Source organism: Narcine bancroftii, chromosome 8 (assembly GCF_036971445.1).
Source record: "Narcine bancroftii isolate sNarBan1 chromosome 8, sNarBan1.hap1, whole genome shotgun sequence".
Classification (NCBI taxonomy): domain Eukaryota; kingdom Metazoa; phylum Chordata; class Chondrichthyes; order Torpediniformes; family Narcinidae; genus Narcine; species Narcine bancroftii.
In genome coordinates, this window is record NC_091476.1 from 142,050,290 (window position 1) to 142,122,378 (window position 72,089).

The 72,089-nt window shown below is 42.7% G+C and overlaps 1 long non-coding RNA gene across 2 annotated transcripts; it reads right to left on the bottom strand.

Moving 5' to 3' along the window:
• Nucleotides 1-35,152: 35,152 nt before the first annotated feature.
• On the bottom strand, nucleotides 35,153-56,877 carry LOC138741864 (uncharacterized). 2 transcript variants are annotated; one of them, XR_011343826.1, is made up of 3 exons: nucleotides 56,561-56,877; nucleotides 55,399-55,470; nucleotides 35,153-35,361 (listed from the first exon to the last, which is right to left on the bottom strand). It is a non-coding gene; the product is annotated as an uncharacterized lncRNA (long non-coding RNA). The 2 variants fall into 2 exon arrangements; XR_011343825.1 differs by lacking the exon at nucleotides 35,153-35,361 and adding an exon at nucleotides 42,059-42,702.
• Nucleotides 56,878-72,089: the final 15,212 nt, after the last annotated feature.

A 72,089-nucleotide genomic window follows, 5' to 3' on the forward strand; every position in this document is an offset into this window, starting at 1 on the left:
GCTATTATTAGAAATTTCCCAGTTCCCCTTACAGTCACAGAAAGTGAATCAAAGGAAAGTCTCCTCAGAATCACCGGGTGTCTATGGATTCACCTCCACCACTCCCAGCACCCTCAGCACCAACACAGCCTTCAGTCTCAACCATTGATAACCCAAGCTCCAGATCTAAACCTCTGACATAAGACCGTAAGCTATAAAGCAGAAGACTATTCAGCCCATCATAACTGTTCTGCCATATAAGATGATGATGGCTGACCCCAGTACCACTAACACAATGATTCCATTAATATCCATGACCTATTGATCTCTGACTCGATCGTACACCATTACTAAGCCTCATAGCCCCCCGGGTAGAAAATTCTAAAGTTTCATCCCTGGCTGAGTGAAGGCTTCCCCATTTCTGTCTGCCCTGAGTAGCCCACTGCTTACTTTGAGATGTAACTCAAGGTTCTCGATGCCCCTTGTCGGAACATCAGCCCTGACAATCTTTCTGAAGAATTTTGTATGTTTTGATGAGATCACCTTTCATTCTTTTAACTCGAGGGTCTTGATCAACTTTATCACTCTTCATTCAACAAGCATGCTATCCCTTACCATACTCCCTCTGCTGTATGTATATCCTTCCATCGACAGAGGAACCAGATCGGTGCACCCTACTCCATGAGGTAATTTCACCAGTACCCTGTGTAATTGCACAAGATGTCTCTGTCCTTGACTTCACATTCCTTGCAGTATATACAGTTTGCCTTTCTAATTGCTGGCTGATTCATGCTAACATTGAACAAGTACAAGGACAACTCAGATTTCTGAACAATAGCAGCTTTCATTCTTTTGCTGTCAATGTGGTCTCAGATTGTTCTGCATTATATTCCAACAGCCATTTTCTTGTCATTCACTTTGCCTCTGTCTCCTCCTTCCATTTCACACTGCACTTGGCTCAGTACCATCTGAAGACTTGGACATATTGCAATTGATGGCCTCCTAATTATTGATAAAGATTGCAAACAGCTGGGGCCATGAGGAACCAACTTCTCATAGATCCTTAACTAAAGTATCAACAGTTCACTCACTCTGTTTCCCGATTATTAACCAGTTTTCAATCCACACCAGTATATTAACCCTAATCCCCTGTGCTTTAAAAACACGATGCTGGAGAAACTCAGCAGGTCAAACAGTGTTCTTTATGTAGCAAAGATAAAGATACATAACCAATGTTTTGAACAAGCCCATCAAAGCTCAGGCACCTGTCTGAATTTTGTTCGTACCTTGATGAAGGGCTCAAGCCTAAAACATCTTTATCTTTGCTACATAAAGGACACTGTTTGACCTGTTGAGTTTCTCCAGCATCATGTTTTTACTTCAACCACGGTGTCTGCAGACTTTTGTGTTTTACCCCCATGCTTTAAGTTTGTTGAATAATTGTTTGAGCAGCAACTTATTGAAGGCATTTGGAAGTCCTGATGTTAATTGGCTTGCCAATATCTTCTGCCATTATCAGCCTCAAAAAAGCCATTGACATGACTTGCTTTTCATAAATCTATATCGACCCTGACCAGTACAAATACTGTTTTAAGACCCTGCTACTCCTTCCCGAATTATAGATTCCAGTATCTTCCCTCCAACTAATGATCTATCATTCCCATTTTCTTTCTCTTCCTTTCTTAAACTGTGGGAAAACATTTTCTATTCTCCAATCTGTGGGAATGACCAGAATTTTGAAGAGATCAGCCTCCAAACCTAACTCTTGTCTCAATCCTTGGAGCTTCTCAATCTTTCTAGACTTTTCTACTAGTCCTGAGAAATTTATACATCTTCAGGGAAGATAGGCGTAAAATATTTAATGAATTTTCCTGCCATTTCCTTATAAGACCATAAGATATAGAAGAAGAATCAAGCCATTCACCCCACTGAGTCTGCCCCGCCATTCCACCATGGCTGATCCACTAGCCTTTCCAATCCCATTCTCCTGCTTTTTATAATATAATTTCTGCTACCCCACTGTGTGCAGAACCCATGTGGACTTTAATTATTTATTTGTCATCGTAGAAGTTTTACACTAGCCTACTCCTCTCTCCTTTCCCTTTTCAATTCTATTCCCATTCAGCTAAATACTTAGTGCTTCCCAATCCTTAGACCTTCACTGCTCTTTTAAACAATTCAATCCAGCTTTTGATCTAATGCCACCTTTAATTTTGCTTGTTATCCATAATGGAGCACTCTTCCAGGGAGCTCTTTAAAGGGATATATAGTATTTGTAAATTATATGTTGATTCTTGATAAATTAGCCATTGTTTCTTTACTGACTTAGTTATAACTAATTTTCCAATCTAACATTAGCAAGAAACTTCATTCAGATTTAAGATAATCTTTTCAGAGTGAATGAAATCACTCAATTTTTATTTAAAATTCTATAATTGTCCCATCTGGTCACCAATTAACCCATTCCTATACTCGACCTAATAAAATTCTGTTTCCTCATTAGATCCTCAACATACTCAGATTGGAGTGAAAGGTGAAAGTCTGCAGACATTGTGATTGTAGTAAAAACACACCAAAATGCTGGAAGAACTCATCAGGGCTTACAGTGTCCATAAGAGGTAAAGATATACCCCCTTCTTTCCCTATGTTTCCTTTCCTCTAACTGTCCCACTCTTCCCTTTACCTTCTATCTCCTTTCAGAATCCCCCTCCCTCAATCCATACTCAACCTACCTTTCTCTTGTCCATGTCTAAAGAACACTGTTGGTCTGAACCCCTCCCCTTCCCATTTTTACCTTTTCTCCAGCCTTTTATTTCAGACACCTTTCATTTTTTGCTCAGGCCTGAAACATCAGTAATCTATCTTTACCTCCTGTAGGCTCTCCAAGACCGGCTGAGCTCCTCCAGCATTTCTGTGTTTTTATTCAGATAGGGAACCATCACAGACATTCCATAAACCCATCCTCATTATTACTGATAAATTGGTTTGCTCATTCCGGACCTAAATCCAGCCCTCCACCCATGCTGAGCATTGCCCTGCCATTTTTACCAGCACCTCTGATTTCCTGATTTTTCTGTACGCTTCATTAATGATGTATCGCTGCCTGGGGCCTTGACACAATTGCCACCGGTGGTTTCAGTCCCTTGCTGTTTCTCAGCCTCATTCCAACTGATTCGACTTCTGGATGCTCTGAGCTGAGAACCACCTCCACCCCCTGCATAATTGGTTTTTAATATTAAAGTTATCTCACTTCCTTTTCCCTCTTTCCCTCTAAAGGTCAGCTATCATAAAATATGTCATTCACAACCTTGGTCATGTTGAAGCTGACTAAAGCATCGCCCCTATTTTTTCTCTTTGTGCCGTTGGTTTCCACAGTAAAGGCTCCCGAAGAGCCTTGGGTGCTGAAGGCTTCCTAATCGTGTTGGAGATTTGAGTCTGAACTCGGGTTGCCGATGGTTTGGACTGAAGTCTGTGCAAATGCTGGAGGCGGATCCACAGACACTCGGCGCCTCTGAAGGACTCTCTTTTGTTTCTCTTTCTATCATATTGTTTGAGGTGCCGGGCGACACTAAAGGTGAGTCTTTGTCTGCCTTAAGGGAGACAGAAGAGCAATTTTGTGTAATATTGCATGTTCTGGATCTGGATGATAATGTGGTAAATTGGATCAGTAAGTTTGTAGACGTCACTAAGACTGGAGGGACTGTGGACAGCGAAGAAGGGTCCCAAAGCTTGCAGTGGGATCTGAACCAGCTGGAAAAATAACGGCGGATTCGAACCTGTGCTGCTGGCCTGTAATAGTGTTATGCCACCTAATCCCATAATCTCCCAAAGTGTATTAAGCCAATCCGTTACTTTTGGTGGAATCCCCATTTGTAAAGAAGGATAGGCAGGAGTCATTTTCTTCACAGTAAGATCCCCAAAACAGGAATTTGACATTGACCAGATACTCAGGTCTACTGAGGTTGAGTCCTGGATGCTAGAATCAATTCTTTGGTTATTGTGCTAAAGTTCCTGGAGTGAGTCTTAGACTTGGAGCCTTGCATGTAAAATCAGTAAATAGTGTATCTGTACAGAACAAAAAGACCTTCAACAAGTGCCCACCACTCCTGGGAGATAAGCCGCAAGACGAAGCAATTCTGGAAACCACCAAGCAAGCCCAGGCAGAACTGTCAGCAAACAATTTGCAGGAGTTCATTCCTTTAAATAGCACCGGAGAATGAGTAGGGGCATGAGCGGGGTAGGTGTATTCTTCCTGCTGTTCAGACGGCAGGGTTAGCGTAACACCACCACAGCGCCATCATCCCGGGTACGAATCCAGCCCCATCTTTAAGGAGATGGTCTGTTTTCCCTATGTCTGCCTGGGTTTCCACCAGGTGCTCGGGTTTTCTCACCCCCTTCAAAAACGTACAGGGGCTGTCGGTTAATTGGCATATTTGTGGGGAATGGGCTCGTGGAACAGAAGGGCCTGTCACCACGCTGTATGTCTAAATTTAAAATTAAACAGAAGTATGACTTTCCCGAAGCATATCTCAAGGAGAGGTTGGACTGCAAGTAAGAATCAGGGCATGCAGATTGGTGTTAAGGTTTGCTGGCATGTTAGACACAGCACTGCTGACAGCCTGTAGTACATGCCACATTATTGAAGAGATCACTGAATGTCATTTTGGCACCAAAGTACAACCTGCAATATACCCAACCAATCCAAATCTCTTTTGGATGCTTATTAGCCTTGATTAATATATACAGTATGACATCTATTGGTTGGGAAAAGCACTACATCACCCAATTACAGCTGCATTGACTGCATAGGTGCATTAATTCTGAATGAAGAATATATTTTAAATAGTAAGTACCCACTGTTACAATGTTGATATCTAGTTACACAGAAGTAAGCTCACACATGAAATTATTAGCACCCTTAAAGTTTCAATTAATTTTCATATTATGTTGGAAGATTTTAATCAGAATCAAAATTTCTTGTCACGAGCATGCTTCAAACTTTGCTTTTTCTCAGCAGCATTATTGTGCATTATAGGTGCAAAAAATGCTATAAATTATGTTTCTGTAAGTATACTATGTAAATAAAAATGGTGCAAAAGAAGGGAAAGTGAGGTAGTGTCTGCAGTTAATTGTCCATTCAGAAATCTGATGGCGGAGGGGAAGAAGCTGTTTTTGTGCCGCTGGGTGTTCATTTTCAGGCTCCTGTACTTCCTTCCTGATGGTAGCCGAGAGAAGAGGGCATGACCTGAGTGATGGGGGTCCTTGTGGCTTTCTTGATGTCCTTAAGGAAGGGAAGACTGTTGCCCATGATGTCATTGGGCCGAGTTCATGACTCTCGGTTGCTTTTCTTGTCCTGCGTTCATCAATGCATAGCATAAATTTCATTGCACAATATACAATCCACTTCAGTTTGAACTGACTGCTCTTCCATTGATGTCTGATGTTTGATCGCAACCATTCACTTTGTACTTGCAATGGTCGGCAAGAATTGAGTAAATATTATCTCCCTCATATCTGAAAATAATACTCTGAACAATGCTGATTAGGTCAATTGGTGTTTGATTCTTAATTTACTTACAGATGCACATCCTGATTATAATTTCAATAATTCAGAGTGATCCAGGCTGATTAAAGGGACCACTTTCCACCTGAATCCATGATTTTCATCGACTATCCAAAGCCTTTTACTGGGACTTTGATTAAAGGCTGGGGAGGCAATACTAATTGGTTTGATGTTACATCTTACTTCAACTGCATTGGGTAGAAGTGCAGGAAGTGAAGTGAAGTGAACTCTGACACTGCCTGACATGACAATAGAGTGAATTCTGTTTTGCACTGTCAAGGAAATCAGCCACAAGGCTTTGTGACAATCCCCGCAGTCTCCTATGTGATGCTGCCTGACTCCAAACAAAAAGCATCCGCAAAGTCTGCATGGAATAAATCAGATCAGACCGATCCCCTTCTTTCTTTTGAACATGTTCCCTCTCTTGTCCTGTATTTCTTTTCCTGTCTCTCTCACCATTTGTATTCTCTCTGTTTTCTTCTTTTACATTTGTGTTGTGTGTTTATCTGCTTGTGTATGTGTGTGCACGCATGTGTGCACATGTGTGTGTGTGTGTGTGTGTGTGTAGCCCCTTTTAAACTGTAGCACCTGTGTAGCCCTCCTGGGACCCGAGTGCAATTACTGGGGCAAAGATGCTGGAAGCACCTTTCAAATTGCTGGGAGATTGACCCATTAAATCACCAATCTGGCAATTTAAGGGGATTCCCACCCCTGCAATGAATTATTCACCCACCGGAAAAACTGCTGGATGTTCAGATGCTGGCTGCCCGATGGTGCATGCACGCAAGCACTGGTGTAATCGGAATGAGCAGGTTGGCCATTTTCCTGTTCAAATGCCTGTGGATGAGACCTAGGTAAGTTTAACTGGGTTCCCTGATTACCTCTGAGGTAGGTCAGGGACCCAGTTGGATTCCAATGGGGTTGAACGGGTTGGAGCCTTTCTAACTGCTGCCTAGCTGGGGCGCTAACCAGGCAAATTGTTCGGTTAACCCCATTTTAAATGGCAGTTTGAAAGGCCCTTGTAAGTGTGTGTGTGTCATGCTGTGTGTAGGTGAGTGTGTGTGTGTGCGCATGTGTGAATATGTCTATAATTTCCATGTACAAGAGACGTGATTTGTTTTACATTCCTTTTAAATTGAAGCAGGATTTCCAGCAGTGCTTCAGTTAGGTAAATCCTACTCTCGAGTCAGAACGTTGTGCATTCAAATCCCTTTCCAAATGCTACAAAGACATTCCTCACTGGATGTTGCAATGGAGTGCTGCTCTGTCAAATGCATTGTCTTTAAGAGCCAAGCCCTGTTTGTTCTCCCTGATGGACAGAAGCTGTCATGGGCACCAACCCGAGGGGAAGCAGAGGTATTCTCCCCCTAGCAGTGCAGAAGGTTGGAATCACATGTGTGGGAGTTTACAGGATGCAAAGTGTCTGCTCCACCTCCCACAGTGACATCTTCCAAAGGTGCTTTGTTCTTTGGTATTATAAGGGACTGAATGCTCTCCTTCTTTGGATGGGCACAGTTAGCATAGCCGTTAGTGTAATGCTGTTACAGTGCCAGTGACCCAGGTTCAAATCCCTTATATCTGTAAGGACTTTGTATGTACTCCCTGTGTCTGCATAGGTTTTCTCCGGGATTCCAAGGTATTTGGGCAGCATGAGCTAATGGGCTGGAAGAGCCCATTTTCATGCTGTATGTCTAAATTTAAATAAGTTCTACCCCTATACAGCAGGATTGAAAGGCTGAAAGGCCTCCTCATATTGCTGTGCACCAGGCTTGTGATACTAAATTATCTACTTGGAAAGTGCAGATAAACAAAAGTTTCAAGTTCAAGTTTATTGTTACCTGATTCCTGGTACAGTGAGAAGGATTCTTTCACAAGCCATCCAAGTCCACTCGAACATTTACACTGTTGTATGAAGTAACCAGGAAAAAGCACAGAGCATTCAGTTGCAATGGGAAAGGTCAATTTGGGCCAAGCAAGGGCAGTGGGAGAGCACTGTTGTGGAATTCATTCAGGAGCCTGATGACTGTGGGGCAGAAACTGTCATTCAGCCTGTTGGTGCGCTCGTGCACCTTTCCCCAAGATCAGGGGAGATGTGGTGGGCCAGAAGGCTTGTCTTCTGTGGTCTACAATTTAATGATTCTATCTCCCACTATTCCCGTACAATTGTTCCAGTTGAAGGACAGAATGTTCCTGTACAACAGACTCCAGGATGCGAGCCTTCTCCTTCTGTCCTTGTGTATGGGGGAAGAACTTCAAATTCCTGGGTGTAAACATCTCTACATGTTGTTGAAATTATGAAGAAGGCTTGCGAGTGGCTGTAGTTCATGAGGAGTTTGAAGAGACTTTGTATGTCACTAAAGACTAGCAAATTTCTATGGGTGTACCATGGAGAGCACTCTGACTGGTTGCATTACTGTCTGGTATGGAGGTGCCAATGCACAGGACAGGAAAAGGCTACAGAGAGTTGTTAACTTGGCCAATGACATCACAGGCACCAGACTTCACTCCATTGACGACATCTACAAGAGGCAGCATCTTAAGAAAGCAGCCTCTATCCTCAAGGACCCCCACCCTCCAGACCATGCCCTCTTCACTCTGCTACCTTCAGGAAAAAAGGTACGACACCCAGAAGACCAACATCCAGTGGCACATAAACAGCTTCTTCCCCTCCGCCATCAGATTTCTGAACAGACAATGAACCACAGACACAGACTCGCTTTCTCATATTTTCTTGCACGCTTTATTTTTGAAATGTGATTTTAAGCAATGTTTGCCCCTGGGACGCTGGTGCAAAACAACAAATTTTGCAACATGATCTTGACAATAAATTCTGATTCTGAAGGTGGGACTGGACAGAACCTGCTTTGGACCAGGGAAGGAGGAGCCCCTCTTAACCCAGGTTCCTCTGCCCCATCACTGGCTAGTTGTCAAGGATGAGGTGCATGACAAGATATCGTTCAAAGATGGAGGCTTGTCTTTTGTAGAAATAGTGTTATCTTGTGTTGTCTACTGCTGTTTTGTGTAGTCCCGTGTAATTTAAATGTAGCACCATGGTTTTTTTTTGGAGGAACATTGTCTCGTTTTTTAACTACAGTTTAAAAAAACTTGAATAAACTTGAACTTGAGATAGGTCAAAGTCAGCATGGTTTCCTCAAGGGAAAATCTTGCCTAATAAACCTACTGCAATATTTTGAGGAAACCACAACCAGGCTGGACAAAGGAGATGCAGTGGATATTGTACATAATATTTTCAACCAGGCTTTTCATAAGTTGCTTAACAAGACGAGAGTCCAGGGACATGCAGGAAAGTTACTAACATGGGTAGAGCATTGGCAGATTGGCAGGAAACAGAGAGTGGGAATAAAGGGATCTGTGGTGTGCTATGGTGCAGCAAGCAAACACAAACTCAGGAAAGACTGTAAAACAGGCTTTAATCCATTCAAAGTCTGTACACCAGTCTCAGTCCTGATCTTGACTAGCCTAGGAGGGACCGGCTCAGGTTTGTATTCGGGTCAGTTGAAAGACAATCGGCCAGGTGGAGTCAGCCTCCTAGGTGGTCTTCCTGCAGGTACAAAGGTCGCCCCCTGTAGTAGGCTGGTGGTTGTATCACCAAAGGATCCTATTCTGGTTGGCTACTGGTTACCTGTGGTGCTCCACAGGGGTCGGTATTGGGCCCACTTCTTTTTAAGCTGTATGTTAATTATTTGGATTGCAAAATAAATGGCTTTGTTGCTAAATTTGCAGATTATACTAAGGTGGGTGGAGGGCAAGTAATGAGGAGGAGACAGAAAGGCTGCAGAGAAATTTGGATAAATTAGAAGAATGGGCAAAGAGGTGGCAAATGACAGTTTTTGAAAGTGTATGGTCATGCAGAAGGAATAAAAATGCAGACAAATTCAGAGATGCAGGATATCCTTAAGGTTGACTTCCAGGTTGAGTCAGTGGTGAAGAAGGCAAATGCAATGTAGGCATTCATATCTAGAGGAATAGGATATAATAGCAGGAATGAGATGTTGAGCCTTTATAAAGTACTGGTGAGACCTCATTTGGAGAACGGGGTACAGTTTTTTGGGTGGTGAACACTGTGGAATTTGCTACCATGGGCTGCTGTGGAGGCCAGGTTGATGGATGTATTTAAGGCAGAAATTGATAGGTATCTGAATAGTCAGGGTATCAAAGGGTATGAGAAAAAGGCAGGGGAGTGGGGCTGAGTGGGAAAGTGGATCAGCTCATGATAGAATGGCAGAGCAGACTTGATGCGCTGAATGGCCTATTTTGCTCCTATATCTTATGGTCTTATGGCTAGACCCAAAAACGTGGTTGACATTGTATGTTACAATTTGACGTATATATCAAATAGCATTGCACATCAGCAATGTGAGAAAATCACTGATTATTAAGTTGATAAATCAGAGGAGATGGAAAGTCATTGCTATCCAGGCAGCCAGACACATCACTTGCTTTACCTATGTTACCCACTGAAGTCAAAAATCATCCTTCTTTCCGACTCTCCAATCAACATCAAATATACGCAGTCCATCAGTAAGTGTTGTTCTCTTATCTTATTCATTGATCTGGCTGACCAAACAATGCAGTGTTGCCTCTTTGTACAAATCAAGTCAGTCCACGTTTCCTTTCAATGCATCTCATATTGAATGCAAAAAAAATAAATAAAAGAATAAAGAAATTCTTCAAACAAATCAGTGTCTTCTTTCCAGCTAGCTGCAGGGGTGGGAGGGTTGTGAGCTCCTTTTCTTGGTTTGAAGTGATACTCAGCACTCTTGAAGACATTGACCCCAGAGGGCATGCAGAACAGACCTGCTGCTCAGGATTGACAAAAAAACTGCAGATCCTAGAATCGTGAGCTGGTCAGGTCAGGCAGCATCTGTGGAGAGAAATGGGCAGTCAATGTTTCAGGTTGGGATGAGGATGGCAAGGGGAAACGGCAAACATCAAGATGATGTTTGCTCTTTCCCCTTGCTTCTTCAGTCTGGACAAAAGGTCCTGTTCCACGACATTGACTAATTATTTCTCTTCTTGGATGCTGCCTTACCTCCTGAGGCCCTCCAGCTTCTCATTGTTTCCTCTACTGTTTAAAGAATGAGAGATTTCAGCCGCAAGGTTCTACAAGATAAGCCGGGGATCTTTGTCTAAAGAGGGCTCATAATATTGTTCTCCTCGGAGCAGTGAGAGGAGATTTGACAGAGGTGGACACAATGATGACTGGATTAGAAAGGGCAAATAGATGAATACAATTCCCATCACTGAATGACCAGGGAAAATGAATTTCAACAAATAGATGAGGATTGTGAGGAAAGGCTTTTATTCTGAAACTGGTGATAATCCGGATCCCTCGATCTGCAGGAATGCTGGAAATGGGATCAGACAGAAAAATGGGTTCTGGGGAAAGGGGCAGGACAAGCCCTGATGGAATGGCTCCACTAGAAGCTCCTGTGGATTGAATGGCCTCACTTTATATCTTCACAATTCTAAACAGGATTTTTGGTTTGAAAGAAGAAACAACCTTCAAGCCATTTTCATTTCGACAATAAATTAGCTGCTTTCTGAAGGCCATTTTTTGTCTCTGGTCTGGGAAAAAGCCAAAGTCCTTCACAGGCGAGGTCAATCCATAGGATCATAAGAGCGTCAGAGAGGATCACTGGGGTTTCCCTAATGCCCATCAACATGATCTACCGGGATCTTTGTCTAAAGAGGGCTCACAAATTTGTTGATGGCCTTTACCACCCGACACATAGCATCTTTCAGCTACTCCCATCAGGAAAGAGATATAGGAGTATCAGAGCTGGAACCATTAGGCTGAGACACAGCTTCTTCCCATGGGCAATGAGAGTGCTGAATGACTGAATAAGCAGCTCATGCAAATTCTCCGAGACTTTACTGTTTATTTACTATTTATTAAACAAGTTTTATTTATGCAATACTGCATATGTATCAATTATCTGCATTGTGTTATGTCTGACTGTGTGATTGCACGTTTGGCACCAAGGACTGGAGAGTGCTGTTTTGTCGGTCGTACTTGAATAATTGGATGTAATAAACTTGAACCCTTCCAATGGGGAAAAAAGAAAGATAGCACTTAGGCCATGTCTGAAGAAGGTAAGTCCCAACAATGTTTTTCCTGTGACTTGACTAAAACTATGCACAATTATCAGGTGCTGGCATAATTTCTCCACATTTCAGTTTATCACTTGAAATAAACCCTAGTGTTTTATGACCATGGTAACTTGTGGGGTAACTTTCAGTAAGGGTGGTGCTCAAACTCTGACCAAAGTGTGCTACACACAACCAGACAGGTTGAGCTCAGTGAGCAGAACTGATTTATTGCAAGCTGCCTGGCTGGCCTTATACTCCCAGCCCGGACCTAGCTGAGAACCGCGCTGGGGACGCTGACGTCACCAGGGCGTCACGTGGGTCCCCAAGTGCGGGCTTCTGAGCCCAGTGCCGAGGTCGAAGGGGAAACCCCCGACGGCACCATTTTGGCTGGCTGCCCTGCTGCATGTGTTACAGGTTCGCCTGCCTAATGGCGTGCTGCCACAGTTTATTCATGAAATAAACTGTTAGATAATAAAGTCCATTGCCTTGTCTCCATTCATACATCCAAGGTTTACATTTGGTCACAATATACTATTTTAAAAATTTCATTTACAGCACGGTAGAAGCTGATTTTGGATATTGAAATTCATGCTACCCAATGACACCCAATTAACTTACAACCCCTGTACGTTTTGAAGGGTGGGAGGAAACCAGAGCACCCAGAGGAAATCTACGCAAACATGGGGAGAATATACAACGCCAGATATGAACATGGGTTGCTGGTTCCTAGATTCACTGTATTCTTCTGATCCAGATGTATTTCTTGCATTTATCCATTTATTTGCCTGAGTTTATTATTCTCCTCTTTTAATTTGTTGCAGGTCTTCTTAGATGTTATCTGCAAATTTACAAATAGTAAATTTGATTCCATAATCTAAAACATGAATTTCAATTGTCAATGGCATCACTGGGACACCACTACCCCAACTCTCCCACCATGAACACGTTTCAAGATGTTTCCAAGATGTAGTGAGATCAGAGAAGATTTATGAGGATGTTGTCAGAACACAGGGTAGGGGGGTCTGATCTAACAGGAGAGGTTGAACAGGCTGCGACTTTATTCTTTGGAGTGCAGGATGATGAGGGATGATCTCATAGAGGGGTACAAATTCATGAGAGGAACAGATTGGGTGAACACAGCGAGACTTGTGCCCAGAATAGGGAAATTATTAACCGGAGGATTTAGGTTTAAAGTGAGGGCAGAAAGATTTAACAGGAACCAAAGAGGTTGCAATTTTTAAAAATTCACTGAATTTCAGAATGGAATTAATGGATGGAAAACAGTACTGCAAATGTGACTTCAATGTTCAAAGATAGGAGATGTGGGGAACCAGAGACCAGTTAGTTTAAAGTTTGGGTGACACAGCTGGTGTGGCGATTAGCGCAATGCAGTTATAGCACCAGCAATCTGGACCGGGGGTTCAAATCCCATGCTGTATGTAAGTAGTTTGTATGTTCTCCCCATTCCCTTTGTCTGCATGGATTTTCCCTGTGGACTCCGGTTTCCTCCTACCCTTTGAAACGTACTGGGGGTTGTAGGTCAATTGCGTGTAATTGGGCAGCACGGCTCAAGGGCCAAAATGGCCTGTTACCGTGCTGAACGTCTAAAGATAATTTAACATTTAAAAGTCTAGATTTACATTCAGCAATATACTCGAGTCAGTATTCAAAGAAGAACTAATTAATCACTCAGGAAAGCTTAGACTAATCAAACCAGGTCACCATGATTTTATGAAAGGCAAATCACATTTGACAACTTTTTTTTGATAATGTAACATGCAGAATGGATTGAGGACTTCAGAGTTCAAAAGTTTAAAGTTCAAATTTATTGTCAGAGTACATACATGATATCACATACTGCCCCGAGATTATTTTTTCTTGCAGACCAGGCAGAATTTCTAACTAATGGTAAATTTAAACTGTACTTTAGAAGAGAGAAATGTCAACAAAACAAAGAAATGTAAACAAACTGACTGCAAATACAGAAATATAAATTTTCAGTAATAAATAATGAGCAAAGTATGAGTCCTTAAATAAGTCTGTGATTGACTCTGTTGTCAGACAATCTTTCCTGGACCCACACATTGTGAAGAAAGCAGGTCAGCTCCTCTACTTTCTCAGTTTGCAGAGGTTTGGTATGACATCGGTAACCCTGGCAAATTTCTACAGAAGTGTGGTGAAAAGTCTGCTGACCAGCTGCACCACAGTCTGGTTTGAGGACATCAATACCCCTGAACAGAAAGCCTTGCAAAAGATAGTGGACACAGCCCAGGGCATCACAGGTAATACCCTCCCCACCATCTAGAACATCTATAGGGAAAGCTGCTGTCGGAGAGAAGCTGTAATCATCGAGGATCCACACCACCAGGAGAGAGGAATAGGTGCCATAAGACTCACACCACCAGGTTCATGAACAGCTGGTATTCTTCCTTGATGTGGAGGTTAAATTGGGCATAGAAAACATTGCGCTCCTCTGGGAGTGAAGCTTTGCTTTCTCCTAAGTCTGGAAGTTTTTGACTTCCAAAGAACTTTTGATAAGGTGGACAAGTTAAAGATTTATGTTGTTGGAGGAAGTCTGCTGGCATGCATTGGTTAACACAAAGAAAATAGAAAGTTTAAATCAGTGGTTTTCAAACTTTTTCTTACCACTCACATGCCACCTTAAATAATCCCTATCCCATCGGTGCTCTGTGATTGGTAAGGGATTGCTTAAGGTGTATGTGAATGGAGGAAAACAATGTTGAGAATCACTGCTCTAGACCCAATTGTTACTGAAATATTTTGCTTGAGAAAAATTGTCATTGGCCCATTTCCTTTGAAGTTATGAAACCGGGCACATAATGAGTCACTATGTCATAGGTGCTCTGTGATTAGTAAGTGATTACTTAAGGTGAGCAGGAAAGGGCTTTGGCAAATACTAGAGCGCATCGGATGTCCCCCAAAGTTCCTCAACATGATTATCCAACTGCACGAAAACCAACAAGGTCGGGTCAGATACAGCAATGAGCTCTCTGAACCCTTCTCCATTAACAATGGCGTGAAGCAAGGCTGTGTTCTCGCACCAACCCTCTTTTCAATCTTCTTCAGCATGATGCTGAACCAAGCCATGAAAGACCCCAACAATGAAGACGCTGTTTACATCCGGTACCGCACGGATGGCAGTCTCTTCAATCTGAGGCGCCTGCAAGCTCACACCAAGACACAAGAGAAACTTGTCCGTGAACTACTCTTTGCAGATGATGCCGCTTTAGTTGCCCATTCAGAGCCAGCTCTTCAGCGCTTGACGTCCTGCTTTGCGGAAACTGCCAAAATGTTTGGCCTGGAAGTCAGCCTGAAGAAAACTGAGGTCCTCCATCAGCCAGCTCCCCACCATGACTACCAGCCCCCCCACATCTCCATCGGGCACACAAAACTCAAAACGGTCAACCAGTTTACCTATCTCGGCTGCACCATTTCTTCAGATGCAAGGATCGACAATGAGATAGACAACAGACTCGCCAAGGCAAATAGCGCCTTTGGAAGACTACACAAAAGAGTCTGGAAAAACAACCAACTGAAAAACCTCACAAAGATAAGCGTATACAGAGCCGTTGTCATACCCACACTCCTGTTCGGCTCCGAATCATGGGTCCTCTACCGGCACCACCTACGGCTCCTAGAACGCTTCCACCAGCGTTGTCTCCGCTCCATCCTCAACATCCATTGGAGCGCTCACACCCCTAACGTCGAGGTACTCGAGATGGCAGAGGTCGACAGCATCGAGTCCACGCTGCTGAAGATCCAGCTGCGCTGGATGGGTCACGTCTCCAGAATGGAGGACCATCGCCTTCCCAAGATCGTATTATATGGCGAGCTCTCCACTGGCCACCGTGACAGAGGTGCACCAAAGAAAAGGTACAAGGACTGCCTAAAGAAATCTCTTGGTGCCTGCCACATTGACCACCGCCAGTGGGCTGATAACGCCTCAAACCGTGCATCTTGGCGCCTCACAGTTTGGCGGGCAGCAGCCTCCTTTGAAGAAGACCGCAGAGCCCACCTCACTGACAAAAGGCAAAGGAGGAAAAACCCAACACCTAACCCCAACCAACCAATTTTCCCTTGCAACCGCTGCAATCGTGTCTGCCTGTCCCGCATCGGACTGGTCAGCCACAAACGAGCCTGCAGCTGACGTGGACTTTTTTACCCCCTCCATAAATCTTCGTCCGCGAAGCCAAGCCAAAGAAAGAAACTTAAGGTGGTATGTGAATGGAAAGAAAACGTTTGAAAACCACTGGTTTGAATGAACAGGAACTTGCATTTAAGGTTGGAGAGATGCAACTAGTGAAGTGACCCAGAGATTGGTACTTGGCCCTCAGTAACGTATTATTTATACTATTGGCCTTCAGGTTGGGGCAGAGCAAGCATCCCTCTTGTCTTGGTTTGACGTGCTAAATAACAAACCTTCCTTAATCTCTATCACATTGATGTAAAATTACTTATCTGAGGATGCCTGATGTCTGATCTGATATGAGATATTTGACTTGATAAAGGAAGGGTTTCGAATTGAAACATTATCAATTTGAAAACTACCTCCTGAGTATTCCCAGGGGGCCAGTAGTCTGTGTTCTGTAGACAGAACTCTTGGTTCAAAAGCTGCACTTTCAATTTCAAGACTGATACCTGGTTGTAACAGATAATTCTTTTATGAAGACAGGCTCTTGTTTGTATTAAGGTCTCCTATAGCCACATAATTCCATAACTCCTGAATAATTTCACATGTATGGGTCTGATATAAATGGGACGGGTGACATTGAAAACAATTTGGAACCAATATCTTAGTGGAGAGATTTGCTTGCTAGCACTGTCAGGGATGGTTTAAAATGAGATGGCAGGGGAAGGAACCTCAGAGCAGTTGTTCAGATGGAGGCATCCAAGCTCTTAGAGGAGAAATAATGTCCAGTAGGCAGAGCAAGCAATTGCACATCAGGGAATTCAGAGCTAAATTGCATCTATTTCAATGCAAGGAGTAAATTGTGGTAGACAGTGAACTCAAAGCTTTAATTAACCTAGAGTCTGCAATATTTTTGCCATCACTGAGACATGACAGTCAGTGGGACTGCCAAATCAATGTCCCAGGGTAGGGACTGCCAAATCAATGTCCCAGGGTAGGGACTGCCAAATCAATGTCCCAGGGAATAGAATTTTCAGGTGCAATAGCAGGTGAAGAAAGGGAGGAGGTCTTGCAAGGTTAGTCAGAGAATGCACCATTTCATTATTGAAGGAGGATATTGTAGAAGCCTCCTCAAATAGAGACATATTGGTGGACATTAGAAACCAAAAGTGTGTCACTGCTGGGGAGGGGTGTTGCAACCTCTCAACAGGTGGCAGAAGATGGAGGAATAGATATGTGGGCAGAAATCAGAGAAATGCAATAAGAAAAATAAGGTTACTGTATCTGTGATCTCAATGTGCTAAATTTTAAATGGGTTTGCCTTGGCATTACAGGCATAGAGGGATAAAAATTTTTTGATGTCTCAGAGCTCTGTGTGTAATATACATAAATGACTAGGATGTGGATGTAGAAGGCAGGATTAGCAAGTTTGTGGGTGACACAAAGGTTGGTGGAGTTGTTGACAGTGCCATGGTTAGCCTTGGGCTGCAGGGAGTCATCGATGTGTGGGTGAAATGCTTCAAGAAATGGCGATGGAATTTTATCTGCACATATGTTTGGGAGCACTAATGAGGCCAGGAGATGCACCATGAATGGTCAGGACTTAGGGATTCTGGAGGACTTCAAAGTACAAGTCTGTTGACTGGATTGAAGAACATGTCATGTGAAACAAGGTTGACGGTGCTTTTCTCTTTGGAGTGACAAAGGATGAAAGGTGAGTTAATAGAGGTGTATAATATTATGAGGGGACTAAACAGAGTGAATGGCTAACACATTTTAGTCCAGGCCGACTGTAGCAAACACCAGAGGATATCTGTTTAAGTCGAGTGAAGAAAGGTTAGGGGAAACATTAGAGGTACGCTTTATTATTCAGAGTGGTGGGTGCTTGAAATGCATTTGCAGGGGTCTGGTTCAATAGGGACATTCAAACGACTCTTAGTCAGGCACATGGATTGGAAGGAAAGTAGAAGATTATGAGTGTGAGGTAGGGAAAAATTAGATTGTTGTATACTAGGTTTACATAGGGCAGTATAACTTCATGGGCTGAAGGGCCTGTACTATGTTGGTATGTTTGATGTTCTAAGTCCATGGATCCTTGGAGGTGACAGCACATAACCATTTACAGAGTGGAAACAGGCCATGTCGGCCTTTCGAGTCCGCACCGGTTCACTTGAACAACTCCACTAGCTCAATCCTCTCGCTCTCCGCCAATATCCCTCCAACCCCCTCACCTCCACGTACACATCCAACCTTCTCTTAAATGACAGAAGGGACCCTGCCACAATTATCTCATTCAGAAGAACATTCCATTCTGCCACCACTCTCTGAGTGAAGAAGCATCCTCTAATATTTCTGCTAAAGTTTTGCCCTCTTACCTTTAACTCATGCCCTCTTGTTCCAACCTGTGGATAGTATGGTTAGGAAGGTATACAGGCCTTCATTAGTAAAACACAAAAGTCTGCAGCCACCGTGATTGAAGTAAAAATACAATGCTGGAGAAACTCAGCAGGTCAAACCGTGTACTTTATGGTGCAAAGATACAGAAAGGGTACATAAGCAATGTTTCAGGCTTGAGCCCTTCATCAATGTATATGCAAAATGTAGACGGGTGCCTGGTACTTTATATAGCAAAGATAATGGTACATTACCATAAGCTTCCACTTTCTTCATATTTTGGTGAAGGGTCAAGCCTGAAACATTGGTTATGTAACTTTATCTTCGCTATATAAAGTTCACTGTTTGACCTGCTGAGTTTCTCCAGCATTGTGTTTTTAGTGGCCTTCATTAGTCAGGGCATTAAATATAGTAGGAAAGTTACACTCGAACTTTAAAAAGCCACATTCACACTTCAGTTGGAATACAGTGTACAGTTCTGGTAACCAATTATTAGCAAGGATATATTAGCATTGGAGAGGCGGCAGGGGAAGTCACCAGGAAGTCCCTGGGGATGGAGCACTTCAGTGACCAAGTGGATCTGTTCTCCCTGGAGCAGAGGAAATTAAGAGGGATGTGATTGAGAGATGTAAGATTATACCAATAAGATAATGTGCAGGAACATCTCTCCATAAACAAGAACATAAGAGCAGGAGTGGCCATCCGGCCTATTGGGCCTGCTCCGCCATTCAATAAGATTTGGCCATGGACTCAGCTCCACCTAAATGCCTTTTCCCCATATCCCTTAATTCCCTTTATTCTTCTGAAATCTCTCCTACAGAGAAACTAGAGGGCATAGGATACGGATTAAGAGTAAGCGGGAGGAGATTCAGACGGGATCTGAGGAGGACTTTCTGGAATGCACTGCCTGAGACAGTAGGTGAAGCTGAGTCTCTGACAGTATTGAATAAGGGTCCAGATGAGAAATTGAATTCTTTCAGCAAAGCGGGCTATGGACCATGGGCTGGGCGATGGGATTAATAAGGAAGATATCCACTGGAAAGTATAGATGGGTCAGGCCAAAGACTCTGTTTCCCTGCAGTACCATTCTTTGACCCTGTCCTGAATCGCTCACTGTCATCTTTTCTCCAATCTATTAACCTAGCTTTGGCCATATTTATGTTCATCTCAACTTTCATCGGTAAGCACATTATATTATGGTCCCTATGGCCCTTTGTGTTTCTCCGGTCTGCTTGGGTTCCTTCCCTAATGAGCCACAAAATCAGTCAGAGACATATTGGTGGACATTAGAAACCAAAAGCTAGACAGACAAGAGAGATAATAAGTTGCAAGGTTCTAGGTTAGGACCAGTGCAGAGGGACTGACAGGAGTGCCTTTCTGAGCACATGGACTTTAGATTTAGATTTCAGATTTATTGTCAGAGTACATAATGACATCACATACAACCCTGAGATTCTTTTAACTGTGGGCCAGCCAGAATTGCCACTTACTGGTAGTGCAAAACAAAACTGTGCACAATGTACATATGTAAACAGATAAGGATGTAAACAAACTTACTGTGCAATTCAGGGAGAAAAAAAAATCAATGAAGTGCACAAATAAGAGTCTTTAAATGATTGGGTTTGTTGTTGAGGAGTCTGATGGTAGAGGGGTAGCAGCTGTTCCTGAACCTGGTGGTGTGAATCCTGTGGCACCTAGACCTCTTTCCTGATGGCAGCAGTGAGAACAGAGCATGCGCTGGGTGGAGTGGATCCTTGATGACTGTTGCTGTTCTCCGATGTCAGTGTTCCCTGGAGATGTTTTTGATAGTGGGGAGGGTTTGCCTGTGATATCGTGGGCTGTGTCCATCACCTTTGCAAGGGCTTTCAGCTCATGTGGTATCTCAATACCAGACTGCGATGCAGCCAGTCAGCACATTTTTCCACCACACCTCTAGAAATTTGCCAGGATTTCTGATGTCATGCCAAACCTCTGCAAACTGTTGAGGAAGTATCGACGCTGACGTGCATTTTTTTCATAATATCAATAGTGTGTTGGGTCCAGGAAAGATCCTCCAAGATAGTGACTCCCAAGAACTTAAATTTGCTCACCCTCCTCACTTCTAATCCTCCAATGAATCATTGTTTCGTTCACCTCTGGTTTTCCCTTCCAGAAGCTCTGGTTTGGTGACATTGAGCTTGAGGTTTTTATTGGTGCACCATTCAGCCAATTCTGAGATATGGAACCAATTTGTCAGGAAGCATTCAAGTTGGCTACAGACTGAGGTGGAAGGAAGAGCAAAATTACTGTCTGGAACATTAAAAAAAAGATCCCCCGTGAAACCGAGGGGTCAGAGTGTGCCAGGGTTGCAGTTGTGTAGCTGACTGAAGCTTTTTTATGAGCCTCCAGAGGTTCAATGATGACATCATGTACAAAGTGAAGCCTCCCTCTGTGATAAAGCCTCTCTCCATGTGCATGTTGTTGAAGCTGCCTGAGCTGCCGCTTCTAACGGATCTACCTCCTTTTCATATGGAGAATGTGTTTTACTTACTCAAGCAATTTTTACCCAAGCGCGGTGATTAATTTCCTCTGACACCCTCAGTGTCTATTTTTCCAATCATTTGCTAATTTTATTTATTTTAACAATGAACTGCCTGTTTGGGAACAAAACACACTTGGAATAGTAATATTCGCTATGCTGTGCGATGATTATCAGGTTGTGAAATAAGGGGGTATCTAAGACTATGATTAGGTTAATACACAATTGCACTGCAGAGTACTATTCTGGCATAGCATGAAACAAGCAGTTAACGACTTTGGTTTAAATTATTTTGTTATAATCATATTTTTGTTGAATTTTCTATATATTATTTACATGTTGCTACTGTATCTGATCATTTAGAGACGATTGCACAAATAGAAGGGAATTTCTAGGTTACGATCCTAACATCACCTTCCATGCTTATGACTCTCAATTACAAGCTCAAACAGGACCAAACCCCAAGTGCTTTTCAAGAGTAAACACTCAGGGGAATAAGATGCAAACAGCCCTGCTCCAGCTAAGTGCTGAATCAAGCCTCCACAGCCTGATCTCAATATCCAATCAGGAAATAATCTTCAACCTTCGGATCAAGCTCCTGAGTATTCCGCGAATGTTCGTCTGAACCGTGGAACAAGCATTCTGCATCCATTTCAACAATGAACAATATCAAACTGAGAACATGCAAACTGAAATTGTATAAATAAGTCTTGCAAAGCAGAAGACTTCATGAACAGAAATACAGAGGTTACACTGTAAGATGCCAACCACTAGTTAGCCTCAGAAATGGCCGAATTACAATTTGCCAAGAAGTATTTAAAAGAGCCTGCAGAATTCTGAAAATAGGTCCTGTGGACAGGCAAACCTGAGATGAACCTGTATCAGTGATGACAAGAGCAAACCGTGGAGGTTCAAAGGAATTGCCCAAAATCCAAAGCATACCACCTTTGCCATGGTTTGCATTTTGCAGTGTAGCCCCTCTGTATTTCTGTTCATGAAGTCTGTGGACATATCTGTCCCAGAAGAGTGTTTCAGATCTGTCAGACGTACATTTGGGGATTTTTATTCATTATCATGAGAATTCTTCCATCAACAGTGGAGGTCTACGTTGGAAGACCAATCCCTTTGAGATTACTGAGCTCACCAATACACTATTTTTTTATTAATGATATTCCAAATTGTTTATTTTGGTCTTCCTTAGGTTTGGGCGATGTCTCTTACTGTTTTATTCTTGTACTTCAGCCTCATAATGGCTTCTTTGACCTTCATTGGCACAACTCTGGTCCTTAAGTTGAAAAAAAAAATGGCAACTACAGATTCCAAAGGTGATTAAAAACTGAGAAACAAACCTAGCTCTCTTATACCCGCACCAATGAAGCAACTAAACATACCTGAGTAGTCACAAACACCTGTGAAGCAAAATGTCCCAAACTTTATGTGCCCTGAAATGAGGGGACTATGTATAAAAAGTGCTGTAATTTCTACATGGTCAAACCAAAATCTATACAAATGACCTTGAATGAAATCTGGAATCTGCACTTTAATTACATGTGAATTGCTTGATTACAAATTTAAAACTCTGGAGCACAGGGGCAAATAAAGGAAAAATTGTATCTTTGTCCCAAACTTTATGGAGGGCTCTGGATATAAACCTACATCACAACAATCTAACCCTTCCCTACTTCACACCTAGACACCTCCATATTTTTCTTCTATCCATCTGCCTCTCTAAGAATAAATTAAATATCTCACCACCAACCCTGGCATTCCTGGCACCCACCACTCCCTGTGTAAAACACATACCTCTGACGTTTCCCCTAAACTTTTCTCCACTCACCTTAAACAGATGTCCTCTGCTACTTTCTATTGTCGCCCCAGGTAAAAAAAAAAGGTGTTAGCCAGAATTAAATACAAGTGTGTTCTAACCAGAATTTTATAGAGCTGCCACATGACCTCATGGCTCTTGAACTTAATCCTAATGAAGGCCAGCACATCATATGCCTTCTTAACCACCCTATCAATTAGCATGGCAACCTGGAGGGATTTGTGGACCTGGACCCCAAGATCTCTCTGTTCCATCAGACTGTTAAGATTCCAGACATTAACCATTTACTCTGCCTTCAGGTTAAACTTTCCAAAATGCATTCCTTCACATTTATCCTGATTGAATTCCATTTGCCACTACTCTGCCCATCTTGTCTATATCCTGATGCACCCTACATCAACCCTCTACACTATCCACACTTCCAACCTTTCTGTCATCTGCAAATTTACTGAACTACCCCTCTACTTCTTCATCCAAATCATTCAAAAAAATCACAAAGAGCAGGGGTCCCAGAACAGATCCCTGTGGAACTCCACAAGTCACTGACCTCCATGCAGAATATGTTCCATCTACTACCACCCTCTTGCCTTCTGCAGGAAGGGAAATTCTGAACCCAAGGTTCCATGGATCTTCTGCCTCATGACTTTTAGATGAGCTGCTAGGGGGTGGCCTTGTCAAATACCTTACTAAAATCCATATACTCAACATCTACTGCCCTATCTTCATCAATTTGTTTTGTCACCCCCTTGAAAAACTCAATAAGGCTCCTGAGGGGTGTCCTGTTCCTCAAAAATCCATGCTGACTATCCCTGAGAAAACTATACTTCTTAAGTGGTCATTAATCCTGTCCCCAAGAATCCTCTCCAATAGTTTGCCCACATTGGTGAATGACTTACTTGTTATAATTTCCAAGATTCTCCATCTTGCATTTCTTCAACGAGGACTCTACATTTGCCATTCTCTAATCCTCTGGTGCCCCCCTTCTAGCTCGCCTCTGTCCTTTCTTGTTCCTTCATGGCCAGCATAAAATTCTCATGAAACCTTCCTGACTTTTACTTCGTAACCTTTATGTATGCCTCTTCCTTCCTCTTGACTAGCTATTCTACATCTTGTCAAACTTTACTCTACTGTCTCAACGGGACAAACCATGCATGTGGTCCCTAAAATTTTTTGCAGTGCATTTCCTTGAGAACATCTGTTCCCAATTTACTCTCCCAAGTTCCTGACTAACCCCACTGTAATTAGCCCTTCTCCAATTAAACACTTACTTATTATCTCTCCTCATATCTTTGTCCACAAGGATAAGCTCAGGGCATTATCTCTGAAATGCTTCCCCACTGAGAGGTTTGTCACCTGACCAGGTTCATTACTCTGTACTCAATCCAGTATGGCTTCTTCTCTAGTCGGATGGTCCATATACTGTGCCAGGAATCCTTCTTGGACATACCTGACAAATTCTTCCCCATCTTGAATCTATAGCCCTGAGAAAGTGCCAGTCGATATTAGGGAAGTTGAAGTCTCTCATCACAATAACCCTATTATTCTTTCATCTTTCCAAATCTGCCAACTTACCTACTCCTCAATACTTCATTGTTTCCACCTTATTCCATCTCTTCTTTACCTCTGCCTAAACTTCATGTGTTTTTTTATCTAATATTTCATCCTCCCCCACCTTCCAAATGGTCTCTCCCTCTACCTGTCTCTCCACACTCCTTCAGCCCCATACATCCTCTGGGCCCCTCTCTCAGTTCCTTTCACCCTTCAAAAGAGAGCAAGGAACATCAAATTCCTGGGTGTCAACATCTCTGAAGACATATCCTGGGGCCTCCATGAAAGGCATATCAGTGGCTACACTTCATAAGGAATTTGAGGGGATTTGGTATGACACCAAAGACTCTTGCAAATTTCAACAGGTGTACCGTGGAGAGCATTCTAACTGGTTGCATCATGGTCTGGTATGGAGGGGCCAATGCATAGGACAGGAAAAGGCTAGAGAGGGTTGTAAACTTAGCCAGCGCCATCATGGGCATCAGTCTTCACTCATTGAAGACATCTACAAAAGACAGTGTCTCAAGAGCCTCAAGGTCCCTCACCACCCAAGCCATACCATTTTGGAGCCTGAAGATGAATACCCAGCAGCACGAAATCAGCTTCTTCCCCACTGCCATTGGATTTCTGAATGGACAATGAACCTATGGAGACCACCTCGCTTTTTCTGCTCTAATTATTTATTTTTAATCCTTCTCATTCTCTCTGTTGTTGTGAACCCTGAGCACTCTGCAGACTTTACTGGCCTCTAAAATGTGTCTGACTGTCAGAATATTGAGCAACAGAATCAGAAAAAAAAAGTGGGACACAAGGACTTAAAATGTGGTGAAATAACTCAACATGGTGACCACCAGAGGTGTGGAAGGCTGGCGGCAAAACTCTGCATGCCAAACTGCATGAGTTTTTCAAGCTCTGCTGGGACCAAGGAAAGCTGCCTCAGGACCTTTGTGATGCCATCATCATCACCCTGTACAAAAACAAAGGCGAGAAATCAGACTGCTCAAACTACAGGGGAATCACGCTGCTCTACATTGCAGGCAAAATCTTCACTAGGATTCTCCTAAATAGAATAATACCTAGTGTCGCCGAGAATGTTCTCCCAGAATCACAGTGCGGTTTTCGCGCAAACAGAGGAACTACTGACATGGTCTTTTCCCTCAGACAGCTCCATGAAAATTGCAGAGAAAAAAACAAAGGACTCTACATCACCTTTGTTGACCTCACCAAAGCCTTCGACACCGTGAGCAGGAAAGGGCTTTGGCAAATACTAGAGCGCCTCAGATGTCCCCCAAAGTTCCTCAACATGGTTATCCAACTGCACGAAAACCAACAAGGTAGGGTCAGATACAGCAATGAGCTCTCTGAACCCTTCTCCATTAACAATGGCGTGAAGCAAGGCTGCGTTCTTGCACCAACCCTCTTTTCAATCTTCTTCAGCATGATGGTGAAACAAGCCATGAAAGACTTCAACAATGAAGACACTGTTTACATCCGGTACCGCACAGATGGCAGTCTCTTCAATCTGAGGCGCCTGCAAGCTCACACCAAGACACAAGAGCAACTTGTCCGTGAACTACTCTTTGCAGACGATGCCGCTTTAGTTGCCCATTCAGAGCCAGCTCTTCAGCACTTGACGTCCTGTTTTGCAGAAACTGCCAAAATGTTTGGCCTGGAAGTCAGCCTGAAGAAAACTGAGGTCCTCCATCAGCCAGCTCCCCACTATGACTACCAGCCCCCCACATCTCCATCGGGCACACAAAACTCAAAACAGTCAACCAGTTTACCTATCTCAGCTGCACCATTTCATTGGATGCAAGGATCGACAACGAGATAGACAACAGATTCGCCAAGGCAAATAGCACCTTTGGAAGACTACACAAAAGAGTCTGGAAAAACAACCAACTGAAAAACTTCACAAAGATTAGGGTATACAAAGCCATTGTCATACCCACACTCCTGTTCGGCTCCGAATCATGGGTCCTCTACCGGCATCACCTACGGCTCCTAGAACGCTTCCACCAGCGTTGTCTCCGCTCCATCCTCATCATTCATTGCAGCGACTTCATCCCTAACATCGAAGTACTCGAGATGGCAGAGGCCGACAGCATCGAATCCACGCTGCTCAAGATCCAACTGCGCTGGGTATGTCACGTCTCCAGAATGGAGAACCATCGCCTTCCCAAGATTGTGTTATATGGCGAGCTCTCCACTGGCCACCGTGACAGAGGTGCACCAAAGAAAAGGTACAAGGACTGCCTAAAGAAATCTCTTGGTGCCTGCCACATTGACCACCGCCAGTGGGCTGATATCGCCTCAAACCGTGCATCTTGGCACCTCACAGTTCGGCGGGCAGCAACCTCCTTTGAAGAAGACCGCAGATCCCACCTCACTGACAAAAGACAAAGGAGGAAAAGTCCAACACCCAACCCCAACCAACCAATTTTCCTTGCAATCGCTGCAACCGTGTCTCCCTGTCCCGCATCAGACTTGTCAGCCACAAACGAGCCTGCAGCTGACGTGGACATTTACCCCCTCCATAAATCTTCGTCCGCGAAGCCAAGCCAAAGAAGAAGATTTATTTTTAAATTTGGTACTTACAGAAAAGTAATTTATAGTAATTTTGCACCTTGTTCTGCACATGACACATGTTCATGACAATAAACCTGACAGCCCTTGACAGACAAGGTTAGATTTGCTACCTTCTGCAGGATTCTGAGTTCCAGGCAGTTGGATTCCAAAACCAGGCTGTGATAAAACCCGTCAGTATACTTTCCACAATGCATCTGTAGAGGTTCATTAAAGTACATAAAACATAGAACATTGCAGCACAATTCAGGCACTTCAGCCCACAATGTTGTGCCAACCTATACAAACTAACTCAACAGTCCCTACCACACATCATAACCCTCTATTTTTCTTGCCTGTAAATTGGAGGAGCAACACTTAATATTCCATCTGGGATCTCTCCAGCCAGATGGCATTAACATCAACTTCTCCGGTTTCTGCTTGACTACTCCCCATTCTCCCTCTATTCCCTATCTATCTGTCTTCTTTCCTCCTGCTCTCCACCTCCTTCCCTCTCCATTCATAGATCCACACTCCCCCCCCTCCTCCTGTTTGCTGGTATGCCCTCCCTCCCTTATCCACCTATTTCCTCCCACCTTTAGGATCATCCTCCTCGCCCATACCATTTCATTCAGGTGCCTGTCTACATTTTGCTCACACCTTGATGAAGGACTCTAGCCCAAAACATTGGTTATGTATAGGACATATGAAGGTCACTGTTTGATCTGTTGAGTTTCTCCAGCTTTGTAATTTTACATCAATCACTGTGTCTGCAGATTTTTGTATTTTACTTTTACAAGGTCACCCCTCAGTCTCCTTCACTCCAGAGAGAACAGTCCCAGCCTAGCTATGCTCTCTTTAGAACACAAGCCACCAGTCCCAACAACATCCTTGTGAATCTATCTGTACCCTGTATAACTTAATACTTCCTCAAGTTTGGCATCCAGGATTGCACACAATATCCCAGGTTAACAATGAATTGCTCGAGAAACTCAGGATGAAAGAGGGTGAAAAAAATAAAGGGGAAAGAAGCTTGGGGAAGGGCCCAGAGGGGATAGAGTGTCAGACGGGTGTGGGAGGTGGAGTGACAGATATTGGGGAAGCCAACTAGGAATGGTGAGATTGGGGGCGGGGTGGGGGGGGGGTGAGCATTCTGCACATGATCTTAGCCAAAAGGCTGAGAAGCAATGACTAGGAATGGGGGAGCAGAAAAGTTAGGGAGAGGGAAATATTAAGTGCAGGAGTAGATAAGGAAGAGATGTAAATAATGGCACCGCATTTTTTGGGGGGGCTGGGGGAGGTACCTAAAACCTAATTTCAACTTGCTGATTGACTGAATTACCATCCATACTGGGTTCAATTCCAGCCATGATCACTCGATCTGCATTCATTGACGACCCTGTGACCAGGTTTCTGCATCATTGATCCGTAGTTCTTATTTCCACAATGGAAACTGGGTATTTAAATTCAAGAAATGAAATTAAAACATCTGGAATTAAATTTGGTTACAATTACTTTGAATCCACTAAATTGACATAAAACTTCACCTACTTTATTTGATAGCACGAATGAACTTGTTTGACTGGTAACTATATTCTCCCTGATGAATGCCACAATGAGGGTTTTGACACAGCTGCTCTATAAAAGCCCAGGAGCTAAATGAGTTTCAATGAGACTGAAGTCTGTTCTCAATCTTCCCATCAAGAGTTCTGCAGGTGTGTTCCCTGAGGCAAGGTGCAGAGCCATTCCATTACTTCACCAAGTAATCGTCTAAGTAATGTTTGGTGCTGAGCTTTGAACGTTTCTGCAAAACCTGATTCTTACGAACGCTGTTTTGTAAGATTGTACTTGTACAATCGGATGATAATAAACTTGAATCTATTTCAAATGACCTCTCAGGGGTTTCACCTAAGGTTGGATGATACGAAGGAGTAAGACAGTGTTTGATACTATTCTGTTTGGAGCTTTTGAGCAGAGTGGATTGAATTGGGAGCCATTGTGGATTTTCAGTTCGACCATGGCGTGCATGTGTAGATCTCACCTCATAGTCATGTAGAACAGAAACAGGCCAGTTGTCAACCACCTATTTATACAATAACCCTACCCTAACCTACCTATCATAGTCATAGAGTTTGTCCTTCAGCACATCTGGCCCCTGATGGCCAAGTTGTCTACCTAAGCTCTTCTCATTTGCCTGCGTTCATCCCATCTCCTTCTGAACCTTTTCCATTCTTGTACTTTTTATTGAATGTTTTATTTTAATTTTCATAGGCTTGTCAAGCATTATTTTTTTTTCCATTCATGTAAGATATAGAGTTTGTATTTATCCCCAACCTCATACAACTGAAAGTATTGTCAAAATGAAAACACCCCATAAATTCACCCCTCCTTCCCTCCCCCCAGTTTATCTTTAACACCCAGGCACCAATAACCAAGCTATTGGTTCCAATCCCCTCTCCATTTTGAGGCGTATCCAATGCACCCATCTGCCACTTGTATCTCTATCCCTTTCCTTGAGCTCCCTGTATTAATTCTTACTTCTAATAAATATTCATTTTTAAACATTATGGAAAAAAAACACATATCCCCCTCACAATTACATTATTTCTTTTTCTTCTTTTCTTTGGCTTGGCTTCGCGGACGAAGATTTATGGAGGGGGTAAAAAGTCCACGTCAGCTGCAGGCTCGTTTGTGGCTGACCAGTCCGATGCGGGACAGGCAGACACGATTGCAGCGGTTGCAAGGGAAAATTGGTTGGTTGGGGTTGGGTGTTGGGTTTTTCCTCCTTTGCCTTTTGTCAGTGAGGTGGGCTCTGCGGTCTTCTTCAAAGGAGGCTGCTGCCCGCCAAACTGTGAGGCGCCAAGATGCACGGTTTGAGGCGTTATCAGCCCACTGGCGGTGGTCAATGTGGCAGGCACCAAGAGATTTCTTTAGGCAGTCCTTGTACCTTTTCTTTGGTGCACCTCTGTCACGGTGGCCAGTGGAGAGCTCGCCATATAAAACGATCTTGGGAAGGCGATGGTCCTCCATTCTGGAGACGTGACCCATCCAGCGCAGCTGGATCTTCAGCAGCGTGGACTCGATGCTGTCGACCTCTGCCATCTCGAGTACCTCGACGATAGGGGTGTGAGCGCTCCAATGGATGTTGAGGATGGAGCGGAGACAACGCTGGTGGAAGCGTTCTAGGAGCCGTAGGTGGTGCCGGTAGAGGACCCATGATTCGGAGCCGAACAGGAGTGTGGGTATGACAACGGCTCTGTATACGCTTATCTTTGTGAGGTTTTTCAGTTGGTTGTTTTTCCAGACTCTTTTGTGTAGTCTTCCAAAGGCGCTATTTGCCTTGGCGAGTCTGTTGTCTATCTCATTGTCGATCCTTGCATCTGATGAAATGGTGCAGCCGAGATAGGTAAACTGGTTGACCGTTTTGAGTTCTGTGTGCCCGATGGAGATGTGGGGGGGCTGGTAGTCATGGTGGGGAGCTGGCTGATGGAGGACCTCAGTTTTCTTCAGGCTGACTTCCAGGCCAAACATTTTGGCAGTTTCCGCAAAGCAGGACGTCAAGCGCTGAAGAGCTGGCTCTGAATGGGCAACTAAACATTATTTACAGTCCATCATTCCCCTGATTCCCTCTTTCCATCTTATTTACATTTGCATTTAATCCCAAAGCAGTGGCAGGGTTCTTACAAAGTCTTTTGCCTCCCTTGGATCCTTAAAAACAACTTTCTTTTCCCTCCCACACTTACTATCTTCAGTGTTGCTGAGTGAAAGAGTGTAAACGTGATTCTTTTTTATTTAAGACTCTTCTATTCTTGTACATGTTTAGAATATAGAATACAGCACAATACAGGCCCTTCAGCCATTGGTATTGTGTCAACCCATATATTCCTACCAAAAAATAAAATTAAAAAACAGTTCTTCCTACCTCATAACCCTCTATTTTTTCTACATTCATGTGCCTGTCTCTCTTAAATGCCCCTAATATTTCAGCCTCCACTACATCCCCTGGCAAGAGATTCCTGGCACCCACAACTCTGTGTAAAAAAAATTACCCCTGATGTCTCCTCTAAACTTCCCTCCCTTCATTTTGAATGCATGTCCTCTAGTGTTTACTATTTGTGCCCTGGGAAACAGGCACTGGCTGTCCACCCTATCTATGTCTCTCATAATTTGTAGACCTCTATCAAGTCTCCTCTCATCCTTCTTCACTCCACAGTGACAAGTCCCAGCTCTGCTAACCTTGCCTCATAAGGCTTGTTTTCCACACCCTTCCTATAATGAGATGACCAGAACTAAACACAATACTCTTAAGTGTGGTCTCATAGAGATTTGTAAAGTTGCAACATGACCTCTCTACTCCTGAACTCAATCCCCCTATTAATGAAGCCCAGCTTCCCTTAGGCCTTTTTAACTATTCTATCAACCTGTGCGGCAACCTTGAGGGATGTATAGATTTGAGCCCCAAGGTCCCTCTATTCATCCACACTCTTAAGTAACCGACCATTAACCCCGTACTCAGCCTAATGGTTTGACCTTCCAAAATGCATCACCTTACACTTATCTAGATTGAACTCCATCTACCACTTTTCTGCCCAACTCAGGATCTTGTCTATATTCTCTTGTAATCTTCGACAACCTACAGCTCCATCTTCAACTCCTCCAACCCTCGTGGTATCCGCAAACTTACTGACTCATTCTTCCACCTCATTTATTTAAAAAAATCACCTAGAGCAGGGTTCCCAGAACAGATCCTTGTGGCACTCCACTAGTCACCGACCTCCAAGCAGAATGCTTTCCTTCCACTGGTTTCTACCTGCAAACCAATTTTTTATCTACACAGTCAAGGTTCCATGGATCCCAGGCCTTATGACTTTCTGGATGAGTCTTTCCTGGGGAACCTTCTCAAATGCCTTGCTAAACTCCATGTAGACTACATCTACTGCTCTACCTTCATCAATTTCTTTTGTTACTTCCTCAAAAAAACTCAATTAGGCTCATGAAGCATGGTTTTCCCTTCACTGAGCCATGCTGTCTATGCTTGAGTAGACTGGACTTCTCCAAATGCTCATGGATCCTATCCATAAGAATCCTCTCCAATAGTTTGCCCACCACTGATGTAAGACTCACCAGTCTATAATTCCCAGGATTCTCCCTATTACCTTTTTTTGTCATTTTCCAATCCTCCCGCACCTTCCCAGCAATCCTCCAACAGCCAAAGAGGATTCAAAAATCATAGCTACTGTCCCAATTATCTCTTCTCTCATTTCCCACAGCAGCTTGGGGTATATCGTGTCTGGTCCTGGGGACATCAATCTTGATGTTTTTAAGAAGATCCAACACTGGCGGGGGCATAGTCTTGCAAAGGAGCTAGACAGATGAGTCTTGGATGAGCTCTCCATGAAGAGTTTTAAAAAGACAGTTTAAAAGTTTAAAATTAAGAATTTTTTCACTGTGGATGAACAAAATGAACTCTAAGAAGCCAAACAAAAAACACAATCGGAAGAGACACTGACTCAGCCAGGAATGTCAAGTGAAAGCTCAAAAGGGAGTAGCTCAAGCGGCCTTGGGACCGCTTGTCAATGCTGGGGGGTCGGTGTGAGACCTGAATATAATCCTGGATAGGATAGAGAATTTATGCAATCATTTCATGGGTGTTGAAACCGCAATGAGAGATATGTCAGAGAAGATGACTGAATTTAATGAGACAATGGATGATTTAATGGTACGAATGTGACAAGTGGAAGTTGACTTGGTTAAAACACAAGAAAAGCTGAAAGTTTTAGAAGAAGATGCGAAGAAGTTGAACTTTGATAAACAAGCTATTCTGGATAAGATTGACCACATAGAGAATTTCAACAGACGCAAAAATGTTCGGATTATTGGTTTGAAGGAAGGGACTGAAGGGAAAGATCTGGTGAATTTCTTTGAACTTGGATCCCACAAGTGTTAGAGAAAATAAATTCAACAGAAAACTACAAATAGAAAGGGCTCATCGGACCCTCGGACCCAAAAGATCAGACAAGCAGTGACCAGGGTCAGTTCTGTTAAAACTTTTGAGTTATTGGAAATGGGAAGCAGTTTTGGAAGCAGCATTTGATTCCTCCAAGCAACATAATGTCCCGCTTAAGATCGACGGTGGAAAGGTGTTCTTCTTTCAAGACTTTAGCCCAACTTTGATTAAGTAAAAGAAGGAGCTGATGATGCAGAAAAGGCAACTGTGGTCAAATGTGTCAGATTATAGGTATGATTTAATGGTACGAATGGGGCAGGTTTTCTAAACATCTTATTTAAAATACTGGAGCTCTGCTCATGCTAGACAGTCCAGCTCCAAGAACCTTTGCAAAAACTTTGAAGAGTGCCCAAGGGACTTCATTACTTGATTGTTGTTTTGAAAAGCAACAGATGAAAGAACTTGGAGGTGTAGGTTCGGAACCGTAGGCTGTCTGAAAGTGCTGTTTGCTGTTCTAAGAGGGTCATGTAGTTTTATGTAAGCAGAGAGGGAGTCAAACAGGCTTTTCTCTGAGAGAGAGAGAGAGAGAGAGAGAGAGAGAGAGAGAGATCAGTTCTGCAGTTTTACAGTTCAGCAGCAACAGCTGGGATTAGAACAGGACAAGCTGGCAAGCTTGTGGAAAAAAACCATTTTGAAGATGGCTTCTGAGTGCTTGATTCAGCCTGGTCAAAGCCCCTGTGGTTCATATAAGAGGAGAGGACTGGTTACCTAATGTTTCACTTGAAATAAGGGAAACAAAAAGGAACTCTGTGGTGACCTGAAAGAAAGAGGTTACCATCTGGAAAATCCTGATGGGGCAAGTTTCTTCAGCAAGACACTGAAGTGGCTGATTAAAAGGAATCAGTTGTGGGTGTCCAGCGAACAAATCTGTCTCTAAAATCCAAGAAGAACCTTCCTGAGCAGTAACCATTTACCTTTCGAGCACCAAAGCCTGGTGAACTTCATAAATGTTAAATTCTGTGCACAGTATAAGAATTGCCTGCTACCAGTAAACTTGGAGGAATGAGAAGTGAGATTGGACTGTGAATCAAAGAACTTTTCTGAACTTACATACACATGCGCTTAGAACTAGAAGGGGGTTAAGTTAGGTTAGTTAAGTTAATAGTGATAAGTTAAAGTGTGATTCTGTTTTCATGTTTAAAGATAATTAAAAACAACTTTTGTTAACTATTTGTCTTGGTGAATATCTATTGCTGCTGGGCTTTTGGGTCCTCTGGGCTCTTAACACAAAGAATATAAAATACTCGATGATATATCCTGCAACTTTGAGGGTTGAAGCAACAAATGGTAATTGACGTTTTATCAAGACTAAGGAGAAAGTTGAAGAATTTTCAAGAAGATAATGAAAAGATTAAACAAGAAGATTGAGAAGAATGTTTACAATGGGACCAAGTAAAAAATCATTTTTGAACCATCTTGTATTTATTGTTAAATATTATTGAAATTTGCATGGAGAACTCAAGAAAGAGTGAGAACTTGTTAAAAAATAGTAGCAGGGTGGAGACTCCAGTCTAAAGAAGATATTGGTGCTTGGAGAGGAGCAATTTTGCAAGATGATGCTAAAGGGAGGGGTTCTTTCTCAGAAGATTCCACGGGCTTTCTTTGCGGGCTTCCAGGATTTCTTGTTTATGCCACTGTCAGGGGCACTATATATGATTTTAAAAGGGGAAAAACCACTATTATTTGAATAATCAAAAAGCTTTTATTGCTGAACAATATTTGTTTCAATATAATTGAATTCCAGTATACAGTCTCCCTCAATGCACTCAACTGCTTAGAAGGCCTTATTTTATTTTATTTAAAACATTGGAGTAATTTGGAATAGGTAGAATATTTATAAATTGGATAAAAACTTTATCATAAACCACAAGCCAAAATGATAACTAATTGTCAAATGTCAGCAGTGTTCCCTCTTGCGATTGAATCACTAGCAGAGATTATAAGGAGAAATCTGGATATTAAAGGCTTCAAAGTTGGACAAGAAGAACATAAAATCAGCCACTGATGATGTACTATTATATTTATCTCATCTGGTTGAGTCTCTCTGGAGAAATTGCAAACAACACTAGGAAAATCCATATTTCTATCTTCAGGTTATAAAATTAATATGGATAAAAGTGAGATAATGCCATTGATGAATTTTAATTATGAAAGATATCAAAAAGGAAATTGATTTAAATGGAAAGTAGATGGAATTAAATACTTAGAAATCATGATTGATAATAACATAAAATTTGCACAAATTAAAATTATACTAGAGAAGGATTTGCAGAAATGGAAAGATTTGCCGATTACTTTGATGTGAAGGTGTCAAAATGAAAGTGATGCCAAGATTACAATATCTTTTCAATCACTGCATATTTCTTTTCTAAAAAATGTCTTTAAATGATTGTATTAGGCAATTCCTATGGAATAATAAGGTCCGAGAAATTTGCTGGAAAATTTAACGTGGGAGTATAAGATAGGAGGACTTAGAAAGTATTATGTAAGAATGTGTTGTTGACTATGAATATAGGTAACAGAATATTAAACTCCTGGTATGATGAAGGAATAAAACGCATTGAAGATTGGTATGCAGAGGGGACTCATGTCTATTGATGAAAAAAACAGAAATATTGAGTAGATAATGGCACTTTCTTCTGTTTCCTCCAGGTATGATCATTCTTGAGAGAAAGATGAGGGCCAACGTTGGTCCCACCTGAAATTAGTGAAATGGAACAAATGAGAACCACTGCTCTAGACCCAATTATTACTGAAATACTTTGCTTAAGAAAAATTTTAATTGGCCCATTTCATTTGGAGTTATGAAACAAAGCACATAATGAGTCAATAAGGTATGATTAAAACAGTGGTTTTCAAACATTTTCTTTCCATTCACATACCACCTTAAGTAATCACTTTCTAATCACAGAACACCAATGGCATAGGGAATATTTAAGGTGGTATGTGAGTGGAAAGAAAACGTTTGAAAACCACTGGTATAAACCTTTCTAGAGTCCATGTAGATATTGAATACCACCCCACCATCATCAGTTATCTCAGTCATTATGTGGCCAGGAACAATTCAAATGCCATCTACAAATTTCCCAATGACACACGGTTGTCAGCTGAATCACTCATGGCAATGAGGAAGTGTACAGGAATGACATAGATCAGCTCATTGAGGGGTGTCACAACAACAACTTTACACTCAACATTAACAGAACTAAGGAACTGATTGTGGACTTCAGGAAGGTGAAAGCAGAACACAAACCAGTCCTCTTCGAGGAGTCAGCTGTGGAGAGAGTAAAGAACTTCAAATTCCTGGGTGCCATGAAGATCTATCCTTGGGACTCCATGTTGATGCAATCATGAAGAAGACTTGTCAATGGCTATATTTCATTAAGAGTGTGAGGAAATTTGGTACGTCACCAAAGACTCTGGCATATTTCTACAGGTGTACTGTGGAGAACATTCGGACTGGGTGGATTATTGTCTGGTATGGAGATGCCAATGCACAGGACAGGAAAAGTCTACAGAGTGTATATTCAGCAACACCATCAATGGTCTTCACTTCATTAGGGATATCCATAAGAGGTGGTGTTTCAAGAAAGCAGCCTCGATCTTCAATTACCTTCACCACCCAGGCCATGCCCTCTTCTCACTGCTACCATCAGGAAGGAGGTACAGGTGCCTAATCTTTTATCCGGAATTATCAGGACCAGACTCCTGCCTTTGTTTGGAATATTCTAGATTTCGGAATCATTTTGATTTTGGTCCCTTTAAGCAAATGCTTCACACCTAGTCTCCCCCACCACCCCCCCCCCCACCCCCCACGCCATCCATCTGTCAGCAGTCCCCCACCCCAGGGCCAGACTATTTTGTGCCCTAGGCCAGGCTGGAAGTTGGGGGGGGGTGGAAATGGGGAAATGGTGTGGGTGGTTCTGCCTGGTGCTGACTGGGCTCAGCAGTGATCTGATGTGCGCTGTCCAGGAGACTCTTGACCAGCTCAGGCAAAAAGGTGGCCAGCATCGGCTGCTCGGAGCCAGTGGCTAAGCGGGCAGAAGGCAGGCTTTTGGGTTGGTGGAGTTGAGCACCAGCAGCTTTCTGGTGCTCCAACAGCTCTTCAGGCCAGCCCTTAGGCACAACCAGCAATGAAGTTCCATCTGTATTCCTCCCCATCCCTCCTATCTAACTCCCGATGCGGCAGCAGTGGTGCGTGTGCCAAGCCCAAAGTTTATGGAGCTCCGCACCAGATCATGGCAACCGCTCATTCCAGGAGCAATGGCCATCTTTGTTACCCATAATTGCCCACACAGCTGGAACCATCTGCTTCCCTCCCACCAGGTGCTGGGGGCAGATAGTCACCTTTCTACTGAAGGTAAGAGAGGGTGCCCACAGTGGGGGGGGGGGGTCAATGGGGACTGGGACTATGGGGGGGGGCTCCTCCCTCTGAAAATGGAGAATTTATTGCGGGAAATTAATGTTACTTATGTGTTATGTCATCTACCGAAAAAAAGTACTGGTTTTTGGAGGTTGCCAGTTTTCAGAATTCCAGATAAAAGGTTAGGCACTTGTACAGGAGCCTGAAATACTCAATGGTACAGAAACAGCTTCTTTCCCTCTGCATACAGGCTGCAGGCTGCTGACGACTTGAAGTCGAGAGATTCACGCCAGTCTGCGGGCTACTGGATATTGGGGCTGGGATTCAAGAGGATGCAGAGGGCATGAGGTCTCCTAAAATGCCCTGGGTGCTGAAGGCTTCCTCATCGGGGCAGAGGTTTGGATCTGGGATCAGGTTGCCGATGGTTTGAACTGAACTGAAGGATTGTGTGGCTGCAGCTCAGTGACTCTGGGAGGAGTTTCTTTTATATCTCTCTCTCTAATTTTAAGAGGCACTGGGAAATTCTAATGGCAAATCTCTGTCTGCCCTATGGCAGACTAAAGGCAATTTCATGTAATAATATATTTCTGTTTTATTATATGACAATAAATAGTATCTATCTAACACTTATGCAGGAAATTAAAGAAGAATTAAAGCCAATTCTCTTTGATCAAAAGTATTTGAGGCAGTAAAATTTATTCTTCATTACAATGTGTGGTTTTCATAATCAATTATTTTCAAGATTTAAAACAACACTGCATGAATGCAACTTGAATTTTAGCCAAATATTATTGCACCGAGACTGAATCAAGTTCCTGATCTGATGACACCTGGTGGCAAAATAATCTACAACATCCTTTGGTAAAATAAAAACTGAATCATCAACATTAGATGTGACTTCAGCAATTTCTTCTTTTCCTTAAAATTATGCTCCATGTACGAGCAGTAGAAATAATAGTCAACTGTTCCCAAAATAGCCAGCCATGAAATTTTATTGACCACTAAAATATATATGTATCATTAAAATGATTGAGCTCATCATTATTATACTCCCGTGAAGCGCAAACTGGATGTGAAGGAAGCTAAAATAATTAGAGCGTGAAAAATTTTGCAAAAAATGTTGTGTTTTTTTATGTCTGGATAGCTCGGCTGGTGTATTTAGTGATTTGGCTTTTTTTTAAAGCTCCCAGTAGTGTCAGCTGCCAAGATTTGGTTCAGATAATTTCAAATTACTCTTCATATTTATTTTAGTTTGTATCGATGGGGTGGGGGGGGGTATTCATTGCGAACAGGCTCAATCACCTCTCTGTTGCCTTCTAAAGCGGCCAAAGGTGGTCTCGACCTAAGCTGAGGGGTTGTTGAGTTGTCCCTCTCAATCTGCTTCTGCCTCATTAGAACAGGAAATAAGCATTAACCTCGGATATAATGCTGGGCTTCAACATTGCTCTGCTATTCAATGAGAAAAGATGTCCAATTCATCTCATCTAGTTGGAAGCAGGATTCGGCAACTGCTCTGCCCAAGACCATGAGAAACTGCAAAGAGGTGTGAATGCAGCTCAGGCCACAAACTAAACCACCTCCTTACTCCTCTTCCCCATCCTGATGAAGGGTTTAAAACCAAACTGTTGACTGTCTATTCCAGTGGTTCTCAACCATTTTTTCCCACTCACGTATCACCTCAAGTGATCCTTTACTAAATGCAGACCACCTATGCCGTAGAATGCCATAGGTGCTCTGTGGTTAGTAAGGAATTACTTAATTAAAGTGGTACGTGAGTGGGGAAAAAAGTTTAAGACCCACTGGTCTATCACCTTCCACAAATGCAGCTGGACCCCCTAAGTTCCTTCAGCATTTTGTTGTTATTCCAATTTTCCGGAATCTGCAGTCTTTCTTGTTGAGCTGCCCTCTGTCAACTCTGTCTATGCTTCCCATTCCTTGGGAAAGCACCTATCATATTAAAGGGCCCATCTCACCTTGGTTTCATTCTTTTCTTCCCCCTCCCATCTACTGAAAATGCATGAACTTAAAACCATAGAGCCACAGAACATTACAGGACAGAAAACAGGCTTTCAGGCCTGTACTGATCTATTATTCTGTCTCATCCAACTGACCTGCATCCAGTCCATACCCTTCCCATCCATGTACCTGTCCAAATTTTTCTTACATGTTAAAATTGAGCCCGCATTCACTACTTCAGCTGGCAGCTCGTTCCACATCCCCACTACTCTATGTGTGAAGAAATTCCCCCTCAAATGTTCCCCTTTCACCCTTAACCCATGTCTTCTGATTTGTATCTCACCTAATCTCAGTGGAAAAAGTCTATTTGCATTTACTTTATCTATAACCCCTCATAATTTTGTATGCCTTGATCAAATATCCCCTCATTCTTCTATTCTCCAGAAAATAAAGTTCTAACCTTTCCCTGTAATTCTGTTCCTGAAGTCCTGGTGACATCCTAGAAAATCTCTGCACTCTTTCAATTTTATTGATATCTTTCCTGCAGTTAGGTGACCAAAACTGCACACAAAACTCCAAATTTGTCCTCACCAGTGTCTTATATAACGTTACCATAACATTCCAACTCCTATACTCAAAACTTTGGAAAAACGCTCCTCCAGATTCGAGGATAGTTTCTTTCTTGCTGTTATCAGACTTTTGGATGGACCCCTCATTGGCAAAATGTTCCTCCTATTGGACTTTTTGCACCGTTTATAATTGAACCTTTTCTCTGTAGTACAATATTCTGCACTTCTGTTTAATTCTGCATGACCTCCAGTACTCACAATGAATTGACCTGCTTGGATAGCACACAAAACAATGTTTTTCACTGTATGTCTGTACACATGACAATAACCAATTTAATTCAATTCATGATATCAGAGTTCATGGGTGGTGTATTCTACCATTGATGTTCTACTTTGTAGATAATGAGTTAGTTTCAGGAGGGGCAGGGCAATTTAGTCTGCATGTATGGAAAGATGCAGACACTGCATGTATGTAGATACCAGAGGTGTGTCTGGCTGCAGCAGTTTGAACCTCAGGTCGCAAGGCTAGTGCACCACCTCTGCCCCACTCCCGCCAACTCTATCGCGCACCACCCCCATCCATTACCCCTCCTTAGATCCCCCATCACTGTCTTGCCCCTGACTAACCCCTCCCAGTCAGTCTCCACTTTATTTTGCATATCTTCTGAGAGGCATAGATAAGGTGGGCAGCCAATGTCTTTTCCCCAGGGCAGAAAGAGTAAACACCAGAGGACATCTGTACAAAATGAAGGGAGGAAAGTTTAGAGGAGACATCAGGGGTAAAGTTTTTACACAGAAAGTTTTGGGTGACTGGAATGTCTTGCTAGGGATGGTGGTGGGTGCTAAAATATTAGGGGCATTTAAGAGACTTAGGAACATGGATGGAAGAAAAATAAAAGGTTATAAGGTAGGAAGGGTTTAGTTTTTTTTGTAGGAATATGTAGGTCAGCACAACATTGAGGGCCAGAGGGCCTGTACTGTGCTCTAGTGTTCTATGTTCTATGTTCCTTCACCTCCCTCAGTCCTGGCGCAGCGTTATCGAGAACCCCTTCCCCATGGAAGCTGCTTGAACCACTGAGTTCCTCCAGCAGTCTGAGTGGATGTTGATGCGCAGAGAAGGCTTTAGTTTTCTCAGGTATTGGGACTATTTCTAAGGCAGTGGGTTCTGTACAAATCAGAACTTAGCATCGATCTCCTCGCTGGAGAACCTGTCAGCCCTGCCGGGGGGTGATTTCAACAAGGTTGGAGAGAGATGGTACTATCAGTGGGAACTCTGGTAAAAGAGAAAAGCGAAGCAGGTTGAGGAAGATGGAAATGTAGAGAGCAAATTAAGTAGGCATAGAAAGAAAGAACTGAGGATAAAGTACAAAAAATGTTAAAATGGTAAAACCTCAGGGATTATGTGTACAGAACAGTGCATGAATTAATAGCAGATAGGAGTAAATGGGTAGATCTAATGACTATGACAGAAACATGACCAGGGTTACAGGAATGAAACAAAGACTTTCAGAAATGACAGGATTTGGAGGGGTGGGGGTCATTAATGTGATTAAAAATGGAGACCAGTTGAGCCGTGAGAATTCTGGGGTTGAATTAGAATCTGTATGGGTGGAGCTAAGAAACAGCAAAGAAAACATTTGTGAGAATCACTTACAAACATATCCGTCCAATGAGTCAATGTCAGCACTCTGAGCAAATCTTTTCTGCCTCTTACCTACCTGTAACCTTTCTCTCTCACAAGCACATCCACTGCACTCCAGTTCTCCCGCCACCCACCTACACTGTACCCAAATAGCCTTCTAACCTGTACACTTTTGGCATGTTGTGGGGATGGGGGGGGGGGGGGGGGGGGGAACCAGAGCACTTGAGGGTGGTGGGGAGAAATTGCATGGAGATTGTGCAATTTCCACACCGATGACATCTGCCTTTGGGTTCAAACCTGAGTCCCTGGGGCTATGAAGCAGCACAAAGGCCAGTGCTCCACTCTGTCCCCCATTCTTTGTTTCTCGGCTGTTAACTGATATTTAATCACATGAATTACAACAAAACTATTTCCTTAAGGCACAAAAATCTTGCAGCGAAAGTCTGTGGCTGATAAGGAAAATGAAACACGGTGTGAAATCAAATGGAGCGCTTTGAAAGTTGTCAGAAATAGATACAGGTCATCAGATGAAATTTGGGCATTATGCAAATCAGGAAATTGTGGGTGCATGTTACAGGATAATTCAATCATCATTAGGAACCTTTAATCTAAAACCTAGATTAGTCCATTCAAATTAGCAGTGATAAAGTGGAGGAGTAACTCATGGAATTCATGTGACATTGTTTATTAAGGACGATCTATTTTAGATTTTGCATTGTGCACTGAGAGAGGGTTCATTAATAATCTATTTGTAAATGTCTCTCTGGGGAAGGGTGACCATACGTCAAGTTTATTGACACTTTATCAAGTCAAGTTTATTATCATCCGATTGCTCAAGTACAACCCGACGAAATATACAGACGCACAACCAGGCATAACACACATAGAGACAAGCAATACATATGCAGGGCAAATATTCATATATACAAATAAATAAATATAATTTTGTAACTATGAGAGACTCGGATGGTTAGTGTGAGCAGTTCCTTTGGTTGTTCAGCATTCTCACAGCCCCGTGGGAAGAAGCTGTTCCTCAACCTGATGGTGCTGGCTCCGTTACTCCCGTATCCTTTCACCGACGGGAGCAGCTGAAAGATGTGTGTGGAGGTATATCTGGTACAATGTGAATGGTTCTCTTATGAGCAGACTCACAAGCCAGCTCTAACACATAGATTATAGTGTGACTGTTGAAACATCAGTTGGTTCACAGCAAGGGCAGCAAGCTAGCACTGTTGTTGGGTTCATCATGATCCCAATAGCTGTGGGGAAGGAACTGTCTTTAACCATGTTGGGGCACAATTTCATACTCTTAATCCTTTTTCCTTATGGGAGGAGATCGAAGAGAGTATGTCCGGGGTCGTGCCCTATGCTGCCTGCCTTTCCGAGGCAGTTGGAGGTTGAGGTAGCGCTGATAGACAGAAGGTAGGCTTGTGTGATGTTTTGAGTTACGTTCACCACCCTCTGCAGCTTCCACCATGGAGTTTGAAAGTGAAGACACTCAATCCAAAACTAGGCAAAATAGGGAAGAAGTTGTAGTTAACTTGGAAAATATATTGTAAGGTTAATGGTGGACCAGCAATTCTTAGCATTTAAAGAAGCACTGTATTATTTGCCAAGAAAGAAATATTCCTTCAAGGCAAAAAAAAGGGAAAATTGTTCTGTCCTCAGCTTACAGGGGAGGCAAAAGATTGTGTTAAATCAAAAGAAAATGATAAAAATTTTCCAGAAATATAAGTCAGCCTCAGAATTGGGTAAATCTTCGAACTCAGCAAAGGAGGACCAAGAATTGATTAAAGAACAGAAAGATGGTGGATGAGCATAGACTGGCAAGGAATGTGAAAATAGATCCAGGAGCATCGGCTGGGAGGTGACATGGATTCGACAAGTGAGGGCAGATGTAGGTACAGACAAAGGCAGTATCTTCTGTCACAGGGGATACAAAACAGCAGGGAAATTAGTGCTTCTTCTCCGCCTTCATTGAATAAGACACAGAAAAAAATCAGAAATATGAGATGATTGAGGGTTTAAGAAGTTTGAAGAACTGAAGAAAACTGGGATTGTTAAAGATATAGGGCTCTTAAAACTGAATGTTGGTGACATGTTAAGGCCATGGCGATCTTTAAAAACGCAGAGATGCTGGAGGAACTCAGCCAGTCTCGCACCATCCATAAGAGGAAAAGATGTATTACTGACGTTTCGGGCCTGAGCCCTTCCTCTTAGGGGAAAAAGCAGGCAGTGCCTGAATGAAAGAAATGGGAGGGGGAGGAGTAGAGACCAACAGGCAAAAAGGTGAGCATTGAATATGGATAGGAGGACAGGAGAGAGGTAAAATGGGAAATGATGGGTCTGTGAATGCAGAGCTGGGGAACGGAGACAGAATGGAGAGAGAGAGAACGAGAGAGAGAGAGAGAGAATGCTCTACAGAAAAGGGAGCATGGGGAAAGATAGGGGGAGGGGGCTATCAGAAACGGGAGGTCAATGTGAATTCCATCCAGTTGGAGAGCAGCCAGATGGAATATGAGGTGTTGTTCCTCCAATTTGCAGGTGGTCTAAGTCTGGCAGTGCATGAGACCATCGGCAGTCGTGTCAGCAAGGGAAGGGGATGGTGAATTGAAATGGGTTGCAGCATTTCTGTGTTTTCACAGTGTCTGTAGAGTCTTTGAAGAGATAGCTGTAGAAAAAGGGATAATATGGTTATCATCTATTATAGCCATATAACCATCTAACCATTTACGGAGCGGAAACAGGCCATGTTGGCCTTTCGAGTCCGCACCGGTTCACTGATTTTGTGCGCCCTCTTCAGGCATTGGTCCCGGTAGATCTTCATTCAATAACGATGGGCAAATTCAATGCAGGTGGAATCAGTCGTAGAAATGTTTGTTAACAGGTCCAATCTTGACTTAGGCCTCTCTGCAGGTTTTCTTACGTGAAAACAAACTTAAAATATTTATTGAATTTCTCTCCCAATTCCCTATTTCTCAATACAATTTTGTATGATTTACTTTCATTGAAGTATTTAAAATTATGAGGGGGAATAGGCAGATAAATATAGATAGGCTTTTTCCACTGAGGGTAGGTGAGATACAAACTAGAAGACATGAGGGTGAAAGGGGAAAAGATTAGGGAAACTTCTTCACACAGAGAGTGGTGTGAGTGTGGAACAAGCTGCCATCTGAAGTGGTGAATGTGGCCTCAATTTTAACATTTAAATAAATTCCATTTAGACATATAGCACAGTAACAGGCCTTTCTGGCCCACAACCCCATGCTGCCCAAATACCCCAATTAACTTACAACCCGGTACGTTTTGAGATACTGTTGATCCTGGAATAGTTTCTGTAGATTAGAAGGCAGTTTGTACAGTTTTACTCTATTATTTAATAAAGGAATGAGACATTAAACAGGGAACAACTGATCTGTTGGCTGATCAATTGGTAATTGGGAAAAGAGCATCTGTATAGGATGTGACAACCTAACACCTGGAATAGAATCTTGGTATCGAGAAGAATCAGCAAGGATATATGAAAAGGGAATCAAGGTTGCCAAATTTATCGGAGTTCCTTGAAGATACCAGTGGTCTAATAGATCAGAGGGTGAGCAAATTTAAGTTCTTGGGACTCACTATTTCTGAGGATCTTTCCTGGACCCAACACACCAAGGGATTAATGAAGAAAGGACGTCAGTGCCTCCACTTCCTCAGGAGTTTGTGGAGGTTTAGTATGTCATTGGAATGCCTGGCAAATTTCTACAGATGTGTGGTGAAACGTGTGCTGATTGGCTGCATCGCAGTCTGGTCTGGAGACACCAATCACCTGAGCCCAAAGCCCTGCAAAAAGTAGTGGAAGGACATCACAGGCAAAACCCTACCCACCATCAAGAACATCTATTAGCAGTATTCATCAAGGATCCATACCACCCGTCACACACTCTGTTCTCACTGCTGCCATCAGGAAAGAGGTATGTATAGGTGCCACACGACTCACACCACCAGGTTCAGGGACATCTGCTACCCCTCCACCATTGGATTCCTCAACAACAAACTCAATCAGGGACTCATTTAAGGGCTCTTCCTTCTGCACTTTATTGTTTGTTTTTTTTTAAAATCTCTGTCTTGCACCATCTCTTTATTATATTTCTTTATTTGTTTACATGTGTACATTTTGTACAGTTTTTTTTGCACAAACAATAAGTGGTAATTCTGCCTCATTCACAGAAAAATTAATCTTCGGGTTGTATGTGATGTCATGTATATACTCTGAAAATAAATCTGAAATCTGAATTTTTTCCCCAGGCTGCCGCAAAACAATGAAGTTTGTGACACATTCATAACAATAAATTCTGACTCTGAAGAATTGGCGCATGTTTCATCTGGTTGGGGCCACAAAGGGCCACAGAAGACCTTGATGATGAGGATGTTGTCTACATCCTACACCGCACTGATGGCAGCCTGTTCAACCTGAGGCAACTACGGTACCACACCAAGATACTGGAGAAAATCATTCGGAGCCACTCTTCACCAATGATGGTACCACTGTTGACTATACAGAGATAGCTTTGCAGCATATAACATCCTTTTTTGCAAAGAATGCCGAGCTCATCATTCTGGAAGTCAGCATGAAGAAGACAGAAGTTCTCCATCAGCTCGTACCTCAGGAAGAGTACCATCCTTCCTGCATTACCATCAGCGAGACTGAGCTGAAGACAATCCACTAGTTCAGCTACCTGGGGTGCACTATCTCACTAGATGTCAAGATCGATAAAGAGGTTGACAACAGACTGGCAAAGGCAAATAACGCATTCGCCAGGCTGTACAAAAGAGTCTGGGACAACAAGCATCTGAAGAAAGGCACAAAGATCAGTAGGCACAGAGCCATTGTACTGACCACCCTTCTGTACGACTCTGAGTCGTGGGTCATTCTCCGTCATGACCTACAATTCCTTGAGTGCTTTCATCAGCGCTGCCTCCAAACCATCTTCAACAATCACTGGAGTGACTTTATCTCCAACATTGAAGACTCAAACAGGTGGAGGTTACCACTGTCGAGACCATGCTGTTGAAGATGCAGCTATGCCGGGCAGGGCACGTCTCTAGGATGGATGCTCATCGCCTGCCCAAGATTGTGCTGCATGGTGAACTCTCCACTGACCATCATGACAGAGGGACTCCAAAAGAGGGCTCTCTGAAGAAATCCCTTGGTGCCTGTCACATTTACCATCACCCTCCATAGCCTCCAATTGTGCGGCCTTGCAACACACCATTCACCAGTCTGTCTCCTCCTTCGAAAATGCATGCAGGGCTGGCCTTGAAGACAAAAGGAGATGGAGGAAAAATCATGACACCGGAGCACCCAACCCAGAACAGATTTTCCCTTGCAGCCACTGTGGTCGGGTATGTCAGTCCCACATTGCCCTTGTCAGCCACCAGTGAGTCTCCAGCAGACGTGGACGGCCTCTTAGTTTGAGAAGCCAAGCCATGAATGCTACTGCAAAACAACGAATTTTGTGACACGTTCATGACAATAAATTCTGATTCTGAAGAGCAGAATTAGTGTCTTTCATTTGGTTTGGGTCTCTAGAACCAGAGGTTATATTTCAAACTGAGATGTTAGTTGTTCATCTCCAAGATGAGAAAAAATGTCTTCACTCAGAGGGGTGTGAATTCTCCAGTTCAGAGGATGGTGAACACATTCAAGATGGAGAGTGATTGATCTCTGGATATCAGGAGTATTGGGGGGGGGGTGGGGGGGGGGGAGTCATGGAATATATAGAGGATGATGTTGCCTGTGAGGAACAAGTTCAAAGGGTCCGAGAAGCAATGAGTTTAGGCACAGTGGGAATGTGATAGCTCTCTTTATTTGCCCGCAAGAGAAAATCGCCACAGAGAGTCACACTCACTCACACACTCTCACAGAGTGCATAAAACAATCACATTGGACACAACTAAACAAGCTATAATTATAAAGTGCACTAGATAGATATAGTAGATGAACAGTACCCACCATCCTCGACGAGTGCAGGTTCAACACCAACATTAAATAAGGAAAAAGCATGGTGCAGCACAAAGCCCCACACCCATTACTAGCAGATATCTTAGTGTCAATTCTCCAGCATCAGCCCTGGCTTTTTGTGGATTGTAGAGGAACACGTGACCTTCCTATCTCAATCTTATTTGGAAGATGCATCACTTGCCAATCAAGTTTGGACTCCAACCATCCATTAGTGCACAGCTTACTGTTGGCTCATTTAAATAATTCAGTGTCATCATTAGCCAGAGGCCCAGCTCAGAACAGTATAAATGTTGATGCAAACTGCATTTCTTTCCCTATGCTTCTTAGTCCAATTCCCAGACATCAGTCCACACCAGGTCATTGCTGTGGACATTGATGGAGGAGTCGCGGGTAAGATGTGCACTACATTGAGATGAGCCGTAGTACTGCCATAGATCAGCGTTTGCAGAGAGCTGCACCCCCGTTTGAAAGTCCCCGTCTGTGAAATGTGTACATGTGCAGGAGAGTCTGGTAGGATAAGCAGCTTCTGGTACCGGAGTCCCTTGTGCCCAATGTGCCTGTTTGCACCATTATAGTTTTTGTCTCATACCACGTAGAAGATAGGTGGCCAAGATCGGAGTCTAACCTGGGTCTGATGTGAATGAGAGCACAGTTCAGGCCCTTTGGCCCACAATGTTGTGCCAACCTTTAGACCCTGCCTTCCACATAACCCTCCATTTTAAATTCCTCTATATGCTAGTCTAGTGGTCTTTTGAAATTCACTAATATACCTGCCTCCACCATTGACCCAGGTAGTGCATTTTGTGCACCACTCTCTGGGTAAAAAAAACTTCCTCTAATATCTCCCTTGAACTTCCCACCCATATCTTAAAGCCATGCCTTCTTGTACTGAACCTCTGGGAGGGAGGTGCTGGCTGTTCACTCTGTCTATTCCTAAATATCTTGTATACCTCTATCATGTCTCTTCTCATCCTCCTTCTCTCCAAAGAGTAAAGCCCTAGCTCCCATAATCTCTCCTCATACTGCTTACTCTCTAAACTAGGTATCACCCTGGTAAATCTCCTCTGCATCCTTTCCAACGTTTTCACGTCTTTCCTATAATGAGGCAACCAGAACTGGACACAGTTCTCCAAGTGTAGTCTAACTTGCTCAGTGGGGCCAGCCCAGGTGCCAATTACAGCATGGTCTTGACCTTGATTGACAGATGTGGTGGCATCTGACCAGGTTCCCACTGGAGAGGTCATATGACCATCCACACTACACCTGTGGATGCTGAATGCTTAGGCTCTGCCTTATTTCTGCTACTCCTTCTTATTCATAAATAATTCCTGCTACTTTTGCTAATGTTTACACATGAGCTGAGAGGACCTGCCAATCTTAGTCATGTTCCCAAGGATTCTGTTTCTCATCTTCAGAATGGGAACTTCATGAAAGGGTTATTTCTCAGGATAGTGCAATAAAGCTGCCAGAATCACTACCAACAAAATTAAAGGTTGAGTTATCATTCTGTTATATTGCAATGGTATTTTTGCAGACTTTCTTTGCCATCTTTGCATTAGTATTTGTAGTCACTGTACAATCTACTACCTTTGTAATGGTCACTCCCTCTCCTCTCTCCCTTCCCTTCAACAATCGTTGTGTCCTGTTTTATGTAAAGGCTCCTAATGCTGTGAATTGGACTGGAAATGTCGATCGCGAGTGGCGGTTATTCAAACAACGATTTATACTGTACCTGCAAGTCAATGGACTCGATTGCAAACTTGATGCAGGGAAGATTGCACTGCTACTTACTATGGTGGGACCTCAAGCACTAAAGGTTTTCAACACGTTTCTCTTTACTGAGACAGAAGACCAGGGCAAGTTCAACAAGGTTATCAAGATGTTTGATGAACGCTGCTCACAAAAGAAAATTGAAACATTCGAGAAGTATGTGTTTTGTTCACGCACGCAGCTGCAGGCAGAGAGCTTTGATACTTTCTTAACTGACTTAAAACTAAAAGCAAGCACATGTAATTTTGGATCGCTACACGATTCAATGATCTATGATCAAATTGTGTTTGGACTTAGTGATAAGAAAGTGAGAGGGATGTTGCTGCGAGAGTCAGAGCTTACCTGAGCTGCAGCTGTGAAGATATGCCACACCAGTGAATTAGCTCTGCAGCACGTGAAAAAGTTTGGTGATAGTGCAAATGCCAATGAAAATTAAGTCTTAGTCATAGTCACAGTGTCTGGACATACACATAAACATAAAACGAATTACAGGAAACAACAAAAAAGGTCGAGAGACAGACAATTGTAAATGCCCAGCCTATGGAAAAGTCTGTACTAAGTGCAAAGGGCAGAATCATTACTCAAAGCAATGTTTTTCCAAAGGGAAACAAAACAGAAGTGGAAGCGTGCACACTGTACACACTATAGAAGAACCTGTCCTAAGTGATGCACCCTTCATTAGCATGGTAGTTCAGAAATATTATAAACCAACAGACACTGAACAGCCAAGTGGGAACAAAGTCAAGCAAGATAAGTGGACTGTGTCATGACATACAAATGGAACAAATATTTCTTTCAAGCTGGACACATGGCCAAAGGTCAATTTGATCTGTGAGTGCAACTTTAGGGCAATGAAGATAAAGCCATACATCCATGCAAATACTCTACAGTTCAAACCTACAATAGACAGAGCATCAACATGAAAGATACATGTAAACTCAAGGTGAAAGCTAAAGATAAAGAGCATCACCTCAAGTTCACAGTAATCCCAGATGGACATGAATCACTGCTTGATGACAAAGCATGTGAAAACTTAAGCTTAGTCAAGAGGGTGTACACACCAGGTATAATTATTGTGTTAGCAGATGCATTATCCAGGGCAACAATGCAGAGTGAAGCACACAATGTGAGTTCCTCAGAGACAGATGTGAATCTCCACCTGGACCTGATTGCTGAATCTCTTCCCGTTTCTGACAAGAAATCCAAGTAGATTGCAGCTGAGAAATATCCTTTCATACAAATGGTTATCCAAACTCCCTTTTTCCTTGGAGAGGGGAAACAAAATGTGTGACTTCCACTATGCTTCCAAAAACCCTGCCGCATGTCAGTCAAACTGATCTTTCCTTTGGCCAAGGTGGGGTTCAATAATTCCCTTGACAGGAAGAATCACCCAAATAATCCATTTCACTCAGCCCAGCATTCGAGGGATGGCTGCTGATCACCAAGTGTGGTGTTCCTTTAAATGTTTCTCTCACATGTCCCTTTCCACACTTGTCCCTGGATAAAGCAACAAAATGTTATCTCTCTTCCTCCAGAGGATAAACTTTAGATACATTCTGTACCCGATGGTTGCCACTCACTTCTCTCCACAGTTGTGAATGGTCACAGCTAGTACTAGCCCTAATGAAAAGAAGAGCTTTAAAGAACAATTATTTATTTCACAGGCCTCCATAACCCAAGAGTAGTCCGTAATCGAAGATGACAACCTGTTTGACATGAAATTATCCCTGAATTTTTTCCACTCAAAAAATAAACTATAATGCTTAAATTATTGTAGTAATCTTTCTTGAGAGTCCCAGAGTTGTACAGCATAAAAGCAGACCCTTCAGTCCATCTTGTCATGCTGACCTTTTTGCCCATCTAAACTTTTTCCATTTTGCTGTTTTAGGGCAATATTTAATTCTAAATCGAATTAACTGCAGCAAATGGGCAAAAGCATCCTTTATGCTCTCAATATTAGAGTGTAGAAGAATAAAGAGAGATTTGGAGAGTTCTACAAATTGATGAGGGGTATCGATAGAGTAAGGCAAATGGGTTTTTTCCACTGAGGTTAGATGAGATACAAACCAGAGAACATGGGTTAAGAGTGAAGGGGGAAATGTTTAGGGGGAACATGAGAGGGAACTTCTTCATGCAGAGAGTGGTGGGAGCATGGAACGAGCTTTCAGCTGAAGTGGTGAATGCGGGCTCAATTTTAACAATTAAGAATTTGGACAGGGAGGGGTATGGAGGGCTATGGACTGGGTGCAGGTCAGTGGGATTCGACAGAACAATCGTTTAGCAGAGACTAGAAGGGCCGAAGGGCCTGTTTCTATGCCATATGGTTCTATGGTTTTATGTGATTACATTGGTAATGTTGAAAAGACATAGGTATGTGGATTGGGAAAGTTGAGAGCAAGCAATGCACATTCTGCTGGCGGAACTCGACAGGTGAAGAAGCATCAGGTGGCCCCCTTTGTCAGTTCTCTCACTGATTCTACCCAACCTGCTGAGTTTCTCCAGCAGATCCTGTGCTGTTTCAGATTCTGGGATCTGCAGTCACTGGTGTTTTGAGAGGGAGTTGGGTCAAAACTTGTTTGGCCTCTTGGCCTCTGCAAAACCTCTGGAATTTGCTGCCACGGGCAGCTGTGGAGGACAAGTCATTGGGTCTATTTAAGGCAGAGATTGATAGATATTGGAAAAGTCAGGGTATCAAGGGTTATGGAGAGAAAGCAGGGGAATGGGACTGAGCGGGAGAACAGATCAGCTCATGATGGAATGGCAGATGAACTCTTACCCTTAACTCTGCTTCTGCTCCTATATCTTATGTTCTTATCAACATTAATCTATTGAGAAATAACTGAGCAATGAAATGGCCAAATATTTTATTGACTCCATGTATAAAAAAACACTGAAAGAGGACTAAAAACATACAATTTCTCTCTGATATTATAAACGAATAGAGTAAACCTCAAGTTAAACAACTTTTTGGAAACCAGCAGAAAGAAGGGAGGAATAGAGAAAGTCCATTGTGGCAGTTTGATCTGCTACCACGACATGTTCCATACTTATGGCTGCTATTTTTTTTTCTTTCTGAGTTGGAGGAATGAAGATCGAGCGAGCATATTGAGTAAACATTCCAATTTACCCGCGTCTAACTCAAACCATCTGTTCTTATACATGACAATCACTAATGATGGGGTCGGGGGATTTACTGCAGCCTGACTCCGCAAAACGGCAAGGGGTCTGACATTCGAGGAGGGAGTTTCCTGCCTCTCTGCTGCTGGCACATCTGCTGTGTTAGGAGAGAAAAAAAGATTAAGGAGGACTCCAGCAAGCCATTTGTAAGGTGCTTGCAAACATTGCATGACCTATGGCACCTGCAACCTGTTTTAAACCTGGTTTAAGTATACTGTTGGAATTCCAATAGAAAATTAAATAATTTTGAAACAGGACAGATTATCTAAATACTGGGCAGATGATTATTTTTATAAATGCTTATTGTCACCTTTCGGAGTCCGATAGTCTGCACCAATATTCTTTATTGATATTAATATTAATATCCATATCAAAGGCAGAATGCAGCAACAAGTCAATAGATGTATTGAGTCTATCTGTAGTGCTGGCAGTAGTCACCATTTGAGAGAGATTCTGCTGCTTTTATGGTTACACAGCCCTGTTTAGCACTGATACCTGCCCCAGCAAATCGGAGTGGTCCCATGCTGCTTAAGATAAATTCCTTTGGTAAACAAAGTCAAACATTGGAAATAAATTTAGCAAAGAATGGACTAAAATCTGGGTGTGGGGAGTGTCCTCAATTGCTCTCCAATTTTATGCTTACAATTTCACGCAAAGCCTCATTTATATGCAACATGCCATAGGCAATGCCCATATGCTACAAGATAACACTGACGTGCAGTAATCTTCATATCGACCCCGATGCAGCAGCGTAGAAATAACAATGTAAGTATGATCATTTAACTTAAAGATTAGTAATGAGCCCATCTTAGCTAGTTAGAGCCAGGCAAAGAAATGTTACCAATGTTTTTGGTGCTTTTGAACATAAAATTGAAGTGAACGAATTTTGAAGGGAAACACTCTCCTGGTGAGATTGTGCTAATTGTAAGTGAGATTTTTTTTTTCTACTTAAGTGTGACTTGTCTGCAGACTTGGTTAATGTTCACTGGCTGCTTGCATGACGTGGCTTCAAAAAACAAATGGCATCAACTATTATTATAAGATTAGTTTAAAACTTTGCTGTCATCAGCCATCTGAAACCCCACTAATGTTGACCTGCATTCAGCATTGAAGCTGAACGAGTCCAAATAAATAATATAATTTTTTTTTAAACTTTAAATTACAAAAAACTGTTGGAAACACTGCACCTATGAGCTGCCTGACCTTCTGAGTGATTGTTTTAAGGTAGTGATCTTGCATCAGAATTGGGAAAAAATAGGAAACATTTGTTTACAGTGTAGAAGATGGAGGAGAGATGGATCAAAGAAATGGAATATCTCTGATAGGGTGATGCGAAGGTTGCCATGAGGATAAGTTAAATTTAAATATTTTAATTTAAATTTAGACATACAGCACGGTTGCAAGCTCTTTCGGCACATGAGCCCATGCTGCCCAATTACACCCAACTGATTTACAACCCTGGTACGTTTTGAAGGGTGGGAGGAAACCAGAGCCCTCGGGGAAAATCCACACAGACACTGGGAGAATGTAGAAACTCCTTACAGACAGTGTTGGATTCGAACCCCGGTCCCGATCATTGGTGCTGTTACAGCATTGCACTAAGTGCTATGCTGACTGTGCTGCCCCACAGTTGTAGTGTCATCCTTTTGCTTGTCTAATAGGAGCAGTTAGAGAGAGAAAAAAATGTAAGATGATGCTAGTTGGAGAGAGAAAAAGAGAAAGTGAGTGAGAGAGAGAGAGAGAGGGGGGGAAGGAAGAGAGGGAGTGAGAGAAAGAGAGAGAAAAAAATAAAACAATGGAACGTGAAAGTTGTGAGCTGCAGAGCTGCAGTGCATGCCCAGGGCAGGCTGTGGAGGAAGAGAGTGGTAACAAACAGCAGGAATGGCTGGTTCTGATGCTGGTCCAGAGAGTGAGTTACCCATCTGGCATTGCATCCAAAAATTTCCCAAGTGTCCAGATGGAAGATGAAATACTGTCCTGCAGTCCTTCCCTGAGTGCAGGAGGTAACAGAAGATGATGGTGGGACACATAATTCTAGTGAGAGTATTGCTATGTTGACTCAATGCAGGGGCTCTGTATAACGGTCACCCAGTCTGTGTTTGGCTCCATAAACTGAATACAATGCACTAGACAGAGAGAAATGTGAGTAAATTGTTTATTGGCTTTGAGACTCCAGGTCTTGGGAAAGAGGCAAAGGGATAGGTGTGGCCAGAAGAAATGTTGAAAGAAGCAGAGTAGTTAATGACGACAACCATTCACCTGCCCTTCCTCCAGCACCATGGGTTGCATATTCCAATTGTCGCATTCATCATTCACTTTGACAAAGGATCCTCAACCTGAACCAGTAATGCTTCTCTCTCCATGGATGCTGCCTGACCTGCCAAGTGTCCAGAATTTTCTGGTTTTATTTCAACAAAGAATCTACCTATTATAGGTATAGATTAGCCAGGGCATCAAAGGTTATGAGGAGAAGGCTAGGCAGAGGGACTGAGTGGGAAAATAGATCAGATCATGATTGAACAGAGGGGCAGACTCAATGGGCTGAATGGCTTATTTCTGCTCCTATGTCTTATTATATCTCTGAGCATGTTTCTAATGTTATATTCCCAATGTCACATTTCCTTTTAGCTTTGAATGGCTCTAAAGAAACCATCAGCTAAAAGTCACAATTTTGCTTCTCCCACAAATACATCAGCATACAGTGTCATAGGATGTTCATTAATCAATCCATAAAACAAAGTATTGTAGGGTGATGATGTTCACTATATGGGAAAACCTCACCCTTGAACGGACCACACATAGAAATTATATGTTGACCGTTCACTCTACTGGCTCAAGTATCATTCATGAAATACCAGTGAATGACTCACATGACCTTACAAAAAGAAAAGAACCCATCGATTAAAAGCAACCCACATTTGTCCAATCTCTCCCTGTAGCTCATCCCTTCTAATCCAGGCAACATGCTGGTAAACCTCCTCCGTAATAACTCCAAAGCCTCTACATCCTTCTTGTAATGGATAGACCTGGATTCCTCACATTATTCCAACTGCAACCTAAAGATTTATAGAGCAGAAACATTACTTAATTACTTTTGTACTCTGTCTAAGGAAGGCAAGCATTTAAGAAATTTAAGCATTCATGTCTGAACCTGAACCCCAAATCCCTCTGCACATGAATGAGACCACTTTAAAGAGTCCTGCAATTAGCTGTATACATTTCTCTTGGATCTGATGCCCAAGGTGCTATACCTCACACTTGTCCTGCAATTTTTCTGCCCATATCTTTAATTGGCCGGCTGCATCACAGCGTTGTACGGTTGGCTGCAAAAAAATAGATCAGAGGTCAAATCCATAGGTCCATAAAAGTGGCAGAGAGTGTCAATGGAGTCTGCCTCTCCCCCCACCCCCCACCCCCATTGACGTGATCCATTGGGATCGTTGTCTGAAGAAGGCATGCAAAATCATTGAGGACCCTTTCCACCCTGCACACAGCATCTTTCAGCTGCTGCTGTCGAGGGAGATACAGGAGGATCAGAGCCAGCACCACCAGGCTGAGGAACAGCCTGGGCAGTGAGAATGCTTAACTTGTCACACTAACCATTCAAGACTCTAATATTCCCAGAAAAATATATATTTATTTGTATGCTGCATATGAAATCTTGTCCTGCATGTGTATTGCTTGTCTGTATGTGTGTTATGTCTGGTTGTGTGTCTGCATGTTTTGCACCAAGGACTGGAGAATGCTGTTTTGTCAGGTTGGGCTTGTGCGTTCGGATGACAATAAACTTGACCTGACTTGATATTTATCCTGTTTTTTGTTGTCCTGGATAACCAGCCTTCCTTCAGCAAGAGGTGCCATGGATTTTCAAATAGTTGAAGAGCATGACATGGCAGGAGGCCATTCACACCTCAAGTATTCAATGCTGATCTGTGTTCAATTCTTATATTTAGTTTCAAACTGGGATACCTCCTGGTGGAAACTCCTGCTAATCTTGCTGCTAATCTAGGGCAGTAACTCTTGTTGATATTATCAGAGGGAATTATTAGTTTCTCCAGCACTTTTGTGTACTGTACTCGAGCCTAGCTTCTGCAGATTTTCTTATGTTAACCCATTGCTACATCTTAGGATTTCCTCTCCACAGATGCTGTCCTGCCAGTTGGATACTTTCAGCATTCTGCTTCATTTCAAATTTCTAGCACCTCTTTTGCTTGCTTTCTCACAGTTCCATATCTCCTCTGTTCTCATTTGACTCCTTCCACATCCACTGCCCACTGACCAACACCTGCCTGCATTTAAATGGGTTTTCTCTGCTTCTCTCTGCTAACCTCAACACAAGCCATGTCTCTACATTCTCTTTGTTTCGACTTTATCATGGACCCCCTATTTTTTCATTCCACCCCTCCCTCTTACCTGCAATGTAAAACAAACATATTGTCAATTTCCTTTTCCAAGTTCTGATGAAAGGTCATCAGGCTGAATCCTTCAATCCATTCCTCTCTCCTGGGCTGTCGCTCGACTCCTGAGTATTTCTATCAATTTGTGATATTCCAGATTTCTACCATCTGCTCCGTTTTGTTTTTCAATAACAGTTAATCCAAAGTCACCTGTGAAACATGTTAGGGGCAAGAAAGGAGACAAAACTTCAACTCTACTCGCGAGGGACTCCAAGTTGAATTCAGTTCAAATACTGTTGCACTTTAACAGTGGATTCTTGTATCGAGGTGATGCTTTTGTCAGGTCACAGTGAGAGTGTTCTGCTTATTTCTGGTTACCACATGACAGGAAGAATGTGACAAGACTGGAGAGGGCGCAGAGGAGGTTTGCAAGCTTGCTGCACAGCTACAAAATTAAATGAGGAGGGACTGGCACAGCTGAGGTTTTATTGTTTGGCTTTAACAAAAACAAGATATTATGAGAGGGTAACTTGAAAGGATTCATTCTCCTTCACAGAGAGGAAAGCAACCAAGCGCAGGAGATTTAGGGACAAGAGGGTATATTTTCCTGATTATTTAGTTCAGTGGATGGGTCTGGAATTCCACGTTGCAAGGGTCATTTAGGTTGAAACCTCGCCCCATTTATAGAATTACCTGAGTGATCTCTTCAGGGCTAGAGATCAGCCAAAAGTCAGGATTGTTTTTTGTAAGTAAGTTTGTATAACCAGTTTTAATGAAGGCTCACTGATTTGAGATGTTTGCTTGTTCTCTCGCCACTGTTTCTGTAGCACTTCCCCTCTTATATCTTTGTTCTTGCCTTTCAGTGTCATCATCCTGTGAAAACTTCTGTGCATCTGCTGTTTAAAGAACGGAAGCCATGAACTTGGCATTTGTCCACAGGTTGTGGTGTGTGCAAACTCCTTCAATAGAATCACAAGATCACAAGATATAGGAGCAAAAGTAGGCCCATTGGCCCATCGAGTCTGCTCCACCATTCTATTCATGAGCTGATTCACCCTCCCACTCAGCCCCACTCCCTGGCCTTCTCCCCGTACCCCTTGATGCCCTGACTAATCAAATACCTGTCAATTTCTACCTTAAATGCACCCAACGACCTCACTTCCACAGCCACCTGTGGCAACAAGTTCCACAGACTCACAAGACGGTGACGAAAAATCTGTTCCTGTGTCTCTGTTTCAAATTGATGCTCTTTTATCCTGAAGTTAACCCCTCTTGTCCTACCATTGGAAAAATCCTTGCCACATCTATTCTGTCCTGGCCTTTCACCATTCAAAATGCCTCTATGTGGTCTCTCTCTCATCCTTCTATAGTCCAATGAGTAGAGTCCAAGAGCTGAAAATCATTCCTCATATTCTAATCCTTTCATTCCTGTTATCATTCTAGTAAATCTTCTCTGAACCCTCTCCAATGTCTGTGCATCTTTTCTCAAATAAGGTGCCCAAAACTGTACACAGTACCCCAAGGGATGTCTCACCAGTGCTTTATAGAGTCTCAACATTGCATCCCTGCTCTCATATCAAGGGAAAGTTGTCACTTTATTGAATGCCCTGTAAGTCCAACTCCTGGTGACATGCTCCATGTGAATGTTTATTTGAATCCTGAATCATCATTATTTCTTAGAAAGCCCCCTGGGCTTTAATATTGTTTTGTATGTGTGTGGATTCCAATTTTTCCCTGAGATATACTTGAAAATAAAACAGATTACAAGAAACATTTATTTATAATATTTCATTTGTGTTCTCATCTTGATTTATCACTTAAAGTACTGATTTAACTGTAGTCTTTCCATCACACTTTGCAACATTTGGGGCATCTTTAACGTGATTGGTTGCTCGGCCTGTTGGATGAGTCACTGTTGCCAGGCACCAGAGAATTTGATAACTTGAGGACAGGAAATCTCAGAAAAGGCAGATGCTTTCTGGGTCATCAGGAAGAATGGCGTTCACCTTAAGAACCCTGCTTTGTGCCTGATGGTGCCAACGTCAGAAGCTGTCTCTGGCTCCATTAATCTAAATTTATCTGCTCATTAAGCAAAAGGGTTGATGCAATCCATTGTAAAACATTCACTGTTCCTCGGTCTAAAACAGAAGAACAAAATCAAGTGTCTGGCACTCTTGGAACAATGCAGCATCTGCGCTAGTGTTGGTGCAGGCCAGCATGCACATGGTTTCAATGAGCACTTCGTATGAGAATTGCCAAGATTTAGTAGGCTACAAGCCAAGTCCAAGTGAAGTGGGATTGGTGTAGATGGCGATGAGATAGTCTGCAAGGATATAGAGGGCCAAAGGGCCTGTGTCTCTCCTGTAAGACTCTGTAATTGAAGTTTCTTTACACCATGGGCATAATGCACATTTCTCATGAAAATATTTATCTTCTTTTCTGTGCGCTGCCTTGTGCCGTATACTTTGTCATTCAGAATAATATTTTAAATTATAAAAATGCACTCTATCATCAGTTTTCATGTAATTAGTGTATGACTGAATTCATTATGCTGGTATTTCAACAGGTAATATTAAATTTTTTTCCAGATAATAACTTCCTGTGTATTCTGTGGTAGATTCCACTCAACTTCCTACTCTCAATTCACAATGGTAAAATTCCGCCATGACATAAATCTGCCACCAAAGCACATTGCACAAAGAATGGAGGTCTCGTGGACAGTGTAGAAAGCTGTCATGGTTGCAACAGAACATAGACAGGATGCAGAGTTGGGTGGAAAAGTGGCAGATGAAATGCGATCGGATAAGGGTGAAGTGACGCATTTTGGAAGGTCAAACTTGAAGGTGGTGTAAATGGTTAATGGTAGGATTTTTTAACAGTGTGGGAGTTTGGGAACCAAATCCATAGCTCTCTCATAGCTGCACATATTGATAAGGTAGTTAAGAAGGCTTATGGTTTCAGTCAGGGGATTGAGTTCAAGATTCGTGAGGTAGTGTTGCAACTCTATAAAACTCTAGTTAGAATATTATGATCAATTCTGGAAGGTCATAGAAGCTGTGGAGAGAGTGTCAAGGAGATTTTCAAGGATGCTGCCTGGATTGCGGAGAATGTCTTATAAAGCAAGATTATCGGAGACAGGGGTTTTCTCTTTGGAGTGAAGATGGGTGAGAGGTGACTTAATAGAGGTCTACAAGATTATGAGAGGCATAGAAAGAGTGGATAGTCAGCCCCTTTTTCCCAGGGTGAGAATAGCAAACACCAGAGGAATTCTTCTTTCTACCCCTCTCTTTCTACCTGTCTGGAGACATCAAGGGTAAATCTTTTACACAGAAAGTAGCGGGCACTTGGAATGCATTGGCAGGAATGTAGCAGAGACTGAAACATTAGGAGCATTGAAAATACTTTTACACAGGCAGATGTGTACAACAAAAAATAAGGGGTTATGGGTGCGAAGTACGGAAGTTAGTTGGTTGAGCAGGTTCCTATTGGTCGGTACAACATTGTGGACCAAAAGGCCTGTACTGTGCTGTAATGTTCTACAATATGTTCTCATTGGAAAAGTGGTAGCAAACATTTCTGGTTTCAAGATGTCTGTTATTTTCTCAATCAGATCAGTGTACAAATTGAATGCTAAATTGATTACAAAATGTATGTGGGAGCTCTCAGTAGCTGGGAGAATCTGAATCATTTTACGTGTTAGAGAAATTTTTTTTTAAAAATCCTGGAAATGTAGTACAATCCAGAATGTGCAGGTATTAAAGATATAACCAGCAGCCAGGTCAGCGGAATGTGGTAGAAGTAGCAGATATGATTGTCGAGTCTCTTCAAGTCTGGTTTTTGTGTATTGGAGAAACTGTGACTATAATTTGAAGTTCCAGTAGTTAACATACACAGTTAAATAAACAGAGACAAAGCACACATGAAGAGATAGAATGAGATCTATAACTCAAGTGGTTTATTCGCATAGCACACTTGACCAAGTGGTGGTCAAGTTACATTCCAAGGCGGTTTAGACATAGCTGTACAGAGCTTACATTTTTAACATATATGGTTATAGTGGACATTCCTTGAGTCTAATTATGCCACAGATCATTGACATAAAACAATGAGGTTAAAGACTTAGCATAATTGCATAGTAATGAGATACTTATAATACATTAGCATGGATGGTGACATAGGATACCACATCCCTCCCTTTTGGATCATGACTTCTCTAACTCTTAAGACATGTGTCTTCAAGAAACCATGTGATCACATTTTTCAACTTGGTACAAGTGCACACAATATATTGTACCTTATTTTAACAAGATCAAAGATTTCGTTTCTGCTGTTTCAATTCCAATCAATCACTCAACGACCGAGTATTATTACTTATTACCAGTGCATGCATTTTTATATTATGAGGGAGAGCACCGGGTCATTTCAGACCTTACTTTAAATCTGGAATTACGACATAATGGAACATACACAGGCTGACCATTACATAGATTATACAATACCATGCACTTAAGGTTGATAATGTTTTGGAGGTCAAACGACTCTGCCTGACCATGTTACTACGAGTGGGATTTCTTTGTCGATTTGGTCACTAAGATCAGAATTAGGAGTTGAGTGTGAACTGAGTGTTGGGACTGTATCACCATCATCTAAATCAACAAGTGTGTGAGGTTCAGACGGGTCATCTACAGGTTCATTACTCCTCGAGTCATCTGGAATCTGGAATCAGATGATCTGCCTGAACAACTCTTCTATTGTTTCCTGGTACTCCAACCAAATATGTGAGTGGAACTCGGTTATTGATACTTTAGTCTCCGGTAGCCATCTTTCCTTCCCTCCCCTCCCCTCATGTTTCTGACTCTAACTGATTGATAAATATCAAATGATAGCATTTTTGGGATGCGCCCCATCTCTTTTGTCTTTGGTTGCAATTGTTTCTTCTTTACTTTCTGTTTGAGACTGGGCTTCACTAAAGAAAGTTGAGTTCACGGAGCACGCTTGAGGATTAACTCCGCTGGAGTTTTTCCAGTGGTTGTATGCAGTGTATTTCTGTAAAGTAACAATGTGTTTGCCACCTGATGTTGGATGGGGAGCCTCTTGTCAGGTTTTCTCAAGCAGCCACTTGAAGGTCTGAACATGTCTTTCAGCTAAACCATTGCTAGCGGGCAAAGAGTGTGCTTGATGCCATTACCCTTGAGGAATGATGCAAACTCCTCAGATGTAAACTGCAGGCCATTATCACTTATTACCTGTCAGGACAATCAAAAATTGGCAAATAGGGTTTGCAGTTCAATGATGGTAGCAGCTAATGCTTCCAGCCACTTTAGATAGCTGACCAGTGCAAGTAGAAATTGCTGACCTTTGACTTTGGCGAAGTCAATGTGAATTCTCTGCCATGGATCCAAGGCCAGAGTAGCCATGGAACTTGTTTAGGTGTGTTATGAGCTTCACTGTGTCTTCGATATCCTGGTCGATACCAAATGAATGATTGTGCGAGAGCCTTCATTCAGCTCATGCCAGGACGATATTTATATAACTCAGTGAGTATGTGCTGGCATTGCACATCTGGAATGAAACTCGTCGACCCCATAGAATGCATTAATCTTCCAAGGACAGCTTGTGTCGACACGTGAAATATGGTTGCAGCGATATATCCTTGCTCTGATTTGCCCATCCTGGCAGGGTGTGTTCCTACATCTTTGCAAGCACCTGATTTTTTCTCGTTCAATCTGCAATTTGCTGGGCAGTTTACTGGAACCTGATCTACAGTAGCTTGGTGCACATACATATCTGGGTGAGGAGGAGCAGTAGTCAGGCATAACCTATTCAATAGATCTGCATTTGCGTTGCGAGACGGAGATCGATATTCAATCTGATATCGATAGCTAGAGATGAGCAAAGCCCATTTCTGCATACTAGCATCTGCCAGAGGGGGGAGGCCCCGATTTCGGACCAAAAATGCTTGTAAGAGGCTGATCGTCTGTAACAGGAGTGAAATTTCTACCATAAAGGTAGAGGTGAAACTTGTGCATGGCGAACACAATCGCCAAGCCTTCTTTGTCTATTTGCACATTTTTTTTTCAGCAGCGCTCAGTGTTCTCGACACTTATGCAATTAAACATTTTGCGATGTGATCCAATTTGTGATTTAGGACAGCTCCTAGTCCATAGGGACTTGCATCCACACTCAAAACTAGTAGCTTCAATGCATTGTAATGGATTAGAAAGTGGTCACTAGCTAGCTTGTTTTTTGCATAATCTAAGTCTTCGCATTTTGGGCACCATTTCCACTCTGCAGAGTGCTGCTGCAGCACAGAGAGCAGGTATAGTTTGGAGCTCAGATTTGGAACGAATTTCCCATAGTAATTTATCATCCTGAGGTAAGATTTCAGTTCAGAGACATTCTCTGGTCTTTGCACATTTTTGATCGCCTCTGCTTTGTCCTGTAATGGCTTAGTGCTGTCAGCAGTGAGAATGTATCCAAGGTAACTGACAGTCGGCTACAGAAATTGGCATTTCTCACAACTGAATCGCACATTGTGTTTGTCCAGCCAGGCAAACAGCTCTGCTAGCACCTTCATGTGCTGGTCATCGGTATCTGTCGCAATCCTAATGTCATTGACATTGCTAAAAACATGCTCCATGCCTGACAGAATCTTGTCCATGGTCACTTGGAACAAGACTGGCAGTTTTCACTCCAAAGCACAAGTGTTTGGGTCCAAGCATGAGTGTTGAGCATGAGGAGTTCAGTTGACTCTTCATCAAGGAAGAGCTGGTTAAACGCACCAGCTAGGTCAATGACCAAATATACTTTTGGTGTACTTTTTGTGCAAGTTTCGCAAACAAATCTTAAGCATTGGGCAGCTTATAGCTATCATCCTCTATGACCTCATTCATGCCCTTGTAGTTATCGCACATGCAAATATTCCTTTGGGACTTGGGAATGTGAACTGTGGGTGAGGCCCACTCACTGTGCAACAGGAATCAGCATGTCATCATTTACAAGCCACTCATACTCTTTATTTGCAGTTTCCACCAGTGCATAGGGCACGGGTCGCACTTTCTGAAAAGTTGGTCTTGCACCTGTCTTGCATTTAATTGAAGCAGTATCCCTTTTTATGCCTGATCCTTCATTCCCAACCAATTTGTCATACTTTGTTAGAACTAACTCCAACTGGGCAGAAGATGTGGCAATCGGTTTTATGATGTGATTTAGGGGTTGCCTTGGGCTGAAATTTGGTCTCATTACCCTGATCCCTAACCACCAAAATGTTCTCCCAATTCAATCTGATTTTGGTAAGCCAATCTCTCCCAAAGAGAGCTGGATGATTTCTTTTCACAATCAACAATTCCAGCATGAATGTTTCACAATTTTCGTACCGCACTAGGACAGTTAGCTAATCGAGGAGCTCCTAAGGATGATATTTGTTTCCTCTAATGGAAACACTGCATAGTCAACTGGGAAACTCCTATATCTACCTCCATTTTACTACATGCATAAACTTGTATGGTTAAAAAAAGTAGAGTAGCATTCACCTTCAAACTAAAACAAACTCAATGTCTTATCCGTTTGTACCCTCATCATCAGAATAAGTTTCAACAAATTTTGTCTTCTCGTGGGCCAGACTTTGAGAAGGAACCCACCCAGCAAATATGCATCCATGGCATGTAGCGTCTTTGAATCGGCAGGTGTCGGCCCAATGTTTTCCTCCACAGTACTTGCACTGCAACCCCTTGTTGAATGAGTTAGAAGGAAATGTTGACGTCTGCTTCTTCCTCCCATGGCCTAGCCGACGCTAGCGCAACAATTTTATAGTGCCAGCGATCAGGCCTGGGGTTCAAATCCCGCACTGTCTGTAAGGAGTTTGTACATTCTCCTTGCGTCTGTGTGGGTTTTCCCCAGGGGTTCCAGTTTCCTCCCACTGTTCGAAGCGTACTAGGGGCGTAGGTTTATTGGGTGTAAATTTACTGGCACATACTCGTTGGCTAAAATAGCCTGTTACCGTGCTGTCTGCCTAACATTTAAATTTATAAACCTCCACGCATTTTTCTCTCTACTCGAGAGCTCCTTTTTGAACAACTCTCACCTCTTCTGCATGTATCTCAGTCAGGATATTTTTATTTTTCTGTGAATTAGGATAATTTTGCTACATTAAAGCTTAGATATAAATGGAAATTATTGTTGGTTTATTTGAAGGAATCAGTTCTGCACAGAAATCTTGCACTTAATTTCAAATGGAGATGAATGCAAAAGCTCTCTCGGTTGCAAACTGCCATGTTCAGTGTCTTAAATTGCTGTTAATCTAAAGGCATTCTTGGATTCTATCCCAGGCACTCCTAATCACAGGCACTTTTGATGTCAACAATGTGAATTGTGAGAAGGATTTAATTAAAACTTGGATACACCCCATTTTACTTCTTGACAAAGTCTGTCCTTGGTTATGTGATAAGCAAGAATGAAACTGTATGATTCAACAGCATTGCGGCTGATGAGTGACAAGGATCGTTCATTTTCAGAATCAGGTTTATTTTCACGTACATGTCACAAAATTTGTTGTGCCATGGCAGCAGTATTATGCATTACAGGTGAAAAATTGCTATAAATTGCCATCCCAAGTGCAAGATTTAAAAATATAATTATTGCAGAAAAGTGAGGTAGTGTCTGTGGGTCATTGTCCATTCAGAACTCTGATGGTGAAGGAAGAGGTTGTTTTTGTTGGGTGTTCATCTTTAGGCTCCTGTACCTTCTTCCAGCCGGTAGCAGTGAGAAAAGAGCATGGCTTGGGTGGTGAGGGTCCTTGATGATGGAAGCTGAATTTTTGAATCACTGCCTCTTGTAGATGTCCTCTCGATGGATTGAAAACTGATGCCCATAATGGCATAGGCTGAGTTCACAATTCGCTGTGGTCTTTTCCTGTCCTGTGCTTTGGAACCTCCATACCCAACAGTGATACAACCAGTCAGAATGCTCTCCTCAGTACAGCTGTAGAAATTTGCAAGAGTCTTTGGCGACATTCCAAATCTCCTCAAACTCAATAATGATCTACAGCTGCTGTTTAACCTGCTAACGTCCTCCAACAGAGTATGGTTAGATTCCTGATTCCATCAACATGGAGACCCCGGGACAGATCATTAGCTATGTTGTCACTGAGGAATTTGAAGTTCCTTACCCTCTCCACTGCTGACCTCTCAATGTGGACTGGTTTGTGTCCTCCTGGTTTCCCCTTCTTGAACTTTGCTAACGTTGAGTGCAAGGTTGTTGCTGTAACACCGCTCACTGACAGATCTATTTTGCAAGTATGATCATTTTTGTATATTATGCTGGCATGGAACAACAGGAAAAGGTACCATTGCAGAGAACTGTGGGGCAGGAGTTCACAGGATGTCACGATCCAAGGTGGTGGGAATGCGAGATGGAGGTGGGTCCGTCGTTGGAACTGCACTTTGTCCCACAATTGCCAACTCAATTTACATCAATTGTCGTGTATTGATGCATAAAATTAATCATCTTTTGCTGCTGTGGTGAAGGAACACAAAGGGATGCCGCTTGCATAACCCTGCACCCCCAACAATAAGTGAAATAAAAGGCAAAGGGACATTGAATGTCCTTTTCCTAGTGCCCCAGGCAGCAGAAGGACATATCAAGATCGTGATACTTCAGCCATGGAGCTAAGGCTGATAAACCAGAGGCAAGCAAGTCACAGAGTCATGGAAGCAGGCCATATGGCCCACAATGACATACTGACTAGCAGGACCCTGCCATATTCAAAGTCCAATGTTAAATAGAAAGAGTGCAGAGAAGATTTACTAGAATGTTGCCTGGACTTCATGAACTGAATTTTAGGGAAAGGTTAAACAGTTTAGGACTTTATTCCCTGAAACATAGAAGAATGAAGGGAAATTTGATAGAGGTATTTAAAATTCTGAAGGGGATAGACAGAGTAAATGTAGATAGGCTTTTTTCCACTGAGGGTAGTGAGATACAAACCAGGGGACATGGGTTAAGAGTGAAGGAGGAAAAGTTTAGGGAGAACTTCTTGAGAGAGTGGTGGGAGTGTGGAATGAGCTGCCAGCTGAGGTGGTGAATGTGGGTTCAATTTTAACACGAGAAGCATTTGGACAGGTACATGGATGGGCGAGATATGGAGGGCTACAGACTGCGAGCAGGTCAGTGGGACTAGGCAAGAAAAAGGTTCAGCACAGACTAGAAGGGCTGAAGGGCCTGCTTCTGTGCTGTAATGTTCTATGGGTCTATGGTTCAGATTTATTGTCAGAGTACTTACAAGACATCACATACAACCTTAAGATTCTTTTTCTTGCAAGTGAGGCAGAATTTCCATTTATTTGTAGTGCAGAAAATAATTGTATTCAACAAAAGATAAGGTATACAAAAGAGAAAACTGTAAACAAAAAGGTTGAGCAAACAAAGTGTGCAATAGAGAAAATATTTCCCCAGGTGCTTGGTTTCTTTTCACCTTTCAAAATGGACACAGTTGTAGGTTAATTGGGGTATTGGGGCAGCACGGACTCATGGGCCAGAAGGGCCTGTTGCTGTGCTGTATGTCTAAATTAAAAATTAAAATTAAATAAATAATATATAAAGTAAGAGCCCTTAAAAGAGTCCCTGATTGAATTTGTTGTTGAGGAGTCATGTGGTGGAAGGGTTCAGCTGCTTCTGAACCTGGTGGTGCAAGTCTTATGGAACCTGGAGCTCTTTCCTGATGGCAGCAGCGAGAACAGACCATGTGAGTTCTTGATGATTGCTGCTGCTCTCTGACAGCAGCGTTCCCTGTAGATGTTCTCGATGGTGGGGAGAGGTTTGCCTGTGATGTCCTGGGCTGTGACCACTACCTTTTGCAGGACTTTTCACTCCGGGGTATTGGTGTGCCCATACCAGACCATGATGCATCTGGTCAGCACATTTTCCATCACACATCTGTTGAAATTTGCCAGTGTTTCCGATGTCAGACCAAACCTCCACAAACTCAAGTCAATTAATCCTATTATCCAGCACTTGGCAGATGTGAAATTTATTTATTTAATAATCTGGGGTTAAAACAAAAAGGATGTGGACCAAATACAGGGAAATGGGTTGCCAACTTGGATGGTATGGACAAGTTGGGCTGAAGGTCTGATCTAAGCTGTTAGACTTCATGTCTCTACGTCAGTAATGAACTCAGAACTGCTCATAAACACTCATCCAGTTTGCGGTTATCCTTCATGGAGAAGGAGTGGCAATAGTTTCTGGCCTTGATGGTCATGCTCACTCAAATCATGAAAAATTACAAATAACAAAATATAGAAATTTATTAACCATTTGCAGGCACAAATCCAGGATCTGTTTTTAATCTTTTTAATTTAAATTTTGACATAGAGCACTTTAACTGACCCTTTTGGCCCACAAGCCTATCCCATCCAATCACAACCTACTCCCCTAGTAAGTTTCAAACTGTGGGTGGAAACTAAAGCATCCGGGGAAAACCCACTTAGACACGAAGGGAACGTACAAACTCCTTTCAGAAAGCGCCCGATTCCAAACCTAGTCCCGATCGCTGGCACTGTAACAGCGTTGTGTTAACTGCTACACCAACCATGCCGCCCGTTCTTTCAAACTTCTTTCAAAGGTTCGACAAATAGTAGTTCCTTTACCATCTCCATCACCCTGGGCACAATCTCTTCTCACCTCTACCTTCAGCCAGAAGGTACAGGAACCTGAAGTCTGGCATCAACAGGTTAGAGAACAGTTATCAGGGTCGTGACCCTCCCCATATCAACAAAACCACAACACCATTCCAGAATCACCAAGGATCTGACTTCACCTTCGTAACATAACCAATGTTTTGGGATGGTGGGGGTGGGAAGGGCACAGGAGGAGCACAGGCCCACAGGCAAGAGGTAATAGGTGGATAAGGTATGTGGTTGTGAGATTGCGTCCTTATCCACCTATTACCTCCTGCCTGTTAGCTTGTACTCCTCCTCCTGCCGCCCCCACCCACACCATTTATTCAGGCGCCTGTCCACATTTTGCTCATACCTTGATGAAGGTCTCAAGCCCAAAACATTGGTTATGTACCTTTATCTTTGCTGTACACTTTTGTGTACACCTACGGCTCCTAGAACGCTTCCACCATCCTCAACATCCATTGGAGCGCTTTCATCCCTAACGTCGAAGTACTCGAGATGGCAGAGGTCGACAGCATCGAGTCCACGCTGCTGAAGATCCAGCTGCGCTGGATGGATCACGTCTCCAGAATGGAGGACCATCGCCTTCCCAAGATCGTGTTATATGGCGAGCTCTCCACTGGCCACCGTGACAGAGGTGCACCAAAGAAAAGGTACAAGGACTGCCTAAAGAAATCTCTTGGTGCCTGCCACATTGACCACCGCCAGTGGGCTGATATCGCCTCAAACCGTGCATCTTGGCGCCTCACAGTTTGGCGGGCAGCAACCTCCTTTGAAGAAGACCGCAGAGCCCACCTCACTGACAAAAGGCAAAGGAGGAAAAACCCAACACCCAACCCCAACCAACCAATTTTCCCCTGCAGCCGCTGCAACCGTGTCTGCCTGTCCCGCATCGGACTTGTCAGCCACAAACGAGCCTGCAGCTGACGTGGACTTTTACCCCCTCCATAAATCTTCGTCCGCGAAGCCAAGCCAAAGAAGACACTTTTGTAACTACTTTTATTATTGATGAACTGCAATTGCAAATATTTATCTATCTTTTATATTTATTATATTTAAAATTTATATTAATTGTTGTTAGTGCATTTTGTTGTATCTGTCTTCTTCTTTGGCTTGGCTTCGCGGACGAAGATTTATGGAGGGACAATAACTTTTATCATGATGTTCTCATCCTCTTCCCTTGAGTTATGTGTTACATTTTTTAATTTAGACATACAGCATGTGACAGTACAGATTCTATCACCAATGTGTTTATGTACAGATTGTAGTGTAGGATGACTGAGATTGGCTGAGAGTGTAGCCACACCTACTGGCAGGTCTTAAAGGATTGCTCCTAGCCAGACCAGGTCATTCTGGACTGGTCGACCTACTTGTGATATGCTCCAGTCTTTTAGTTAATAAAATCCTTGGTTTGGATCAACAAGTCTTTTGTTCTTTTGACGCTCTCTACACAGCACAATAACAGGCCACGTTGACCCAAGAATTTGTGCACCCAATTAACCTACACCCCGGTACGTTTTCAATGGTTGAAGGAAACCGGAGCCCCTGGGAAAACTCTTGCAGACATGTGGACAACATACAAACTCGTTACAGACAGCGCAGGATTCAAACCCGGTCCCGATCGCTGGCGCTGTAAAGGCGTTGCACTATCCGCTACACCAACCACACTGCTCTATTGAAGGAACTCAGTGGGTCAAGCAGCATCAGTAGGAGTAAAAGCCCAAAGCCTTTATCAAGACGGGTTTCTCTATTATATTTATCCACATGGGACCCTTCCCATCCCTCCCAGCCTGTCCTCTTTACACTGGCTTTTCGACTACATTTAACCCATCTCAATAAAGGTTTTCTGCTCAAAACGCCGGCCATGCTTCTCCCACTGTTGCTGTTCAGCCCCCTGCGTTCCACCAGTGGCGCGCATTTAGCTGCAAAAAATACATGATGGTTATTTATGGTGCAATATATTCCTAAAATAGTTCTGGTCATTGAAGAAACATACCCAAAGGAGTCAACTGATTTTTAGCGAAAACTTGTACATCAACAGAACAAATAACCAGTGAATCTATTGTTGAAGGTTTGATTGTACAGATCATATTAAGCTGGTTGCTCAATTCAAATAGAATAGTTACCCCCACCCATGTCTTGGCTCCATAAAATATCTGGAACGAGGGGACAAGAGTGGTAGAAAACAACACAGGGCATTATTCACAGAGGCAGCACTGACAAGCTTTGTCTGGAAAATTGTCAACAATGTTCAAGTTCAAACTCAAGTTTATTTATCAGCCAATTGTACAATCCAATAAAACAGGTTTCTCCAGTCCTTGGTATGAAGCACTGCAAATACACATACAGAAAAATGATGTAACCATATAACCATATAACCATTTACGGAGCGGAAACAGGCCATGTACATATATACAAATATTAAAATAAATAAATATTATTGTTAAATAAATAGAAGAATCTCAGAGGGCTTGTATGAGCAGTTCATAAGTTGTTCAGCATTCTCACTGCCTGTGGGAAGAAGCAGTTCCTCGGCCTGGTGGTTCTGGCTCTGATCCTCCTGTATCTCTTTCTCAACGGGAAGGAGGCTGTGTGCAGGGTGATTTTGCGTGCCTTCTTTAGACAATGATCACAATAGATCACATTAATGGGGAAGGGGAAACGTGGGGAGACCCCAGTGATCCTCTCTGCCACTCTTATGGTCTTGTGGATTGACCTCCGATCCATTTCTCTGCTCTCCGTACCTCACTGTGATGCAGCTCTCGATAGAGCTCCTGTGGAAGATCGACAGAAAACTTGAGTAGAGTTCCAAGCCCTGGTCAAACGTGATGGAGCCATCTGTCTCTCTTTCCTTTCAAGCAGTGAATCCCACTTGCCCAACTTTCCCTGCTGTGATCTGCAAGGCTATAGAGCTGGTGCCTGAAGGTGGGATTTGGCTCATAACTCAACAGACACAATGGACCTCCTTCTGCATTGCTCGTATTCTACAATTCATGATCTATCAAACTGAGGAAATGGGCAGGTTTTTTTTTTGTCTCTTATCAGCAACTGATCAGCTGGTTGGAAGTGCAGCACACAGGTATTTTCAGATCTCATGTATTTATTTATACATTATATTTTATTCTGCAGATTGGAGTAATTGAGTCATTCTGCACAGAGTTTCCTCATCTCCCCTCTCATCCTACTGCCAATTATTTTGAATCCATGCCCTTTCTCGTTGACCCTACTGCTCAGGGCAATAGGTCTATCCCATCCACATTGACTGTCCGTTATAAATGCACACACTTTAATTAAGTTTTGTATCAGCATACCCAACCATTCCTCGTGGTTATAATTTATGATCATGTGACACTGTTTTGAAGAAGGGGTAGGGTTCTGCCTCTGGCTCCCTGGTTAATATTTATCAGCCAATTAACATCACAATGCAAATATTATGGTCACTGCTATTTTATGATTGGTGGTATATTTCCGTGTACAAATTGGCCACTGTTTCTCAAGTTACAGTAATGACTACACTTTAATGGCCCTGGGATGCACTGACATTTCATAAGCAAGACAATCTGTTAGGATCCATACTGAAATTATTTACTCTGTTGCATTCTTTCTAAGTGGCAATTTGGATATTTGGGAAAATGCAAAATTTAACTTAATTTTAATTTGGAGATACAACAAAATAATAGGTCCTTCCAACCCACAAGCTGCCACACAAATACACCCATGTGACTAATCAACTTACTAATTCCAAAATAGAAAGACAAAAGTCTGCAGATGTAACAAGGGATCAGGCCTGAAACGTCAGTAATCTATCTTTCCATCCTGTGGGCGCTGTGACACCGGCTGAGTTCCTCCGGCATTTCAACCAACCCT